A 72,089-nucleotide genomic window follows, 5' to 3' on the forward strand; every position below is an offset into this window, starting at 1 on the left:
GTGATAAAATAAAATAAAATTCTGTATCAAAATTTATGAGAAAAGACCAGTACTTTGTTTAGGCTTGGTTTGTAGGGAATTACAAACTAATTTAATAACAAATGATCGTTGCGACGGAAGCGAATCAATCAAAACTAACTTTAGCTGGAAAATAACTTTATTAAAGAACCGCTATGAAGCCAAAACAATCTCTGTTCCCTTAAATTATACGTTTATCTCTGTAAAGCTGCTTTGAAACAATCTACATTGTTAAAAGCGCTATATAAATGATGACTTGACTTGACTTGACTTTATAGCAAACATGGGTCTCTCCCTCTCTTTTGTGTTTCCATGGATTCTTCTGAGAAATTGTGCAAGCATTTCGTCATCCTCAACTTTCTCAACCATGCCAATGTAATGGACACTCCTGTGTTTGCTTGACTCTTGGTTTGGCTGCTCTTATAGACTTCTTTCCTTCCTTGACCTCAGCAGCTACACTCTCCATCTCCTCGAGGGGTGTTTTGCCCCAGGTCGTCTTCCTGGTGTATTGCCTTGGCATGATGGCTTTTCTACAATGTTTATGACATTAAAAATAAAACATATGTAATGTAATATTACATTAAAATATGTTTAAGACTAAACTTAACTTGTGCCTCATATCTCACTTTACCCCACAGCATTTGTCTCATTTTACCCCACTGCCACATTTTAGAATAAAATGATCTCTCTTAGCAATTCAGGCTAATCTTCAGCTAGCATCGTAACATGGTTTTATATGTTGGTAGTTCATCAACATGTATGATATAAGTTTACTTTTGCATGCAAAAAATAATAATATTTTTGTGAAAAAAAAAACATGCTTACCACAGCACCATGAGGTCATCTCCTTTATGGCCATGGGGAAATGGGAGGGGCTTGAAAACTTGGTCACAAGACCACAAATGTGTTCCGTTGCCTAGATACAGGGGGTGTCTCACATTACCTGATGTCTCACTATTACCCCGTTCTCCCTATCAGACAATAACTACTGAAGATTTTGCTTTAGTATAATTTTCGGGACAATTAGGGCCGGATTTGGGACAACAGCTTAGATTTCGGGACTGTCCCGTATTGTCTGGTCACCCTACTGTTTCAAACCTTAAAGGGGTTTGAACTTAAAAGACAAAAGACCAAAATGTTCCAAACCTGTATGAGTTTCTTTGTTCTGCTAATCACAAAGGAAGATATTTGAAACAATGTCAGTAAACAAACAGTTTGTGGGAAGTGACGGCTGATGGAAATTTTGGACTGCGGTCACGTGACCGTATTAAAATGTTCTAGGTAGGGCTGTGCCACATCCAACAATTTTAGCAAACATATCACGAGTCTTGTTAGTCTATTCTTAAATCAGTTGAAAGTGTTTATAAACAAGCTTGTAAGGTCTTTGTTAAAATTTGAGTTGGGAACATTTGATTCAATTAGCTGTTTTTTACATCTTAACTGGTGGTTTTAAAATGAAACAGGAGAATATTTATGTAAGCTCCGCCCAGCGTAACCGAAAAGATCAGACACTGAACACCGACCTTAATGTAGGTGTGTGTGTGTGTGTAACATAAACCAGTGAGCAGGATTTTATTTTTTTTGCATTTCCTTATAACTCACAGAGCGGCAGCCAACGAGCCAGAGAGCAGGTAACGCAATCAATCAGAAATATGAGATAAATTCTTATTTTTTGCTGATGATATACAATTATACATTTCAGTTGAGTTCAGAGACAGTGTTGAATTAGAGAGGTTGTCTGATTGTCTGTCCAGCATTGTAAAGTAGATGAACACAATTTTAAAAAAATGTAACAAAGACAAAACTGAAATTCTTATTGTGGGTTAGAAACATGAGCGGGAGAGGATTTGGTAGGTAGGATTGCTGGATCGGGTTCCTCAGCCCTACAGTTTAAAGGGATAGTTCACCCAAAAATGAAAATTCTGTCATCATTTACTCACCCTCAAGTTGTTTCAAACCTTTAAGAATTTCTTTTTTCTGCTGAACACAAAAGAAGATATTTTGAAAAATGTCTGTAACCAAACAGTGTAAATGATGACAGAATTTTCATTTTTGGGTGAACTATCCCTTTAAGAAAGAAGGGTGTCATTTTGGACTGACAAAAGTAACAAACACTTGCTTTTATCATCGGAGAAATACTGCCAAGATTCATCCTTTTTAACTTTGGATGATGCTAAGAAAATCTTTCATGCTTTTACCTTCTCTCATCTTGATGCATTGTAATGCTATGTATTCTGGCTGACCTAAAGGGTTCAATAGTTAAATAGTGAATCTGCTGAATTTTTTCTTTACAGTTAATGGGTTAAGCTGCAGAAAACATCCCTTTTTTTTTTTTTTTTTGAGCTCAAAAAGAGTTTATAAAATTCATTGAGTGTTAAAGTCTGTATTGTCATTTTATGCATTGACTTTTATTGATGAAAAGTATTATAAGGCATTTAAGATGTATATATTTGTGTCTGTATATACATACTGTAGAAAACCCTGCAGTTTAGATTTCTATGCATTATTTAACGGAAAAACAATATAATACATTTGTCACAGATGGTGGTTGTAAATAGGCACACGACGATGAAGATATCAATGTAAATACTTTAATAGATACCTAATCCAAAAGGCGGCCACAGAACAAGGCATAAACTGCTCAACCACACGTATACACAGACGAGACCGAACAAAGAAACACAAACAGAACAGAACTTAGGTACACATGATAATGAGGGAGATAGTTAGCGCACAGCTGAACATAAACCACTAACTCAGGCAGAGGGTGGTGAAACACAAAAAGTCCAAACTAACAGAACCATGACAACATTGTAATATAATTATAACTTTGTATTTTCTTGTGCTCACTCTGTCGAAAGTAACTGAAAAATATAATTGTTTTATCTTGTGATGCATGTTTTCTTAATCTACAACAAAAACAAGTGCTCCATTTTACATGCATTTTACGCATAAAAGTGTCAAAATGTTATTTATTTAGTTTTTAGTAAAAATGTATTTAGTAAAATACAAAAAAAAAACTATTGTAAATAAAATTACTTAAGAGTTAAAAACACTGCAGAACAAATTTTTTAGATGCGCCAAATAAAGGCATAATCATAAGCAGTTTGTCAAATGAATAGAGAAGAGCTCCTTCAACGTAATGTTGATAACTTGATAATGAAAACGCAGCATTTAAAGTTGCTGTTTTTAAATGATTTTATGCACATTTGGGAACTAAATCCAAATAGTGCACATCGTAAAAGGAACCTCATAAGCATGCATGCAGATATTGGTAAGATTATTATTTTACCATCTGCATTTAATACTATTCAACAGGGCTGCAACTAAAGATTATTTGGTAATCGATTAATTGGATGAAAAATCCAAAATTTATAATACATTGTTTAAAATAATGGAAAAGTCAGCCGGCTATTTATCATGATGTTAATTATTGTGCCTTTCGCCCCAACATCAGGGGCGCCTTTTACCCCAAATACCATACTTTCACAAATTCTTCCGTTATTGTTAAACTGTTACTTTAATTACCTTGAACAAAACTGAAAATCATTAACAAGACCTTTGTCTCAAAATATAGTAAAAAAATTAAGCGATTCTAATTTGCTACTTAAATCTACTACATTTAAAAAATATATACAATATTAGATCAAATTAGCACAGAATCAAATTTGCGCTGCTTCCTGCGAATCACGTCATGGATCAGCCAAATTTCCACGTGCATCTTGAAAAGGGGATGTTTTGGGAAAGTGCTCCGGCAAGTTTTTGTGCCATCTACTGATTCCGAGGAAAATAAAATCAAAGGCGCCTTTTACCCTGGTGCGCCTTTAGTCCCGTTGTACCCTATGAACAAATGGAGTAAATTCCCAGGAGCTTTATCCCTCACTGGGTTCTCCTGGTTGTATTCTTTCACCTTTATTATTTATTCTATACAATAATAGGTGCAGAAGTCAATATCAGGCAGGCATATTATTAAATATGTTGATGATACAGTGGTGCTAAGTCTTGTGAAACAATACTATACTGTACTATAACTATACTTTTGTTTTCTTACATGCATCTTCTTGGAAATATTATTAAAGGACTGTCTACTCTGTACTCCTTTGTGTGATCAATACAGCCATATATGTGACAAAGATATGATAACATTTCTGATATTGACATCTCACCTAAATTAGTTTTTGCTGGTAAAGAAGTTAAGAATGTTACCTCATATAAGTACCACAGTAATAGATGAGAAGTTAAACTGTTTCAAAAGTACAATTGCGATTATATTTCCTTAGGAATTAGGTCCTTTGGTGTGGATAAATTGGTACTCACAATGTTTTATCTGTTTTAACTTTTTCTGTGCATTTCAAAGCACATATAAAATGGGAAAGAGCTTTGAAATTGACTGTATAAATATATTTGACAAGAAATCTGAGGTATATGTTTGCAGACTGCCGACAGAAAAGAGAAGCAAATGTATTGCTGTGATTCAAAGAAACAACTGGATCCAGGTAGAGAAAGGTGGATTTGCAGTTATCATTTTGTGTTAATATGCTGAATTTTGGGGTAAAATCATCATACCCTTTATGTTGTATTGTTATGTATGAACACTCCACCGTTTTTTAAAATAGGGCTTATTCATATTCTTTCATACATTTAGATAGGTGGGTAAATGCATTTTTGTCTCAGTGCATGCATTGTTTTAGTTTGACAGGGTCGGCGCTAGCTTAGCTTAGCACAATGAATGGAATCCTTTGTTGCCAGCTAGCATGGCCTGAGTAAAAGTGATAAAAAAATATTTTTTAAACCCACGTAATTACTTCTTGTGGCCTGCGTATTCACAACGAGTACAAATAGCGATGCAGATTAACACTAGGTGATTTCTTAGGCAGATATTGACTTGGGACTATATTATGGGGAAGCACAGGCGAAGCACAGCTACTTAGGCGAAGCACTGCTACTTGGGCGCAGAGATATCACGCAACACATGAAATCCCACAACTTCTGTCAACATACCGGTGTGCAACGAGTCAAAACACAGAAGAACAACACGCGTGACCTGCACCGAGTGTCTTCGCTTTTGGATTGTTTTTTTTGAGAAGTTACAGCAAACATGGTAATTATCTGCGTATCAAAAGGTTGTGAGAACAAGCAAAGAACATACACGAATGTAATGTTTCACAGAATTCCATCGAATGTGGAACTGAGAAATAAATGGCTAGCTGCTCTGGAGATCTGTACTTCAACGCCTCTCTACAAAATCAAACAGTATCGTGTTTGCAAAGAGCATTTTGCACCGGAGTTTTTTCTTGCAAAGAGCATTTTGTACAGTTACTTTGAAAAAATGGAATATGGGCCCAGAAAGACGGTACTACGTCTGAAACATACGGCTGTCCCCATTCCATCTATTTTCAAAGCACAGGCAGAACAAAGTGCACATGTAAGTTGTCTTTTATTACTCTTCCTTATGTTAATCTGTGTCTTTATTCGGTTGTAAGATAGATGCTGAGAAGACTACGGTTCAAATAACGTTAGCCTCCTCTAGTATAACCTCTTGTTGAATTCAACCTGTTTAGCATGAACAACCAAACTAAAATAAAAAACGCTGTTATCGTTACCTGTAAAATGAAATGACTGAGGGCTAAGTTAGCTATATTTCTCTCACCGAGTTAGCCTGGTTATTTTGACTCAGGAGTTTTAGTATAACTACTAGAGAGGAGAAGGCTACAAGCAGTTTACTATACATGTGTCATGTTTAAAATAATCACTTAATCTGTGGACAGCTGTCCATTTGGTCTATTCGGCGTGGGGCATTTTTTCCAGTTCACTTTATCACACCGGAAAAAAAAATTGAGTACTGCCGGATGAATCAACGCCGTGAAATCCGCGGTAACTTAGCTGTGACACAACTGCGGGCACGCTCATCTTGATCTGACACGTTGAGCCTGGTTATCGATGGCAGAAACTTGTCCCACTCGCCACAGCACAGACACTCTATTTCAGTCGGCATAGATTGGCATATTCCCCCACATTCGTTCTATTTCCACTCATTTTCTGTAAACTCTTGTATAGAGGTATGGTTCTGGCTCACACAAAATCAGCCATGTTCATCGCCATTCATGTACTGTTGGGAAAATAGCCAGGCAGCTACTATTCACACCGGTATGTTGACAGAAGTCGTGGGATTTCATGTGTTGCGTGATATCTCTGCGCCCAAGTAGCAGTGCTTCGCCTAAGTAGCTGTGCTTCGCCTGTGCTTCCCCATAATATAGTCCCAAGTCAATATCTGCCTAAGAAATCGCCTAGTGTTAATCTGCATCGCTATTTGTACTCGTTGTGAATACGCAGGCCACAAGAAGTAATTACGTGGGTTTTTTTTTCTTTTATTTTTTTTCTTTTACTCAGGCCATGCTAGCTGGCAACAAAGGATTCCATTCATTGTGCTAAGCTAAGCTAGCGCCGACCCTGTCAAACTAAAACAATGCATGCACTGAGACAAAAATGCATTTACCCACCTATCTAAATGTATGAAAGAATGTGAATAAGCCCTATTTAAAAAAACAGTGGAGTGTTCCTTTAACAACTCATTAATTAAATATTTACCAAAATGGGTATTGTGTTCCCTCTAGCGTCAACACCACCAACACATAGCATCAAAGTTTGCATAGGAACATCTTGCAACCCGGTTCCCTGAGAAGGAGAACGAGATGCATTTCACTTGCCACTTGCCATGCATTTCTTGTTGACATACTTCAAGTCATGCCTGCACATTTCCTTCAGACGAAAGATTTGATTACATGTGAACTTGTGCCCTTTCATGTGCACAGGTATCATTTTAGTGTGACATCATGCCCTGCCATCTGCCAATAGATTGGCATGTTTACATGTGCTCAGACATGTTTTCTCTGCATGTAGTTCATTGTGAGCTGAAGAGGAAGAGAAAAAAGATGTGATAGTACTGAGATCATATAAACCCGTATAAAAAGACTGTGCTACTATAGTACATCAATGGATATCTGATGTATTTACACATTTGTTAACCCCTGAAGTGTTCATCAAACTTCATTTCTCTCTCTTTCAGATGGACGGGCCGATGCGTGTGCTGGTGACGGGTGGCAGTGGACTGGTGGGACGAGCCATAGAGCGAGTGGTGAAAGAGGGTGAAGGGAGAGAAGGAGAAGAGTGGATATTCCTCTCATCCAAAGATGCCAATCTTGTGTAAGAAAACCTTCATCAGACATCACAACATGATGCAGTGAGATCCAGGCAGAAGAGCAATGATTATGTCACAGATCAAATTTTGAATAAGGAATAACACATTTTATTAAATAAAATGTCAAATTATATAGACGACAAATTAATCAAGTCAATATTAAATTGTAAGAGCAAAATATTAAAATAAATCTTATAGATCAATAGATTATAACAAAATTCAAAGTAGTGTATCTAATATATGAAGTTTGTGAAGATCAGACTGTAGAGAAAGAAAGGCCCAAAAAAGTAAGATATCCGCAGGATGCAAGGACAGTAAAAAGAGAAGAAGCCTTTTTAGAGAGTCTTTTAAAACTAAACATGCTGTACATATGTAACAGTAAGGGACTAGGGAAAGTAAAGAAGGGAAAGTATTAAAATTCTTTGTACTTGTCATGATTCCTGTCTTGTGTGGACTTTTTTGTTCTTTCCTGTTCTGTGCCAAGTTTTGTAGTCCTTTGTAGTTTTTCATATTGTTTAGTTCCTGATTGTTCCCAGGTGTGTCTTGTTTGCCAAGTGTTTCTCATGTTCTTTGACCTCACAACACAATAGACGGATCTGAGGACACAAACTTTTGTACTGGTTGGAATTCGAAGTGTGATCTTGGTTGGTGAGTCGATTAGGGAGTGGAGTGGGATAGCATCGGCCGACGGCCTGTATAGGTCCGGTAGCGGTACTGTCTCACAGCTCCTGGTCGGTCATTAACTAATAACTTTGCTGGGATGGCAGGGAGGCAGGTGGATGGTATGGATTATAGTGAACTAGAGGAGAATGGCATTGATGAGAGGAGGGAAAGTGATTGGGAGGAGGTAGGGAGAGTGCGCAGGGATAAGGAGGCTAGTCGTAAAAGAAAGAAAAAAGGATGCGCTAGTTCAATTGGGACGCAAAGTGAAGAAAGAGAAGATGAAGGGAAGGATCCCAAAATAAGATTGTTTAACGTAGTGGTACGATTTGAAGGAGAAGTAGGAGTTAAAAGAATTGATCCGCTTAAGTTAACCAAAATACTGTACTTGTATTTGAGTACTTGTCATGATTCCGGTCTTGTGTGGACTTCTATGTTATTTTATGTTATTTCCTGTTCTGTGCCAAGTTTTGTAGTCCTTTGTAATTTTTCTTATTGATTAGTTCCTGATTGTTCCTAGGTAGGGATGCACCGATCCACATTTTTTCACTTCCGATCCCGATACCTGAATTTGGATATCGGCCGATACCGATACTATTCCGATACCAGAGCTGTGTTTGCTTTAATATTATTATTATCATCATTATTGTTTATTTTATATGATGATGAAATAAACTTCTCTCAAAAGGCAAGTATGATATGTACGTATGTATGCATGTATGTCCCAAAAGGCAACTTGAGGTAAGTATAAGGTCAGAAAAGGAAGTCAGAAAAACAAGAAATCCTGTAAAAAAACAAAAAACAAAAAAAAAACCCGTTCTGAAACCAAATATGCAACTGTAAGGGTTTCAAATTGATTGTCATGTCAATATTTATTACATTCCCAAAATTTAATTTTGAATTTTGAGTTATGAATTGGAGCCTCCACAGGCTACCGTTCAAAATGCTCATGCAGAAACGCATTTTCGAATGCATCCGTCCCCAAGATTGGTTTGCAGTGATCGAACTGAAGGACACGTACTTCCATGTCTCGATTCTTCCTCGACACAGGCCGCTTCTGCGTTTTGCGTTCGAGGGTCGAGCATATCAGTACAAGGTCCTGCCCTTCGGGCTGTCCTTGTCTCACCGTGGCTTCACAAAAGTCACGGAGGGGGCCCTTGTTCTCATGAGAGAACAGGGCGTTCCCCTGGACGGGACACGGAGGTACTTAACACCATCATTTATAATAATAATAATTTGTTACATTTATATAGCGCTTTTTCTGAGACCTCAAAGCGCTTTACATATGGAAGGGGGGAATCTCCTCAACCACCACCAATGTGCAGCATCCACTTGGATGATGCGACGGCAGCCATATTGCGCCAGAACGCCCACCACACACCAGCTTACTGGTGGAGAGGAGACAGTGATGAAGCCAATCAGTATATGGGGATGATTAGGAGGCCATGATGGACAGAGGCCAAGGGGCAGATTTGGCCAGGATGCCGGGGTTACACCCCTACTCTTTTTTCGAAGGACATCCTGGGATTTTTAATGACCACAGAGAGTCAGGACCTCGGTTTTACGTCTCATCCGAAGGACGGTGCTCTTTTGGCAGTATAGTGTCCCCGTCACTATACTGGGGCATTAGGACCCACACAGACCACAGGGTGAGCACCCCCTGCTGGCCTCGCTAACACCTCTTCCAGCAGCAACCTAGTTTTCCCAGGAGGTCTCCCATCCAGGTACTAACCAGGCTCAGCCCTGCTTAGCTTCAGTGGGCAACCAGTCTTGGGCTACAGGGTGATATGGCTGCTGCATTTCTGCACGAGCGGCGTCTACGAGACATGCGCACGCCCTGAAGCGGAACCTGTTCGTCGAATGGTGTTCCTCTCGCAGAGAGGACCCCCGAAGATGTTCGATAGAGTCAGTGCTTTCCTTCTTGCAGCAATTGTTGGAGCGAGGGCTGTATCCCTCCACCCTCAAAGTACATGCTGCCGCTATTTCAGCATATCATGACCACATAGATGACAAAACAGTAAGAAAGCACAACCTGGTCGTCAGGTTGCTTAGGGGGGCCAGACAATTAAATCCTCCTTGTCCCCCCTCCATACCCTCTCAGGACCTTTCCCTGGTGCTTCGAGCACTTCAGGATGCTCCCTTTGAGCCATTGCAATCAGCAGACTTAAAGCTTCTCTCCATGAAGACTTTGCTGCTGGTTGCACTGGCCTCTGTCAAGAGGGTAGGGGACCTGCAAGCAATTTCGGTCTATGAATCGTGCCTAGAGTTCGGGCTGGGTGACAACCACATTGTACTAAGACCACGGCCTGGCTATGTGCCCAAGGTTCCTACCACTCCCTTCAGGGATCAGGTAGTGAACCTGCAAGCGCTGCCCCTGGAGGAGGCAGACCCATCCCTGGCTTTGCTCTGTCCCGTTCGCGCTCTGCGTATGTACGTGGACAGAACTCAAAGCGTCAGGATCTCAGACCAGCTCTTTGTCTGTTATGGAGGTCAGCAGAAGGGAAAGGCTGTCTCCAAGCAGAGGATGGCCCACTGGATAGTGGATGCCATCGCCTTGGCTTACCAAGCACAAGGCGTGCCCTTCCCGCTCCTGGGCGCTGGCACATGGCTCCTCGCTAACAGATATCTGTAGAACTGTGGGCTGGGCGACACCTAACATGTTCGCTAGATACTATAGCCTACGTGTAGAGCCGGTGTCCTCCCGTGTTCTCACCCTAAACGGGTAGAAGCACTGTGAGTACCGGCTCTGTCGGCTTGCTGCACCCTACTGTGTACCCTTATTGCTCCAGAGTCAAAACCTGTTGAGTCCTCCAAACACCCTCGGCCCGGACATGGCAGAGCTTCCGGTGCCAGGCCTTTATCCGCTGGATCCACTGTAAGCCTCCTCCTATCGTCCTTCCAGGCAAGAAGGGGTAGAGGCTTGCACAGGGTGCTGGATGGGGTGCAGCAGCTGTGGCGCTTTGGTAGGGATTCCTATTCTTCGGTCACTACGTACGTCATAGTGACCGACTAATAGGGAACGTCTCGGTTACGTTTGGTAACCCTCGTTCCCTGAAGGAGAAAACGGAGACATACATCCCGTCGCCACATCTTCTGCTGCCCGCCGGGGTGGCCAGCTTTTCAGGCTTGGCTCCTCAGCAAAAAACTGAAGTGCAATCACACCAGCTGCTAGTTATATACCCGTGCTGCGAGGCTGCACAGCTGATGCAAATGATTGCACGCCACTGTACATTGGCTTGTTTTAGTTTCACTCGAAGTAGATTGGCCTCTCTAGCGAGATGCCTATTCGTCGGTCACGACGTACGTCTCCATTCCCTCCTTCAGGGAACGAGGGTTACCATATGTAACCGAGACGTTCCCTGGTTGCAAGGGTTTTGTTATGTTTATTTTGGTATTAAATCATTTCTGCATTTGGATCAAACTCTTCTTTGGTTTTTTTTTTAGTTCACCCAGCGTTACAGTACTTCTCGTGCAACCATTTAAAGGTAGGGTAGGCAATTTTTTTTTTTTTATACACGTTTTTTTTTATTCTGGTTGAAACTCTATTCACACTTCACATCCTGACAGTAATCAACAATAGAAGTGGTCAATGTATTATTTTTTTTTTTTTACATATATCTTCTGTAAAAGGCTTAGGACCAAAACATGCTTTCAAAGCTAGCTTGCTATATATTGCTAGCCTCTCCGAAATTGCCTACCCTACTATTAAAGGATGTACTCCAAGACAAAATGTACCCTAGCAGGTCTTATTAGGTCACCATGTTGTAAGGCACGAATGAGAAGGGTCTGGCTGCAGACTTGCACTTGTATTCTCAGACTGGCAATTGCCACTTGCATTCTCTGCTGCCTGCGACGTCACTTGCACTCGACACAAAATAAATCGAATAAGTACTGCCAACGGGCCAAGAAGATGGAATGGTTTAATTATTAAATGTACTTTAGCATTGTAAATATTTTTGTTGCTGCCTGTATCTTTATCGTGGGAATACTGTATAATAAATGCAGCATTCATAACAGCTAGAGAATGAGAGATAAAGGCTGTAATACTAATGTTGTCCACCAGAGGAAACCACAGGGTAACAAATCCTTTTAAAAAAAGTTTAAAATCTTTGTAAAATGGTTCTATTATGGAAGCCTGTGTCTGCACAATCAATAAATCAAGTGCTCAAAAGGTGGACTAACAGCAGGAATAGGAAACAGTGGAGCAGGTTTGATCTTCTGATTTGGCTTGCCTGTTAGTTGACAGGTATGATATGTCTTGATATACTTTGACACATCCTTCTTCAACTTTGGCCAAAAAACATTAGGAAGCATTTCCTGGCTTCTTACAGCCATGGAAGCAATCTCACTAACGTTGAGCGCATCCTGACTGCACTCTCCGAGCAAGCCACAAATATTCAGTGACATGATCAGGCTCTGTCTGAGATCCTCCATCTTCTGAACCTCCAGTCACAAACCTCTTCACCCCAGGAACCCCAACATTATCCTGGCCCTCTATCCACACTGACTCTCTCTACTGAGCCCAGATTACCAGCCCCAGAGTGGTTCGACGACACCCCTGAGAGATGCAGAGGATTCATAACCCAGTGTACTCTGGCCTTTCAACTTCAACCCAGCAGTTTTCCCACTGAGAACAGTAAGGTGGCCTTCATTATCACCCTCCTCACGGGCAAGGCGCTCGACTGAGCCTCAGCTTTGTGGGACCAGATGTCTCCTCTTACCATAAACAGTCAACACTTCATTGAGATGAAAATAGCGCTCTGGAGACAAGACCATTACAAATGTTGGTCTAACTACAGAATCAGAGGATAACCTTGGCTGTGCAGAGGTCATAGATCGAGTTACAGCACATGCAGTAAATACCTCTGGAAAGTTCTTGTTGCTCTCATCAGGACCTGGAAGGGGAAGAGATGAAACCACAGGAGGTGAAAAGGTATCAGGCCAAACCCTGCCCCCTGCCAAATTATATCCACCCCTAGCACTGGCAATGATGGACGCACTCCAACCACCACTTCTCCATTCACAAGTTCAGATGACAACATTATTTTATGTAAAGGGACAGACAGGACATTTAACCCAATTTCTCTAATTAGAACACTAGTCCCAGTATCACTCACAGAGGAAAATGGCAACACATCCTGCAAAATAAAGGACTCCGAAGCTCCCGTGTCCCTCAGTATTGTCACTGGAACTTTCATCTCTTTACCAACAATCGACACATGCCCATAGGTAATAAAAGGTGCATAATCTCCATCTTTTAAGGAGATTGGGGGAGATCCTTCAGAAGACAAGCTAACAGAATTTAACAATGGTGCCACAAGACCAGCTGATTTAACGCGAGGAACCTTTCCCCCTTTAATCTTAACTTTAAGCACAGGGCACTCATTTTTCCAGTGACCTTTACCACAACAATAATTACAGATCAGATATGAATCCCTGGCCATGCAATCCACTTTATCTTGAAAAATATCATCCTTTTCCAAAACTCAAAACTACTCTTGTGCATTAAAATATAAATTCATCAGCCAACTCAGCAGCTTTAGCAGCTGTTTCAGCCTTCTGCTCATTTATATATGTTGCTAATCGAGCAGGAACAGAGTTCTTAAACTGTTCAAGCACAATTAAGTTAGTCAATTCTTCAAACATAGTTACCTCAGTCCTCAGACGCCATACACCAGCGATTAAATGCAGTAGTGAGCTCTCTAGCAAACTCCACATGAGCCTCCTTTACACCCTTGGACAATGTTCTAAATTTTTGTCGGTACGCTTCTGGTACTAACTCGTATGCTTTTAAAACTGCAGCTTCAACGGCATAGTAATTATTGCAGTCCGAGAGTGGAAGGGCAGAATAAGCTTCTTGAGCCCTGCCAGTGAGCACACATTGTAAAAGCAGTGTACGTTCCTTACTAGGCCAATCTCTTGCCTCCGCTATTCACTCAAACAATATAAAAAAGGTATCTGGGTCTCGCTCATTAAACTTAGGCACTAACCTCACATTTCCAGCAGTGTCAAACATTTGAGAAGCACCCAGCAAAGCATCAGCTGAACCATTTAGCCCACATTCTCTTATCTCCAAGCGGTATTTCTGCAGCTCAACATAAGTTATTAATTTCTAGTTCTTTCACACTCTACTTACAATTTCAAACGTTCCTGTTCAAACTGTAACAACAATAATCGTTCCTGTTGCTCAAAAGTTAAACAGCCGACATGAGGTTGACCGGTAGTAGCTGTATCTGACATTTCAAACAATACGGCCTGTTCTATTAGTCCTGTTTTAAGTATCTCTCTAACTGTACTATCCTTTAACCTCTTATCTCCAAGGTCTATTCCATAATGATCCGCAATTTTGAAAAACTGATCTTTTGTACACGAATCAAGCAAAACTTCAGAAGGAGAACTAATCAAATCTTCGACTAGATTAGACATATTTCCACCTTAAATACACGTTACAAATAGAAGGCGTGTTTTACAAACCCCAGCAGGAGGAATAAAAAAATAAAAAAAATAATAATAATCGAACTAACTCACCCCTAATCTTCATGTGGTTACTGGTGAGGGGCATTTAAGCACCAACTCCTGCTAGTGCGAAGAAAAGCAACCAGCACGTCACACTGGCGACTCACTCATACCACGGATAAGCACCTGAGACAACTGCTCTACTCACGGTCACCACACAAAAATAAAAAAAGTTACATTATACCCACTTGTTCCAAAAGGGAACGAGCAGCTACACCTAACAAGGGAACAAATATACTATTCAATATTCCTCCCACAACAGGATTAACAAAATAAATAAAAAAAACTCCTAAAAAAACAGCATAGGACAGCCAAACTTACAGATACAGCAATCCATACATTCTGTCGTCAAAACAAACAAATCCAACGCGTATTTCCTTCAAAGTACGACGTATAAAACATCCCAAACAATAGTGCAAATCAAACAATCTCACTTCCAGTTTTACATGCGGTTAATCAACAAGTTGAATTTCCTTACAAAATAACGAAACACAAAAAAACAAAGCGCTTCCAAATCATGGCCTCTTTGATTGCACCTGTTGTTGTACTGTGTGTTAGCTGGTACAACAACATCCAGGGCCGGTTCTAGACATTAGGAGGCCCTAGGCAAAATTCATGTTGGAGGCCCCCCACCCCCAATAAAAAACACTTGAAACAAATATGATTCCTAACCTTTATATTTATACAACATTTAGTTTTAAATGTAGTATATTTTTACTTATACAGTACATATGTTTGGACAAATTACTATTTTTATTGTTTTTGAAAAAAGAAGTCTCTTATGCTCATCAAGCCTGGATTTATTTGATCAAAAATACAGAAAAATATAGTGAAATATTATTAAATAATGGTTTTCTATTTTACTATACTTTAAAATATATTTCTGTGATGCAAAGATGAATTTAGTGTCACGTGATCCTTCAGAAAACTTTAATATTCTGATTTATTATCAAATGTTAGAAATTGTGCTTAATATTTATTTTATAACCTGTGATACTTTTTTTCAGTTTTTCACTTTTTTTAAAAAAGTCTTCACTATCACTTTTTATATATTTAACACATCCTTGCTGAATATTCCTGTTTTTTTTTTCAGTTTTTTTTTTTTTTTATCAAATAAATGCAGGCTTGTAGAGCATAATATGAAACTTTAAACATTAAAAATAGTAATGGGTCCAGACTTTTTACCGGTACTGTATGTACATATTAATCAAACTTTATCTAAGGTAATCTCTTTTTTGTTTAATGAAGATGTTATTGTTGTTGTTGTTGTTGTTGTTGTTATTTTGCTGTTTTATTAAATGTATTCACAGTTCCAGAATACCACTTCAGTAGATGAACATAAGTGCTTTTATCATTTTTTTCATAGCTGCGGTATGGGCAGGATTTTTCCCTCCCATTTAATCAATATTGACTGCAGATATTGTGATATTATGTATTGCATTGTTACCTTAAATATGCTATACACAAATCAAGTGGAAGAGAAAGACACGATCGCTACTGAGCAGAAAAAAAGTTTTTTTTAAACTCATCAGCAGAATGTAGAAGATAGACCCATAGATATGAGATCCTTTATTTGAAACATTTAAAAATGTAGTAGTGTGTTGGCTTTTTAACTTTCAATACAAACGTCTTGTCTTTTACTTTTGTAGCTTTTTTACTAGTCAGCTCCCGACGCGATGTTATTCCTTGTACGCGCAAATTCAAAGCGTCGCGTCTGGAGTCTGGGCACGTTAATGACGCTCGCGCTCTTTTAAACTCGTAATAAAGCGGTGAATGATTTTTCCAGAAATGACGCTGATCTACAGTACAAGTTTATATTTAGAATACATTGCAATCACTCCAAAATGGATGACGGCAACTCACACACCTGCATTACGAGCTGTGCTTCTTTGAGTGCCTATTTAGGCTTTTGCTTCGCAGCACCTGATGGATGCGTTCGTTACACAAACTTTCAGAAGCCGCACCCGCTTTGAAACGGAAACATTAATTGGTTTAACTGCAGATGAGTGACAATTCAACAATATCCAATGAACAATGAGGCTAGTATTTCTGTCCGTCTTGACTGGTGGACTATATATATAGGGGATGTTACGGTTATGGAGGCCCCTCCTCAAAGCCCGAGGCCCTAGGCAATCGCCTGCTCTGCCTATAGCAAGCGCCGGCCCTGACAACATCATCACCTGTCCAGCAAAAACAGAGCCACCTGGATTTTGGATTGGAAGCCCTTCTGCCGGCAGAGTTCTTGCCACCTTTTGAACGCTTTTCCGATGTAAATTCGGGACTGCTTTTCCCTCTTCTTTGTTATTTGTTCATCGGAACGTTGTATCTTTGGTCGTGTGTCGGCCATATCAAAATTCTCAAGAATATACATTTTTAACGTTAGTCGTTGTCGTTGTCTAGGACATCTCAACTCTAGCTAACTTCCCTCTTAATGCTTCTCGCTCCTCCACTCCCCACACCCCCCTTCATATGCACGCGCACTGTTCAGGGGACAGGCAGCTAGCAGATAGTGAGGAGATGTTTGCTGTATGTGACAACAAATGTTTTGGCCTAAAAAACGCGACATCGCTTAGAGCACTTTTAAGTTGCCTTTTCTCAATTTACTGCAGAATTGCAGTAGGTGAAAAACCTTTAAACCACACACACAACAAACCAGAGTAAATATTTACAACTAAAAACCCTTAAGTAAATAGCAATGCACATAAGTTAAAGCACCAAAATCTCACACTGTACATAACAGTTTACACAGGTTTAATTTGGTAAGCATTAACATATTTAAACTAAGGTAGGTAGAATGGCAATCATTGCTGCTCTCCCTGCTCTTATCCATGCTAGGCTGTTCAGGCTAGGCCAATCCAAACTGTATGCTAATTGTCAATCGTATTTGATGATTGTGGTCCTGACAGAAATTGCATTGCAGCGATTTAAAGTCTAAACATAGCGTATAATTATATATTGACAAAAATATATATGTATACATATGGCAATGATTGTTGAATTCCGTTGGAAGTAATTCTGAATTGGTCAGCAGAGAACGCAGGTGGCGATTGCTAGTGACGTCAAGAGTGAAAGTGCAAGTGCAAGTCTGCCGCTAGACCCAATTGGAGAATTTATGGTTTTAACACTTTTAAGAGAATATAGTAGATCTTGCATTATGTCATGTCTGTAGAGATGAAAACAGATGCACTTTGATACCAAGGAAAAATCATGCAATCAATTCTGAAGGAAAATACACCCAGAAATATCAATAACATGTACAGGCAAAGATTAATAAGGAAAAATGAATATAAGAAATGAATAAAAGACATCAATAAAAATAATAAAATTGAATAGATTCAAATAAGTAAGATTTTGCATATACACCAATAATCAATACAATATCAAATCATCACATTTAACATGTACTTTATATTCTAAGCTCAAGTTATAGAAAACTGTGCAATGTTCCCTAATCACTTAACCGAATTAGCTTCTATTTAATTGTTCCAAAAAAAAAAACAATTATTTAGTTCTTTCTTAGTGTTTATTGGTTGATGAATGGAATCTATACAAAGAATGAGCTCAAATATAAGAGTTTTCATTTGTGTCAATTGCATGATAACTGTATTTACATGTGCTGTTTCAGGAGCGCTGAAGAGACGAGATCGGTTTTCCAGAAGCATCGTCCGACACACGTCATTCATTTGGCCGCCATGGTGGGCGGGCTTTACAGAAACATGAGACAGAACCTGGACTTCTGGGTAATTATAACATTAAGTAGTATAAGGTTGGAAATATCACTGTTGGATAATTGAACTGTACATTGACTGTATTGTTTTGTTGTTTTCAGAGAGATAATGTGCACATCAATGACAATGTGCTGTACATGTCTCAGGAGTTCGGGGTGGTGAAGGTCGTTTCTTGTCTGTCTACGTGTGTTTTTCCAGATAAAACCACCTACCCGATAGATGAGACCATGGTAAATTCACACACACACACACACACACACACACACACACACACACACACACACACACACACACACACACACACACACACACACACACACACACACACACTTTAACTCACTTTAACTCACTTGTAACTAGGGGTTGAACCAGTGTGTTGTTCCTTCCACACTCCGCACAAACACTTTATATGCGCCGATATAAAAATCACACATCTATCTAGGTTAACGTCAAAGCTAGCAAGCCATGTAAAGTGCCAACTATTTAAAGCGCTGTTTACATGTTACACCTGCGCTTTACTAGAATCACCCTCTGTGATTTGATTCTGGAACCAGGCCTGGTCTTATAGTGTTGATATTTAAAGATGATGGACAGGTTGTCAGTGCCATTTACGTAGATTAATAAATGCTGTAGAAGTATTGTTTATTGTTAGGTCCTGTCAATTTCAATAATTTACTACAAATACATTTACAAAACTTATGTTTGATTACAGTTTTTTCCAATTGCCAACACACTAAAATGACATGCACAGCACAATTATTTAAACTGACACACAGAGAGCAAATCCTCTTCTCAAGTCTCCAAAAGTCTAAACACATTTTCTGCTATACACACATTTTGCAGTTCAATTTTGCACTGAACACAGTTCTCTGCATAAGACACAACAATCTGACATAAAGCCACATGTTTGCCATTTCAAAACACTGCCATTTAAAATGACACTCCATGATCGGATTGGCCAGTACATGTGTCACCTGACCAAACACCTCAATGGTTAATTGTTAAAGGTGCCCTTGCATGGATTATTTTATTATTTTCGAATGTTTCCTGGGGTGCCCTTATAATGTTAGTATGTTTTTTAGATCAAAATTTGTTATAATTTAGAAATAAAAGGCATTTTTCCTAGCCTGATTTTAGCCTCTGATTTGAACACTCTGTTTGAAGGGGCGTGTCTGCTGTGAGACTGCAGTGTAAACGCCCACTGCTGTGATTGGCTGCTGTGAGACTTCAGTGTAAGCCTGTTGATCACGTGAATGAAAAGCTTATCATTGCAACGCAGTTTCTGCACTCTCACTAATGATTTCACCAATGCAAACATGATGTACGTACAGTAAGAGCTTCGTTGTGCAGTGTAACAGCGTCATTGATTTCATAACGAGTTTTGGCAAGTGTCCAGATAAACTCGCGCTGTGTGATTGACAGCTTGGGCGACTGGAAAGGGATTGTTCTTTGATCGCTATCTGTATATTAATCACAGTTTAAGTAAGATTATTTTCATCCTACTAAGAGAAACAACGTGAAGTTGATCGTTTAGTCACTGGCTTGATTTACTGATGCATAAACCGTATTGAACGACTTTGAGAGAAAGATTATCTGTCTGAACTTGAAAAATTACACATCAGACATTCACATAACCCACTGGTTCTTCAGAGGCTCAGATGAAGGAACTAAAAAAATACCTTTGTGTTCATTTGTTCATCCAAACACTGAGCAACTGCCATGCTGCGCTCGTTTGCAAGCCATGATGTCTCTCGAAGAAAAATTATTCGGACGATGATTCGGCTGCGCAGTTCCGCCTGGCCTTGAACATGGGCTGGCATATGCAAATTTTTGGAGGCGTACATATTAATGATCCCGACTGTTGCGTCACTGTCGGTGTTATGTGGAGATTTTTCAGGGGTGTTTTTGAAAAATGAGATTTAAATAAGAAGGAGAAAACAATGGTGTTTGAGACTCACTGTATGTCATGTCCATGTACTGAACTCTTGTTATTTAACTATGCCAAGATAAATTCAATTTCAAATTCTAGGGAACCTTTAACACTTAACAATCTTTTTCAGTTTACTGTTTTTTGTTCAGTCCAGTGTAAATATATCTTCTGTGCATGTGTTGCACTGACTTGTTTGGTGAAAAATAAAAACGTGTGTGTATCTGCAAATATTTCTGTGCATGTGAACAATCTGAAGAATTTTCTACAATTTGAACTATTTTAGTATTATGGCAAAGCATACTAAAGATGAGAGTGGTTTTCATTATGACCAACGGTGTGTAGTTGGTTAGACAAAAATCTGGTCATATAAATGAAGTGTGTGCCATTTTGTGCAAAAGGTTGATTTTGATAATGCTATATGTAGTTGGTTGCAGTGCTTCATTTTGCAGGATATATGAGGTATTTTGCAGTTTGGGTGTGTGGTTTTGTGAATTGCATTAAGTATTTTGATAAAACCAGCCTAGTCTGCAATAATTGTTAGTAATTGAAAAAAAACTGTAATACACTAAAGTAACTAAAGTCAATGAATAATTTAAGTCAAGTCAAGTCAAGTCTTCCCTCTCTGGGTAGTTTTTGTTTGTATTTTGTTTTATTTTTATTATTAATAAAAGCCTTCATCTCTCACCCACATCCCTGACAGTGCCAGTTAGCAGAAAACACAGCGTATTGCAGCCGTGAAAGCCAGCAAATGAACTGGGTCAGAGATTGCAGATTCTACCCAACCTAAAAAGCCTTGGCATCCACCTAAAATGGGAGCATATTAAAACATGGATAAATCAAATCTTCCATTGTGGATTGCGCACGCTCCTGTTGCATGTCCTCGAGTGAGTCGACTCTGAGGAGGACGGGGCGGGAAACATCTCTCCAATATTTTAAATGTGGCCTGCAGTACCCATTTCAACCGCTAGCTGTTAATATTACATACTGCACCTTTAAAAACTGCTTTTGTCGTTTACTCCTTCCTCCTGCGTTTTCATTACAGTCACCCAACCATGACAACACTTTAATAAGCAGATGTTGGGTGTGTTCTCCTTTGAAAAAACATCACAAGATGTGTTTCTTGATATTGTAATATTCATTAATTCAACTCAAATTTCCTCCACAGTAAATAAAGACTAAACTGTAAAAACGACCTTTGGGTTTTTGATGTCAGAAACTCGAAAGCATTAATTATATTTATTTATATAATTTATATAATCATTTATATAATGTTTGCACCAAAATTTATATGTCAAAAATACCTGTTGGGTGTTTGTCCCGTCCCATCATGGTGAGAAATACTGATTAAAAAAGCATGAATGTGAGTGATTTAAGCCAGTGTCTGATTGGTTTCATGAGTCTGTTTGCATTAATTGTGTTTCGGTTACTTCTACAGACGTATTTCTCTCTTTCTGTCTCTGTCAGATGCACAACGGTGCCCCACATGAGTCTAATTACGGTTATGCCTACGCCAAACGCATGATTGATGTCCACAACAGGTGAGATTTGATCTCTTAGTGTCAAAGTTAATTGGTTCTTGAATGGGTGCATCTCAGATCACATGTCTATTATGAAATTTTGATTTATGAAAAAAAAAGAAAGAAAAAAAAAGCCTACTTTTAAACCCATCAGGCTGTTTGTTTACAGTGGGAGTGGTTGATGAGGTCATGATGAGGTCATGATGAAGTCACATCATGACCACAAAAGTTTCCCCTGGAGGTTTGTCAATGACTTCGATATCAGTAAATAGTCAGTCATCTCATGTCCATGTCTCATTCTTCACCTACAAACAGGACATCATAAAATTTGGATTACATACATTAATTTCTTATTCAAACAAAATCCTGTCATCCAGCCATCTTCTCCCTTCCTCTTTCATCCTCATCCTTTTCACTAAAAATGTGTTTTAGGTAGACAGATCAATACAGTACAAAGAACATAAAAAAATTTAGGATGTTGGAAAATAATGTCTTTTCTGTTAACCAAATGCTTTTTAATCTTTGCTATTGCTTCAATGCAAAGGAACAAGTGTGCTGTTATTTGCTGCGTTCAGCAGATTCTGAAGAAGCCAATAAAGTGTACAACACATTTCAGTTCACAGAGTGAGAAGTGAATAAAATTAATTGACCTAAAAATACATTTAAAGAATATTGTAAGCACGCCAAAAAAATCGCCATGTGTTGTTTTACGAGAGCACAAAGCTCAAGAAACAATTGATACGTATATCAAAGATCTTTGCAAGGCGAAAGACTGAATTTGAATTTGGGGATCTGTCTGATTCACTTATCAGGGATAGAATCGTATGCTGGATAAAAGACGTCAATGTGCGTGCAAGATTGGTGCGTGAGGCAGACCTCCTGTTGGAAAAAGCAATCGACACCTGGAGGGCCAACGAGTTAACGTCATATCAGATGAAACACAAAGAAAAGGGGAGGCAAAACAGTGCAAAGTGAACAGAAAAGTAAATAGCATCCAGTGGAAAGTAATTTACTTTACATTTAGTCATTTAGCAGACGCTTTTGTCCAAAGCGACTTACAAATTAGGACCAAGTCATCGTGAAGAGGCAAAAACAATGCAAGAAATGTTCAATATGTTTACCAACAAGAATGCAAAAAGTGCCCAGCTCATGGACAAACTTGCAAAGCTTGCATGCTTTTGCAACTTTGCAAAGTGATTTCTTTGTTGGAACCACTGATGTGCAAACAAGACAGACAATGAAAAATGTGCACATGGTCATCACTGAAACACAGAGGGAAAAAGACAAATGGACTGAAAGCCTGAAAATGAACAACAAGAACGTTGCATTTAAATTAGACACAGGAGCAGCATGAAATGAAGCTAGCGCAAGTTCTGCCAGGAAGACTTCGCGTCATTAATTACCTCCTCATCTATCCAATCATATCATTTACTGTAGCTTAAAAGGGCAGCGCTTACACATGTCTGAGTTCGCAGATGCTGTCACTCCAGTACCTCCATCCTCCCCGCCTCCACCAAGATGGGATCTTTCCTCCAACTCCTCTACTCAACCAAGCTGGGTCCTCCCTCTATCAACCCCAACACCATCAGTCAGGCTATCCCTTCCATCCTGAAGACTTCAGATGTCTTTTCCTCCATCCACCCCACCACCACCAGATGGCCCCTTTCCTTACTCCGCCGGGGGGTGAGCGGCGCCCCCGCCTTCGTCTTCAGGCGGGACTCGCAGATTCAGTACCCTCTGAATGCGAGTTATGAACGGGGCCTACGCCAAAGAACCTGATTGCTTGCTGAGCTCCTAAATAAATGTTATTGTTACAGTATTAATTCTCCCGAGTCTTTCTGGTAGAAATGTAATACAGTCACTGGAAACTCAAAAAAATCTCAATTAATTACATATTCTGGCCACAAGATGTCACCTGTGGGACAAGTTTACCTGACCTTCACCTAAAGAAACCAAAAGCACAATATTCAATTTCAAGTCTTGCATCATCACTAAAGTTCAAATGTTAAAAAATATAGCGCATATTTCAAAGATGCTGCACTTAGATACTGAATAATCACACGTCTTAGGCCAAATCATCAACTGGAATTATTCGGGATTCAATCAAACAAAAGTGCTCATGTAAGTGAAATAAGCATCTCCAGCATACATTGTAGACAGCACCTGTAGAGCCCCCTCAGATTTAAGGCAACTGCATTTTTTAAGGTAACTTCCAAAAACAGCATTGACAGCGACAGAAACAAACTGTTCCATTAAAGGCCATGTTGCAGGTTAACCACCACTGTTGATCAATGGGTACATTAATCACTCAAGATATGTATACCATTTTTAAAATGTCTCAAAAATGGTCTTAAAGACCAGTTTTTTACGTTTTTTGGTATGAACGGGTTTTTTTACGCAATTCGGTGATGACGTCACGTTGGGGAGAAGCGGAGGAAAGGTAGCCTCAGCCAATACAGTTTGTATTAGAACTATGGCGACTGACTGGGAAAAATGAGTGAAAAATCAACGTTTTCTTTATATCTAGTGGCAGTGATCATGACATTAGTTCAGATAAGTACCGGTAAACTTTGTCTTCATCTAGAAATAGAAGGCATCATGCTAGCTATGGGCTAATTTGCCAGTCCCACCTGTTATCCACCCCCTCCAGATAATCCCTAATTAAGTCTTTCCCCCAACGTGGTAAACACATTAATGATTAGTTAGCCCACGTTTTGATGGTAGCCTACTAGCTCCAGTAACAGCATCATTGCCAAGTGTTTCTAAGCGTTTACCTCTTCCTCCGGTGAAAATGTTGCAAACACAGCCGCCGCGTGTCTGTCGCTGTTTGGCAGGTGCTTGTGTGGGCGCCGGCGGTGCCGTCCCATGGAAACTGCGTTGGAAAGCTTGTGCTGTAGGCCTAAGTGAGTGCGTTTTGGTCGCTGGTCGAGGAGCTCACCCCGCGACCAGATGTGACGTGCCTCACTCAGCATCCAGGATTTGCATGCTGCCTGAATCCGTTTGTGCTGAAGATAGCATAAATCCATTTCACGCAGGATCATGGTCCCCTTCAAGCCGGCACGCACGAGTATGTTAATTGTTTGTTTACTTTATCATTCTTTTTACACGAAGTCTTATGAACCAGCTTAAACAGTTATAGGTGACTAGAGATGTGTTGTATAATCTGCGCTATCTGAATACTCTCGTCTACTACTCGTCTCTCTAGTCACTCTCAACGCTCTCAAGGCGGGCTTTGGAATATTCTCTCCCCAACGTGACGTAATGGAATGTATTGTGGCGGAAAGGAGAATCGTTGCAAACCGCTGTAAGATAGCCTACTTTTTCGTATTATATTGCGTTTTGTGATACCCAACAACATAAAATACAATGGATAACAGTTTAAATGTTTATTACCAACAAGTAAACTGCACAAATTCGATGAAAAAAAAAAAAACCCTGCAACATGGCCTTTAAGGGGTGATATTTCCCCCCCTTAAATTGATTTCCAGGGGTATTTTCATAGAACCTTTTTAAATGTACACATCATCATGTGTCAAATTCTTAAAGTACCCCTGTGGTGAAAATCAAGCTTTTAAATGTTGTTTATATGTCTATGTGGTGTTTTTAATATGCTTTAAGACAAACCATGTGTAAATTCATAAGTCGACACCATTGCTGTCTGTCAACCAAAGACAGTCTTAAAAATGTGGTTTGAAATCGTTGGCATTTCTGACGTCACAAACGTACTCGGTTACTAATGTAACCTCGGTTCTCTGAGAGTAACCGGAACGAGTATTGCGTCTGCTAGACGCTATGGGAAAACTCCTTTTCTCGTGAATATTAAAGCCTTCCCTTTAAAATGCATTGCAGCTGCACAGCCAGCACAGTGCAGAGCTGAATAGCGCGCTGATTGGCCTGGGAACTGCACAAACCTATGGCAAAGCGGCGAGTACGCGCAAACCTATCAGGGCGCTTCCCGTCTCGCGTGCGCGTTAACCCGCCAAAATGGGCATGGCTGCTGACTATATAAGCGGCCCATTTCGCCATAGGAATCAGGTTAAGTCGACTGAAGCGACAGTTCCTGAACGTGAAGCTCAATAGCATGGCATTCTACGCAATACTCGTTCCCGTTACTCTCAGGGAACCAAGGTCACGTTAGTAACCGAGTACGTTCCCTTTCGAAAACGGTTCACTCGTATTGCGTCTGCTAGACGCTATGGGAACCCATTTCAAAAAGCCGTGCTATTAGCTGACGACTTCGCTCTGATCTACCGTCTGGGGCTGTGGAGCCAGAGGCTTATAGTAGAACTAAAAGTCAAAATCCAACGGGGAACGGACCAATGTCGGAGCCCGCGAAGGGATACCTAGAGGTTTGGGCCCTTCAGGGGCCAAGACTTCCAAAATGGAAAGGACTCATGCCTACAGAGCCGGCACTTCCATACCATACCATCTTCTTCCGCTTATCCGGGGCCGGGTCGCGGGGGCAGCAGTCTAAGCAGATATGCCCAGACTTCCCTCTCCCTAGACACTACCTCCAGCTCTTCCAGGGGGGCACTCTTCCTGAGGCGGACGCACCCGGAACACCTCCTCGGGAAGGCTTCCAGGAGGCATCCGGAACAGATGCCCGAGCCACCGCAGCTGGCTCCTCTCGATGTGGAGGAGCAGCGGCTCTACTCTGAGCTCCTCCTGAGTGACCGAGCTCCTCAACCTATCTCTAAGGGAGTGCCCAGCCACCCTGCGGAGAAACCTCATTTCGGCCGCCTGTATCCGGGATCTTGTCCTTTCAGTCATGACCCACAGCTCATGACCATAGGTGAGAGTAGGAACGTAGATTGATCGGTAAATCGAGAGCTTCGCCTTGCAGCTCAGCCCCTTCTTCACCACGACAGACTGGTACATTGACTGCATTACTGCAGAAGCTGTACCGATCCTTCTGTCAATCTCCCGTTCCATCCTTCCCTCACTCGTGAACAAGACCCCAAGATACTTGAACTCCTCCACTTGAGGCAGGAACTCTCCACCAACCTGAAGTGGGCAAGCCACCCTCTTCCGACTCAGAACCATGCTGATCTCATCCCAGCCACTTCACACTTGGCTGCAAACCGTCCCAGTAAATGAAGGTCCTGGTCTGATGGGGCCAACACGACATCATCATCCACAAAAAGCAGAGACGAAATCGTGTGGTCCCCAAACCGGACACCCTCCGGCCCCTGGCTGCACCTAGAAATTCTGTCCATAAAAATTATGAACAGAACTGGTGACAAAGGGCAGCCCTGCCAGAGTCCAACATGCACCGGAAACAAGTCTGACTTACTGTGCGGCAATGCGAACCAAGCTCCTGCTCCGGTCGTACAGGGACAGGACAGCCCTTAGCAAAGGGCCACGGACGACATACTCCCAGAGCACCCTATACAAGACGCTGCAAGGCACACAGTCGAATGCCTTCTCCAAATTCACAAAGCACATGTGGATTGGTTGGGCAAACTCCCATGAACCCTCCAGCACCCTGGAGAGGGTATAGAGCTCGTCCAGTGTTCCACGACCGGGACGAAAACCGTTCCTCTGTTCCTCCTGAATCCAAGGTTTTACTATCAGCCAAATTCTCCTCTCCAGTATCCTGGCATAGGTTTTTCCCTGGGAGGCTGAGAAGTGTGATACCCCTGTAGTTGGAACACACCCTCCGGTCCCCCTTCCTAAAAAGAGGGACCACCACCCCAGTCTGCCAGCCTAGAGGTACTGTCCCCGACCGTCACGCGATGTTGCAGAGACGTGTCAGCCACAACATCCAGAGACTTGAGGTACTCCACTGTAAACAGTGTTGGTAGGGCACTGCTTCCCCCTCCTGAGGCGCCGGATGATTTGCCAGAATCTCTTCGAGGCCAACTGATAGTCCTTCTTCATGGCCTCACCGAACTCCTCCCATATCAGATTTTTTGCCTCCAAAACCACTTGGGCTGCAGTCCGCTTGGCCTGCCGGTACCCGTCAGCTACCTCAGGAGTCCCACAAGCAAGGCCATTCCGGTCGAAGCTCCGCCGGAGGTGGTAGTTGAAGATCTCTCTGACAGGGGACTCGGCCAGACGTTCCCAACAGAGCTTAACAGTATGTTTAGGTCTGCCGAGTCGGATCCAACTCATCACCAGGTGGTGATCAGTTGACAGCTCTGCCCCATCTTCACCCGAGTGTCCAAGAGCCCGCCGTCTCTCACCATGGGCAACTCCAGAGTGGTAGAGAGTCCGGGTACCGATCTCTAGTCGGTACCTCTCAACTTCCTGCACAATCTCAGACTCCTTCCCCGCCAGCGAGGTGATGTTCCACGTACCTAAAGCCAGTGTCTGTGTCCAGAGATTGGTGTTCCAGGTCCCCGCCCGATCCACTATGCACCGGCCTAGCTCCAGGGTGGGGCCCCAACTGCGCCATGCCGGGCGACGTCTCGGTTAGTTTTTAAAATCTTACAAATGTGGACGGCGAGGACCAACCGGCAGCTGCACAAATGTCTTCAATTGGAACGCCACTGAACCATGCCCATGAAGAGGCCATGCCCCTTGTCTCATGATAGTGCTTAGGACTCTTTCCGGGTGGTCCCCGGATACCCGTTGAGGGGCCATACATGGAGGGCCCACAAGTCGGGATGGAGGTGACAGAATGTCCTGTTCGCCTGCATGAGGAGGTCCTTTCTCAACGATATATGCCAGGGAGCTGTCTTTAGCAGCTGCATCAACTCTGGGAACAATGCTTGGATCCGCCAGAGAGGGGCTATTAAGAGGACTGTGCACTTGTTCTCCCTGATCCGTTCAATGACCTGAGGGAGCATTGAGACTGGAGAGAATGCGTAAAGAGGACGACTGGGCCATTTATGGGCCAGCGCATCACTGTTCTTTGAAAAGAATGTTGGGCAGTGAGGGTTGTCTTCTGAGGCGAAGAGGTCTACCTCTGCCCTCCCAAAGACACTCCAAATTAAATGAACCGTCTGAGGGTGGAGAGATATCCTGGGAGGGATATTGTCTCGAGATAGCATATCTGCACCCTGGTTCAGTATGCCCGGTACATGCGCTGCTCTTAGTGAACGCAGGTTGGCATGTGCTCATAAAAGGAGCTGTGTGGCCATTGTGTATAGGTTGTTTGACCTGAGACTGGCGATTTACACTGAACAAAATTATAAACAACACTTTTGTTTTTGCCCCCATTTTTCATGAGCTGAACTCTCATTTACACAAAAGGCCTATTTCTCTCAAACATCTTTCACAAATCTGTCTAAATCTGTGTTAGTGAGCACTTCTCCTTTGCCGAGATAATCCATCCACCTCACAGGTGTGGCATATCAAGATGCTGATTAGACAACATGATTATTGCACAGGTGTGCCTTAGGCTGGCCACAATAAAAGGCCACTCTAAAATGTGCAGTTTTATCACACAGCACAATGCCACAGATGTCTCAGGGAAGCTCATCTGCATACTCGTCGTCCTCATCGGGGTCTCAACCTGACTGCAGTCTGACTCAAGCAGACCGACTTGAGTGGGCAAATGCTCACATTCGATTGCGTCTGGCACTTTGGAGAGGTGTTCTCTTCACGGATGAATCCTGGTTTTCACTGTACAGGGCAGATGGCAGACAGCGTGTATGGCGTCGTGTGGGTGAGCAGTTTGCTGATGTCAACGTTGTGGATCGAGTGGCCCATGGTGGCGGTGGGGTTATGGTATGGGCAGGCGAAGGTTATGGACAACGAGCACAGGTGCATTTTATTGATGGCATTTTGAATGATTCCGTGACGAGATCCTGAGGCCTATTGTTGTGCCATTCATCTACGACCATCACCTCATGTTGCAACATGATAATGCATGGCCCCATATTGCAAGGATCTGTACACAATTCCTGGAAGCTGAAAACATCCCAGTTCTTGCATGGCCAGCATACTCACCGGACATGTCACCCATTGAGCATGTTTGGGATGCTCTGGATCAACGTATACGACAGCGTGTTCCAGGTCCTGGCAATATCCAGCATAGAGTTCTCAACGGGTCGGGTCGGCCCGCCAAACCCGACGGGACCCGCGGGTTCGGTTCGAAAATATAAGCAAATGACTCGGGTCGGGTCGGACCTCGGGCTTAATCTTTTCCGCTTAGTGAAAAAAAAAATGTAATCATCGCTGCTGTTCACCGTAAAGAAAGTCTGGCTGCTGCGTGCAACGTGCATCGCGGGGGCAGACCTGACGCCGCTGCGTGCACGCCTTTAGCCTGGAGATTTAGAAGAAGATGGAGTTGGTGAAAAGTAAACTTGCCGCAGGTGAATTCACCGTCGCTACTACAGGAGTGGGAAAATCAGAGTCCTGGAAAGTGTTTGGAGTGGTGCTGGATTCTGATGGAAATTCTACAGGTTATGTGCAATGCTCAAAATGCAAGGTGCTGATGAAATATGACAGCAAAAAAATATTCCATTTATATAGCCTATTTATATATTTAAAGTTTATTGTTTCAGTTGTTTGTATTGTTAAAAGGCGTGAACATTAAAGGTTGATTTGAATTCCCGCCTGCTGGTCATGATAATACGTATAAAAAAATTAAATAAAACAAAACGGTCGGCGGCGTCGGGCCGCGGGCAGGGTTCGGGCAGATAGTTCATGTTGATGTGTCGGGTTACATCGGGTTCGGGCTTTAAAAGCCTCGGGCCGGGTCGGGTCGGGTCGGGTTGTAATTTTCAGGCCCGTTGAGAACTCTAATCCAGCAACTTCGCACAGCCATTGAAGAGGAGTGGACCAACATTCCACAGGCCACAATCAACAACCTGATCAACTCTATGCGAAGGAGATGTGTTGGACTGCATGAGGCAAATGGTGGTCACACCAGATACTGAGTTTTTGGACCCCCCCGGTAGGTGCTTCTCCGAGCTTGACCAGAGGGCAGAGGTTGGCCTGCCCTCGTACAGAGCCCCCCAACCTAGGTTGGAGGGGTCCGTCAAAATCACCTTCCTCCTCAAGACTAGACCCATGCTTACACCAGACTGGTACCAGCTGGTGTCTTTCCTGTTGTGTTGATGAGGTCTTCACATGGGAGAGTCTAGTTGACACAATCTCAGCTGACATTCAGGCCTGAGTTGTGGTCGTGTCGTTGTGTGTCTAGGCACAGGTCCTAAGACTAATATTAACATAAATGCCATTCTTCTTCTGATGTAACGAGTACATCAGGTGTTATAGGAAGTGTTCCGGTTCAGGCTGACCTAATTTATGCAGCCTACAATCATTTAACTGATTTGAGTAATAGAAATTGATAATGTGTTGTGTAAGCCAGGTTAAAGAGATGTGTTTAGTCTAGATTTAAATTGACAGAGTGTGTCTGCTTCCTGAACAATGCTAGGTGCTAAATAGGAAAAGGATCTACCACCTGCAGTTGATTTTGATATTCTAGGTATTATTATCAACTGGCCAGAATTTTGAGATCGCAATAGAACAAGTTCTACCAGAAAGACTCGGGAGAGTTATTTCAATAAACCATACATTTATTGACAGCTCAGCAAGCTGATAAACTACAAGGTCATTTGGCGTAGGCCCCGTCCGTAGTGCATAATCCGAGAGTATCGGATCTGCAATTCCTGCCTAGAGATGAAGGCAGGGGCGCAGCCGACCCCCCCTGGGAGATATGGACGGGACCATCCTGGTGGTGGTGGGGAGGATGGGGGTAATCGTCGCTTCAGTATCTGCGAACTCAAACATGTGTAAGTACCGTGCTTTTATACAGTGAGCATAAGAATATGATTGGATAGAAGTGAAGGCAATAAGTGACGTAGTAATTGAGTCTTCCCAGCAGAACTTATGCTAAAGCTTTCATTTCTACCAGAAAGACTCGGGAGAGTTATTTCAATAAACCATACATTTATTGACAGCTCAGCAAGCTGATAAACTACAAGGTCATTTGGCGTAGGCCCCGTCCGTAGTGCATAATCCGAGAGTATCGGATCTGCAATTCCTGCCTAGAGATGAAGGCAGGGGCGCAGCCGACCCCCAAAAATAGGTGGAGTATGACTACACTGGGACGGGGCACGCCAAACCCCAAAAGATGGTAACTGAGTATACCCACCAGTCTAGAGTCCTGGGGTTCCTGAAGAATAGAGAAGGAAGAAACAAATGGTGAAGATACAAATTAGATGTGAAAATACAGCGTGCCTAAAGTTTAATAGGGGAGAAGGACAGATAATTCTAAAATAACTATGTTTTTATTTGTTAATTTAAAAGTATTTTATTTTATTTATTTATATATTTATTTTTTAATTGCCAGTTCACTCCTAGGAAAACACAGAGACAAGGCCTCATTGGACCGGCAATGCCGCTTTTGGCTTGCATAGACAAGGCCACATTGGACCACACAGACAGCCGCCTTGGCAAAATAATAAACAGGCCTCCTTGGACCACATATAGCAGCCACCTGGGGCTGAGCATAACACAGACTCTGGCCTCATTGGACCACATGGCCTTTATAGACCACAGAGACGAGGCTTTAATGAGCCACACGGCCACAATAGACCACAGAGACGAGGCTACTAAGCCACAACGGCCGCTAATGCCACAAAGAGACGAGGTAAGACTGGACAACACATAAGGTTTTTTTTTTTTTTTTTTTTTTTTTTTTTTTAACGGGATACAACAGCTTTAAGATCACGAAACCTATGCCCCGGGGGGCAACTGGCCACCATTGCATCTTTTAAGGACAAGACCGAGCCACTAGAGCCACATAAAGACAAACCACACAAGACTACGGCATCTAAGCCACATTAAACCTCTGCCCCAAAGGGGCCACTGGCCATTCAGGCATCTTTTTAAAAGGACAAGGCAAACATATGCCACAAGGCGCCAAGCCCCACATGTACACAAGGCCCACGTGGCCACAAGGCCACTAATGCCACACGTAGACAGACATACTTGAGTACGAGGCCACTAGGCCACATTTAACCATGCCATGAAGGCCACAAGACCACGAGACAAGGCCACATTAGGCTACACGGTCACAGTAGACCACACAGAACATAAAGGGTTCCAAACCATAAGCCCACACATAGACGAGACGTACAGACAACGGCCACTAAGCCACACGGAACGAGGCCATAGGGCCACAGCCTGGAGGCCGAACATAGGACATGGCGACATGGTACCACGAAGCCATGAGACCGCCACAGAGACGAGGCCCACCGGGCCACAAGGCTGCTAAGCCACACTGGACGAGGCCAACAAGACAGAGCCACTAGGCCACACAGAACCTGCCATATTTAATGGCCACAAGACCACGGGACAGCCACATTAGGCTACACGGTCACAGTAGACCACATAGAACATGAATATCGCATAAAATAGCCTTTTTTTTTTTTTTTTTTTTTTTTTATTTATTTTATTTTCATTTTTATTAATCAATTGACGAACATGTAACAAAGGCACAACGGCTGCTACAGCCACATGGAGACGAGGCCACATTGAACAGAGCCGCTAGGCCACACAAAATAGTTGACTAGATCGTCATTGAGGAGTGCTAGCTAGAATAATAACAGGATGAAGGAAATAAGATTATGACACCACCACCAGTAGATGCATTAGTAATTACCTTATGGTTATTGTAGAGCTTGCCTGGCTTGAAGAATGGTTTGAGAATCTGGTCTTATGTATGATTCGAAGGCCGAAGAAGACCATCTGCCCAAGATCTTGATAGCCGACGTGGAGATTCCTCGATCGGCTGCTGTAGTAGCTGCCCCAATTCTGAATGAGTGGCCGGTATAGAGAGAGGGGGAAAGACTGCAGCTTTTGACTACGGAGTTTAACTGGGCTCGAAACCAGCCTTTTGAAAGAGGTGCACCGTTAGGTAAGATAAATAGAGGGGCATGGTTAGAAGTTTTAGGGCGGATTTTAAGAAATTTAACCATGGAAGAGAATGGACAAAAATTGTTGTTGATTTTTGGAAAAGATAAGGTGACGCCGGAGGCTTTAGCGTCATTTTTTGAATGTTTAAGAATCAGTGTGAAGCTATTAGATGAGAAACAAATATCAGAAAAGGAGATGCCGCACGTAGGATCGAATTTATTAGTATCTGAGGAGAATTCACCTGGACGCATGAAGCCGTAAAAAGCAGCTAGAAACACTGCTTCTAACAGAATATTGATGTAAAAGGAGAAGAGACCGTTTCGGATGGAACTGATGAATTTATGCAACAACGGCAGAGTAATGGGCAGACGTTTGTCGATTTGTTTACTAGAGGATTTCGCGAAACCTTTAAGAAGTAAACGAATGGAAGTTTCAGAAAAAAGACTAGGAAAATTAGGATTATGGATTTTTGCATAGAATTGAATACCAGCAAGGAGACGACGGATGGAAGAGATTTTTTGATTTCTATTTTCGAAATTAAAGACGAGAAAGGAACAAACGGTCGAAATCAAAATGGGAAATACTGGAATTTGGAAGGCGAAGCAGAACATAGAAAAAGCTGACCATGCGGACGTGTAAGCTTTGAAAGTTGAGGGTGCGACACCTTTAGAAATATAATTTCTAGCCGATGTAAGCAGATCGTTTAATTTAATATTATTGCTGCTAGGGGAGGACAGGGTGCTGGATCCTGGTTGGCTAACGGGCAGAGCCGTCTGAAGGTCTGAAATCGAAACCGAGAGAGAGCGTCAGCAATAACGTTGCAATGGCCAGGGATATGTTCAGCTTTGATAATAAAATTAGAAACAACGGATTGCCAGATTAACCGTCTCACGAAAGGCATGATTGTAAGGCATGAAGATCTGCCTTTATTAATGATGGCAACTGTGGCTTCGTTGTCGCAAAACATCAAGATGCGTTTACGAGACCATGCGTGACCCCAAATCATGCTAGCGACGGCTATGGGGTAAAGCTCGTAGAGCGCGGATGAAACTGAACCAGAAAGAGTTTTAGGAAAATCGTTTGGCCATTTTTCGGCAAACCATTCCCCTTGGAAGAAGCCCCCGAACCCGATAGATGGGGCAGCGTCAGTGAATAATTGTAATTCGATCGATGATTCGAAAATGTCGTGGTAAAAAAAAGAGATACCGTTCCATTCGCTTAACAAGTGCTTCCAAAAATTTAAATCAGACTGGCACCCTTCATCGAGAAGAATTTGGTCGCTCAGTTTTTCGACAGAATGGGCCAAGGTAAGCAATCGAGAAATGAAAGCTCTGCCTTGAGGAATGATGCTCATAGCGAAATTAAGGTGGCCGAGCAGCGAGAGCATGTCGCGCTTGGAGACAGTTTGTAGAGAAGAAAACGATTCAAGGAAAGATCTAATTCTTACGAGCTTTTCGGAGGGAAGAGAAGCTTGCATTAGAACTGAGTCGAGGGAAATCCCTAGGAATTCTAACGAAGTAGAGGGACCCATGGTTTTTTCAGCGGAGAGGGGAACGCCGACGTCACTGAAAATCTGTTTGAGTGTGTCGAGAATTGAAGATTGTTGAGACGGAAAATCGATCAGCAGAAAATCATCGAGTAGGTGTAAAACGAATGGAAGCTTGCAGACGTTCAGCAGGATCCAGCACAATGCTTCGGAGAGGCTATTAAAGATGTGCGGGCTACTTCTACAACCGAATGTGAGCCGTACTGCGAAATAGAATTTTGAATTCCATTTAACGCCGAAAAGTGGCCAGTCGGAAGGGTGTATTGGCATCGTTTTAAAAGCGTCGGTAATGTCAGCTTTTGCCAACCAAGCTCCTTGACCGGCAATCTTGATTAAATGGATGGCGTTATCTACTGAGGCATAATGTAAGGAAAATGGTGTTAGAGGTATACATTCGTTGACGCTTGCTGTGGAGGCAGAATGGGGAGATGACATGTCGAAAATTAAACGTTTTTTGCCGGAGTATTTCCGAGTTGCAACGCCGATGGAATTAATCCGGAAGGTCGAGAAAGGAGGGGAAGCGAAAGGGCCTATAACATATCCTTTATTGACCTCTTTTTCTAGCAGGTTAGATACCACATCTGGTTCAGTAATAGCTGACTGTAAGTTCTTGGCTATGAAAGTAGTGGTGAGATGGGAGAGGATACCCACTCGAAACCCCTGTGACAAACCTGTGATTAAGTAATCGACAAAAGTCGGGTCAGGGTGATAAGACAGGTAGTTAGAGAGAATAGAAATATTAATGGGAGTTGAAGGGTGCTTTCTCAGAATTTTCTCCCTCTCCCTCTGGTTGGAGGTTTGAACCGGCGAGGGCAGACCGATTTCGGGTGAGGATCCTTGCAAAAACTGCAGACGTGATCATATTTACATTGAGAAAAAACACAAACAGATTCATTGAAATTAACACAGGGAAAAACACTTCTAACGGGCGCGTAGCGTTTCCTGCTCTCTTGTGGAAACCTTACATTATCAGCACCCTGGACAGCATCCGGCGCTTTAGTAGCGAACGCTTTCGGGCAGAATGACGCTGAATGTCCATGAGCGCTACAAATGGGACACGCCAGCATTTTTTGACCCCCGAAGTGGCGAACAAGCAATTCCGTGTCGGTAACGGACCAGTCTAGTCTGGAGTTGTAGAGCGAGATGAAAGAAGCAGATTTGGCTGAAAAAGACTTGTGGTATTCGTAAAATAGGGTTCCCCCGTACCTTTGGTTAAAGTCAGCCATTAAAGCTAGATACAGATCTAACTCTTCCCTCCGATCAGGAAAAACCTGGCACAGAATATCTCTGTAAAGGCTGAATGCGATGACGAATTCGCCGAATGAAAGATTCCGGTTTAATCTGGGATCGGATGTTTTGAGGAGGACTGCCACGTCACCACAGTCTACCATTTTCCTGTCAATGGCAGGCGAGGGAAGCAGGAGTGAAGCCAAGTTAATGTCCTTACCTTGGACAATGTTCGCTCTAATAAGAGGAGACACTGTAGCTGCAGCTGGAGAGACGAAACGCCTACCAAAAGACTGAGCTGGCACGGCTGAAGAAAGGTTGAAGGAGGAAGTTTCGGGTGAAGCAGAGGCGTCCTGAAATGTTGACTCTATCGGCTGGAGAAAAGTTGGCATGGCTGAAGTAGATGGCACGTTAGATATATCGCTTAATCCGATGGCTGAGGGAGGAACCTGGGACATCGCGGAGACATTAATAGCTGAAACCGAGCTATTGGAATTATTGAGTGAGTGTTCGAACTTTGACATCTTTGACTCCAATGTCTTGACGGTTTTAGAGAGGCTTTGGACGGCTTGGAGAATTTGAGAGTTAACTGCAGCGGGCTCAGATGGATCCAGCGAAGTAGAAGCTTGAGAATGCTGCGTAGATCTTTTGGCTGGGTGTGGCGACGAGGATTTTGCGATTCTCTTCCTGGCGGCTTGTTTCGGCTGGCCGGGTGCAGGAGCGGTTGCTGGGCTGAGAGGAGCAGGTTCTGGTGGATTGCCCAGAGTGTTGAAGGCCAAGAGCAATAAATCCTCTCTGGATAAACCTCGGCTGATGGGGATACCGGCGGCCTCCACGGCAATAATTATATCCTCCGAAGGCCAGCTCGCCCATGGCGAGCCACGGCATTGAATGCGCGAGCTGCGACGTGTTGGAAGAGGAGAAGGCGGAATGAATTCGTCGTCGGATTCTGAGTAATCGCAGACGACGGGTGCGTCAGTAGACATGGTGGTTTTAGCAGGTGAGCAAGACGTAATCGTCGCTTCAGTATCTGCGAACTCAAACATGTGTAAGTACCGTGCTTTTATACAGTGAGCATAAGAATATGATTGGATAGAAGTGAAGGCAATAAGTGACGTAGTAATTGAGTCTTCCCAGCAGAACTTATGCTAAAGCTTTCATTACTAGAGAGTTAAACCATTTAGTGATTTGTAAGTAATCAGCAAGAATTAAAAATGTATACAATGTTCAATAGGGAGCCAATGCAGTGTTAACAGAAGCAGGCTATTATGGTCATGCTTCTTGGTTCTAATAGGAATTCTAGCTGCTGCGTTTTGGACCAGCTGGAGTTTGTTTATTAAGCGTGCAGGGCAACCACCCAGCAGAGCATTACAATAATCTAGCCTTGAGGTCATGAACGCATGAACTAACTGTTCGGCATTTTGGCATTGAGAGCAAAGTAGGAAATTACTAGTCATCCATTTTTTTATATCATCTACGCATTCCGTTAATTTTGTGAATTGGTAAGTTTCGTCAGGGCACGAAGAAATTTAGATCTGAGTATTATCAGCATAACAGTGAAATCTCACACCATGCATCCTAATGATATCTCCCAAGGGTAGCATGTACAGGGTGAAAATAAAAGGTCCTAGTACTGAGCCTTGTGGTACTCCATACTGAACTTGTAATCAGTATGACATCTCTTCATTTACTGCTACAAACTGATAACGGTCAGATAAGTATGACTTAAATCATGCCAATGCAATTCCACTAATGCCAACATAATTTTCGAATTTCGAACATGTCTATTCAAAAGAATGTTGTGGTCGATAGTATCAAATGCAGCACTAAGATTCAGTAACAAGTATGCTCGTTATGAGTATGCAATGTTATAATTAAGTCAATTAGTAAGTCCTAAAATTACCAAAAAGTACCAATAAATGCACCTCTTGATATCAATAACATCACAACACTTATTTCCATCAAGAGGTGCATACATTTTTAATCAAGAGCTTGTATTGACAATGCAAGAGTCCAGCACTCTGTAAAGTCTCCGCCAGCACATCCCAAAGACTTTCAATGACTTTAAGGTCTGGAATCAGAGGTGAATATTATTCTTTATGCTCCTCCCAACCATTCTCTCACAATTTGAGCCTGATGAATTTTGAAATATGGCCATGATGTCTTCCTACATGTATTGTTTAAGAAAAGAAAAGCTATACACTCCATCAATTAGGCTTAGAAGAACTGTTGCCAAACATATATCATGCTAAAAACATAATGATCCAATCATAGACTCTTAAGAATTTGCCTTTTTAAATCCAAACAGCGAACATCTTAATGCAAAGAGTTGCTCCTAGTGACAAAATTCTAAGATAATTCGTAGAAATGTGGGTGTTTACTCTTAAAATTACATAAAAATCCTAGTAAAGAAAAAAGTAATTCAGAAAGCATTTTAACCCTTAAAAAAGGTCTTAAGGTCAAAATTGTTAGTAGTACGGATGAGGACTTATAAGAGGCTTAAGAGTTTCTTTAGCAGAAGAGAAAATGGCAGAAAGACGAAGGAGAAGAAATGTTTTGCAGACAATGGATGACAGTGAGTTAATAAGATGCTATAGATTAGATCGTGCAGGGATCACGTTTGTGACAGATCTTATTAGAGACACGCTAACATCTCCGAAACAGCGCAGAAATGCCGTAGCGCCAGAAATTAATCACTACATTAGGATATTTGGCAACTGGGAAAATGCAACAATGCAGCAGTGATGATTTGTGTCCGTCACAACCTTCTGTGAGTGATCACACAAACAGTTACAGCACTTTCAGAACCTCTTATTGTGTCGCAGTTCATTTCGTTTCCACTGGACATTCCCACCTTGCAGGCTCAAAAAACTGCATTTATGAATATAGCAGGCTGTCCTGGTGCGCACAATCAGAGGAAATGAACCGATAATAATTTATTATTAACTGCTATAAGCTCCCACGTCAGCTTCTTGCCCCGTGCTGTGACACCCAGCCCGAATTTTCCTTTAAGGGTGGCCTTCTGTTCATCCACTAACTGAGCTAACAGTAAACATTGTTCCTCTGTCCAGTCGGGCTTTCTCGTTCTTCTTGTTTTTGATTCCATGTTTGCTACATTAAAACCAACATTCAAACCACCACTTAAATAGACATGCCAGCAATTGGAATTGGAAAGAGTGGAACACTTTTTTATCATTCTAAGCCAATCAAATACCTTATAGGAAATTAACAGCATGTAAAAAAAAGAAAAGAAAAGAAAAAGGATTTATATACATATATATAATGTGTGTGTGTGTGAGTAGACCCTATACTTAAAAATCGCTTTTTTTTTCCTTCTTGGACTACCAACCAATCACAGTCTTCAAAAGATTGTGTCATACGTTGCAACGGGGCCTCCTCACTAAGATGAAAGTTTTTGTCTTTTCCATGCTCCGAGTTGCTCTCAGATCAGTCCCAAATCGCTCTTAAGCTAAGACTCCTACGTAGAAGTTTTTAAGCTAAATTAGGAGTTTTCTGAGAGGATTCTTAGAAGCTTTAAGAATACGGGACCTGATTTGCAATGGAGGTTGAAAGATAACTGTATATCATTAGAAGGTTTGTATAAAAAAAATATTGCTTAAATGTTTGTATAAAACAAAGTTGTTATTTGAGTGTGGATTATTATATCTGAAAATATATAGCAGTTGATTTTAATAGTTTTGTCTCTACTGTTAATTTAAAAATTATATAATGTACATTAGGCCTACCCAAGAGAGAGGGTTTCGTGTATAGTTTACTCAGTTCCTGGAAGGCCACACAGCCCTGCAGAGTTTAGCTTCAACCGTAATTAAACACGGCTGATCCAGCTAATCAAGTTCTTCAGGATTACTAGAAACTTCCAGGCAGGTGTTATGGTGCTGGTGTTTTAAACTCTGCAGGACAGTGGCCCTCCAGGACTGGAGTTTGACATGTGCTAATGATAATTAATTAATATATTTTTTTCCCTAAGAAAAATGTATATGTACCTGAAATATTTCCAAATACAGTATTTTAAGTGTGTGTGTGTGTGTGTGTGTGTCCATTAGGGCGTGTTTTCAGCAGTACGGTCTGCGTTACACAGCTGTCATCCCTACCAACATATTTGGACCACATGACAACTTCAACATTGAGGACTGTCACGTGATGCCGGGGTTGGTACACAAGACGTACCTGGCAAAGAGTGAGACATGTTTAACTTTCTGGAACAATCTGAAGCCACAGTCACATTCAGAGCGTCCCACATGTTGGTAAATTTGCGTGTGTTTGTGTGTTTTGTAGAGGAAGGTAAACCTCTGCAGGTCTGGGGTTCAGGTTGCGCCCTGCGTCAGTTCATCTATTCTGTGGATCTGGCTCGTCTGTTTGTGTGGGTTTTGAAGGAGTATGACGAGGTGGAGCCCATCATTGCGTCAGGTACTCGACCCGTGTTTGACATCACACATATTGGATCTGTTTCATCAGAGCTCAATGGCTGATCAAATATCAAGATCATGTCTCTCTTGATTTTCTTTGCCTTTGTGTCTTTCTCACTAGTCGGAGAGGAGGATGAGTTGACCATAAAGGACGCTGTGGACGCTGTGGTTGAAGGGTTTGGATTTAAAGGTGAAGTGATTGTATCCTTTCACATATAAACATTGTCTGCAGTTATTTTTTACAGCTGACAGATCTGCTATCTTTGTTCTGTGGAACTCAAAATAAGACATTTTCTCCAGATTGTTCTTGAGCTGTTGAGCTTTAAACCCTTTAACCCTTAACTAACCGCTCTCAGTATGACACTAGTAAATCAGACGGCCAGATCAAGAAAACCGCCAGTAACGCCAAACTACGCAAATACCTGCCAGACTTCAAGTTCACACCGTTCAAAGCAGGTGATCAATCTTCACTTCTCGATTCAGCATTTACTAAATGTTTTTTCAATAGTAGTAAAAAGCAGAAACCAAAACAAGAACCTTTATAAGTGTTTTCCTTTTACAGCCGTCAAGGAGACGTGCGATTGGTTAGCGGCCAATTATGACATCGTCCGTAAATGAAGATCTTCACATCTCAATTGTGGTGGGGGAGCATCTTAATGCTGGAAACCAATGATTTATCAGACATTTTTTTACTACTTTGTCAATCAGGGTATGTTCTGGGTTTATTGTCTAATGATCTGTACTGTGAATTGCTATAATACACTCATATTTTAAATCATGTTTAATGACTTTTTTATATACAGAATTTTTTGAACATTTTAAGGTTGCCAAATTCATACATGTCTAGAAAATCAGCAGTTTTCATTTCAGTTTTCAAGTTTTTCTTGTGGAAAACTTCAAGAGACTTTCATCCAAATCCAAGTCATGAAGAGAAGTTAGATTTACAAATATAAATGAAGAAAAAGCAGGACACTCTTGCTGCTGTCACTTTAAGACTATACAATATGACTGGGCTATTCAATTGACGGCCCGGAAGCAACCTCCGAGTGGCCCAGCCCACGTTCCCGACAAAAACACACATTCCTACGTAAATTTATACAGTAGTAGAGACCACGTAGCCTAGCAACACGCAAACAATGCAGAGTGTGCCGGTAGTAGCCTAGATTACTGTCAGTATGTTTTTCTCAACACTGAAACGTAAAATTGCCAATGAAAAACGTCAGTTTAACCCTGCCTGGACTGACAAATACTTGTTTATTTTACCGCCACATCCAAACGCCAAACCGATGTGTTTAATTTGTAAAGAGTGCGTTGCAGTACTTAAAGATTACTATGTGCGGAGGCATCACGTTGAGAAACACCAGACTTTCTGCACCAATTTTCCTGAGGGATCTCTGATCTATATCACCCTGTAGCCCAAGACTGGTTGCCCACTGAAGCTAAGCAGGGCTGAGCCTGGTTAGTACCTGGATGGGAGACTCCTGGGAAAACCAGGTTGCTGCTGGAAGAGGTGTTAGCGAGGCCAGCAGGGGGTGCTCACCCTGTGGTCTGTGTGGGTCCTAATGCCCCAGTATAGTGACGGGGACACTATACTGCCAAAAGAGCACCGTCCTTCGGATGAGACGTAAAACCGAGGTCCTGACTCTCTGTGGTCATTAAAAATCCCAGGATGTCCTTCGAAAAAGAGTAGGGGTGTAACCCCGGCATCCAGGCCAAATCTGCCCCTTGGCCTCTGTCCATCATGGCCTCCTAATCATCCCCATATACTGATTGGCTTCATCACTCTCCTCTCCACCAGTAAGCTGGTGTGTGGTGGGCGTTCTGGCGCAATATGGCTGCCGTCGCATCATCCAAGTGGATGCTGCACATTGGTGGAGGTTGAGGAGATTCCCCCCTTCCATATGTAAAGCGCTTTGAGGTCTCAGAAAAAGCGCTATATAAATGTAACAAATTATTATTATTATTATCTCAAGAGAGGGCTGCAAAAGTGCAGTGTTTGATTACTTCTTACAACCGGAGCAGTAGTACCATGGTGCGGTCATTCACAGCCCAAGAGAGAGCTACCGCAGCGTCCCTTCGTGTTTCCTGGATATTGGCAAAAAAGAATAGGCCATTCACAGACTCTGAAACCGTGAAGGACTGTATGCTGGCCGTCGTGGATGAGGTGATAAATGACGATGAAATTAAACAGAGCGTGGAATCTGCTATAAAAAAACGTACCCCTGTCAGATACTTCCAACATTCGAAGGGTTGAAATTCTTGCTGCAGATGTGTATGAAACGCTGTTAGGAGACCTGATGAAAGCTGAAACTATGTCTATAGCAGTAGATGAGTCCACAGGCAAAACTGATACTGCTCAGTTGTGCATATATGTCTGTTTTTTTTACAGCAAATGCTTCAGAGAGAAGGTGCTCGGTCTACTGCCGTTAGAAGGACACACAACTGGCGATATAGTCTTTAGGAAAATATCCGCTTTTTTTTAAAGACAATGGTCTGGATATGAAGCGTGTGTGCATGCTTGTGACAGATGGGGCTCCATCCATGACAGGGAAAGTGAATGGTTGGTCAGCACGTTGGTCCGCTGTTGCACCTCAGTTGATCTCCTTACACTGCATTGTGCATCAGGCGGTGTTGTGCGCAAAACTAAGCGGGGCACTCAAAACGACAATGGACAGCATGATGGCTACAATTAATTTTATTCGCTCCACATCAAGCCTCTAACACTGTTTTTGTCAGAGACCCATTCACTGTTGCAATAGAAAGGGACTTATCAGCCAGAGCAAAGAAACTGGTCCCTTCCATTGACGAGGGCAAATTCGCAGCGCCCAGCGCAAATTCGCATCTATTCATGTCTTTGCATTGACTTTGTATGTAATCTACTCACGCAAATAATAAAAAAATATTGAAACTGTTCAAAGCATACTCGGTTACTCACGTAACCTCGGTTCCCTGAGAATAACGGGAACGAGTATTGCTTTGCTAGTAGGGGTGACCCCGAATAGTCGAAGATTTGATGCTTCGATTGGAGGAGCCTGATTCAACTACCGATCTCACGGTCGAATCTTCGCAGAGGTGTTATGAAACAAGGATCATGCCACTTTGGCTATATGAGGGCGCTCAATGTCTGACAGAAAACCGGTAGTTCTATGTGAAATGAATACGTTAATATTCAGCCTATTATGATAATGCTGTATATAAAAATGTGCAAAGAAAGAAGCTTTTAATAAATATTTTTTAACGTGCGTGACACACCCGTGACAGATTTAAGTTTCACTTTCAATCTGTGACCGACAGAGGAGCGTCTTGGCGGCAAGGATTTAAACCTTTAACAATGTCTGGGATAAGAAAATCTAAAGTGTGGATGTACACCATCAGAAAGGAGATTCTCCAAGGCTGGATTTAGCATCAGGAAAACCATGATCGCACTTCTGCCGGCCAACGTTAACAAGTTGGTTTTCCACAGGACATTCTAAAATGCTTACCATGAAAAAAGCTTTTAAAACGCTTAAAAGGCACTTTAACGTGGCTTAATGCATGTACACAGTACACACTTTATTAAGAAACCATACTATGTGCAGTGCGATGTGCAATGCGTTCCTACTATAGTAAAGCGTATAAAACTATTTTAGGAGATTAAGTCGTTCAACGTTTTTCACGTTAAGTGTTTTAGAATGTATTTTATCCGCGCGCACAAAAGACTCCAACGGACAGACAGAGTGAAAGACTGGATTTGTTCTCTCGATCAGGTAGGGTACAAGTGATTTCAAAACTTTTCAGCCGGTTCTAATTAGATTTTTGGATGCTGTGAACATTTTTAGCTAAAAAGACTGCCACTCCAGTTTAGCATTTATTGTTGTTTCTGCAGTTAAAAATACAAAGTTGAAAATTCTGACTAACTCTTGTTATTTTAATCATTTCTTTATTTTAATTTTATTTATTGATCTGTCAGGGTTATCTAATCTAACTATTTGTGGCTTGTGTTTTGAATATATGTTCCCCTGCACTTTAGGCATTTTGCACACATTTGCTCCTCATCTTGTGACTTGATTCTGATTTATTTCGTTTTGTATTTTTATTTATTAGAAAGGTATATTCTGTTCTAATTTAACTTAGTAAATTAATTGTTTATTTTTTCGGTGCATCGATGTTGTGCTGTACTGTACTAATTTAGCCGATTTAATTTGATTTGCATGTGAAATGTAAATCCTGTCTGCAGTGTGGCCTTTCTGGAGTAATTTATGTTATTTCTTAGTTTTATTGATGCATATTTATTTATACATTTTCTTCTATATCTTTGTGTGATTTTCTGTACATCGCGGCTTTGAAATGTTAAAGCCCCGCCCCCATACACATGATTCGACTATTAGTCGACTATAGGCAAGACTTGACGATTCTGATTCGACTATGAAAATCCATAGTCGGGGACACCCCTAGTTGCTAGACACTATGGGAAAACTCCTTTTCTAAAGAATATTGAAGCCTTTATTTTAAAACGCAGTGCAGCTGCACAGCCAGCAAAGTGCAAGGCACAATCGTGCTGATTGGCTGGGCCGCGGGAACTGCACAAACCTATGGCGAGGCGGCGTGGCTGCGTGGCTGCGTGAACCTATCAGGGCGTGTTCCGCCAAAATGGGCGGAGCTACTGACTATATAAGCGGCCCATTTTGCCATAGACATCAGGTTAATTCAATTGAAGCGACAATACTTGGGCGTGAAACTTAATAGCACGGCCGTCTACGCAATACTCATTCTCGTTATTCTCAGGGAACCGAGGTTACATGAGTTACCGAGTACGTTCCCTTTCGAAAATGATTCACTCGTATTGCATAGCTAGACGCTATGGGAACCCAATTCAATCACGCCGTGCTATTTTAGCTGCTGACCTCGCTCTAAACTCCCGCCTGAGACTGCAAGGCCTAGAGGCTTAGAGTAGAACCTTGAGTCAGAAGTCCAACGGGGCCCGGACAGATGTCGGAGCCCACAGAAAGGACACTTTGCGGTTTGGGCTCTTTAGAGGCCAACATCCACTTAGACAGAAAGGACTTGTGCCTGCAGAGCCGGCACCTCCAAGTTGTAAAACTTCACAAATGTGGACGGCGTGGACCAGCCGGCCGCCGCACAAATGTCTTCAATTGGTACACCACTGGACCATGCCCATGAAGAGGCCATGCCCCTTGTGGAATGAGCCCTGACGCCTATGGGGCATTGAAGGCCCATTGAAGCGTAGGCCAAAGAGATAGCATTCACTATCCAATGTGACAACTGCCCACTCGCTTGACCTAAGCTAAGGCGAGAAGGAGTGCGGTCTTGAGCGAAAGTGGCTTTAAGTCAGTCGACTGAAGCGGCTCGAAAGGGAGCATGGAAGACTGCTATGGCCACCACGTATACTTTGAGCATGGAGGGGGTACGACCCGGGTCCATTAGCTCTTGTAGAAAAGAAAGTACCAGTAGTACTTCACATGAGTAGGTTCTAGGTTCTGAGCTGAGCACCAGCTGGTGAACACTGACCATTTAAGGGCATAGAGGCATCTCGTAGACGCAGCTCTCGCCTCAGTAACTGCTTAGGACTCTTTCCGAGGTTCCTGGGTACCCGTTGAGGGGCCACACATGGAGGGCCCACAAGTCGGGACAGGGGTGCCAGAGTGAGGAGGTCCTCCCACAGTGGTTCGGCCACAGGGCAGTTTCTAGCAGCTACATCAAAAAAGTTTGGGTCCGCCAGAGAGGGGATATTAGGAGGACTACACGCTTGTTCTCCCTGATCCGTTCGATGGCCTGGGGGAGCATCAAGACCGTAGGGAATGCATAAAGGCGACATTCATGGGCCAGTGCATCCCTGTTCTTTGAAAAGAATGTTGGGCATTGAGAGTTGTCTTCTGAGGCGAAGAGGTCTACCTCTGCCCCCCCCCCCCCCCCCCCCCCCCGAAGATTCTCCAGATTAGTTGAACCATTTGGGAGTGGAGAGACCATTCCATGAGGGGGAACGTTGTCTCGAGATAGCATGTCTGCTCCCTGGTTCAGTATACCCCGTACATGCACTGCTCTTAGCGAGCGCAGGTTGGTATGTGCCAATATCAGGAGCTGTCTGGCCATGGTGTACAGGTTGTTCGACCTGAGCCCACCCTGGTGATTTATATATGACACCACTGCCATGTTGTCCATCCGGACCAAGATGCTTTGGTACAGACGTGGTTTACCCTGACGCGTAGGCGGCCGGACCGCCAAGCATGAGCCGGAAATCGGGGCTTCAGCCAGCGCTGCAGGGGGCGCACATGCAGTAGGCCTAATTGGAGTACTGAAGATGCGGAGGCCATAAGGCCCAGTGTCCTTTGAGCCGCATCCATGCATTTCGTAAATGTACGAGGTGCCAGTGATAGCCCGGATGGCAGGACTGTGTACTGATAAGCCACCCCCTCGAACGCGAATCTCAAGAACGGTCTGTGATGGGGGGTTATCTGGATGTGAAAGTAAGCATCTTTCAGATCCACTGACAAAAACCAATCCCCTGGGCAAATTTGCGAGAGGATTTGTTTGGTTGTTAGCATCCTGAATGGCCGTCTCATGAGGGCTTTGTTCAGGTGTCTGAGATCAAAAATAGGCCTGAGGCCACCATCCTTTTTCGGGACGAGGAAGTAACGGCTGTACAAGCCTGACTCGCTATGTGAAGGGGAACTGTCTCGACAGCCCCTTTTGCTAGCAGATTTAACACTTCGGTGCGGAGGACGTGAGCCACGTTGCTCCCTATCGATGTGCTGACCACGGTATGAAAGCGTGGAGGTCTGCAAGCGACTTGGAATGAGTAACCCTCGGTTTATTGTGTTCAACACCCATTTTGACACATCGGGGATGGCTTCCCAGGCCTTGGCCAGAGTGACTAGGGGTTGAATAAAGTATAGGGGCAGGCCGCCGTGTGTCGGGGACCCGGCCGGCCAGGTGTTTAGGAGAGGAAAAGTGCTCTTTTTCGTTATGTTTGTCGAACTGGAGCATTTGGGCAAGAAGTGTCGCATGGCCTGCGAAGATTTCTGTGCTTCAGCGAAATGCTCAGTGAAGCCCTTCACCGCGGGGTCGAAGAGACCATTGGTAGATACGGGGGAGTCCAGGAAGGCAGTCCTGTCTGCGTCCTTTATCTCCGTGAGGTTAAGCCACAGGTGGCGCTCTAATACTACCAGGCTGGCCATGCTTCCAATGGCCTGGGCGGTGGTCTTTGTGGCGCGTAGGGCCAGATCAGTGGTGGAAGGTCAGATCACGGAAGGTCGTGGGGTCCGGTCCAGACTCGTCCATGGAGCGGAGGAGTTTCGCCTGGAACACTTGGAGGACCGCCATAGTGTGCAGGGCTGAAGCAGCTTGACCAGCGGAAGCATAGGCTTGGCCGGCAAGAGCTGAAGTAGATCTGCAAGGTTCGGACTGATGAGCCACTTTAGACCTCCATCCTCCGGGGGGGGCAGCTTTATATACCTTTTCCTCTGCGCCGTCAAGAGTTGAGAGCGTTGCAGAGGCGGAAGTGCGAAGGCGGGCCGAGTAGTGGGCACGCCATTAGTTCGTCATGATGGGGGGTGTGGTTAATGACTGAGCCCGACCAATCCTCGCCTTCAGAGGCCACCAACGACAGGCTGTCATCGTGGAAGTCTTCCTCCAATCCACCAAAAGAGACGAGGCCGGCCGCTTCAAAGGAGGGGCGCTGGTCTGCTTTGGTGAAGAGACACGCGGGGTCTGAGCCGGCGTGAGGTCACTCGTCTCCGTGCACTTGTGTGTTCTCTGACCCCGACATTTCTTCCTCTGAGGCTCTTGGGAGGTGGGAAACGGGAGGGTGCAAGGGGCTAAAAAAAAAGAAAAAAAAAAAAGAAGAAAACTAGCCGCAAGCGCAGAGAGGAGAGCGGCTTGTTCTCGCAATGAGAACAGCCGCCCTGTATGAGTGCAGTTTCTGCATGGTTTCTGCCCAGGCAGGAAATGCACTCATGGTGCTCGTCTGTGAGATGCAGAGGGGCTCTGCATGTGACAGTCGGGACATGGCATTTGAAACAACGTTGTGCTGCTCTTTTAGAAGGAAATTAGCTTTTTAGACGAATCGCTTGTCAAAAAGAAAACGTCACCGGATGGCTGCAGGGAAACGGCGATTCAGCAGATGACGGCGTCAAGTCAGAAGCGCTGAACAGGAGGCCGCCGACCGCTGAACTGCTGCTGCAGATTCGCTGAGTTCCGCTGCTGCGCTCATTCGACGGCGAAAAGACGTTCAATGCTGGAGAAAATCAGCGACAAGTTGAGTCTTCGCTGAAGGAGAATAAATCGCGAAATGGGCCGCTTATATAGTTAGTAGCTCCGCCCATTTTGCCGGGCTCAGCCTGCTGGTGGCGGGACGCGCCCGATAGGTTTGCGCAGCCACACCGCCTCGCCTTAGGTTCGTGCAGTTCCCGCGACCCAGCCAATCAGCATGCTTGTGCTTTGTACTATGCTGGCTGTGCAGCTGCACTGCATTTTAAAATAAAGGCTTCAATATTCTCGAGAAAAGGAGTTTTCCCATCGTGTCTAGCGCCACAATACGAGTCAACCATTTTCGAAAGGGAACTATGTGCTGTAAACAGTTTTTCACAGGCATGTAACACTTTCACATACAACTTTAAATTAATGCAGATCCTAAAAACAAAAAATTAGTATTCAGACATTGTAAAATGTTATCAGAAAAGGTAGCTAAAATGTGTTTTCTGAAAGCATGTAAAACTATAGGCTTTCAAATTTTATAACGTGAAACAAGGTTTTGAGGTCAAACACTGCAATCAGGGGTTGTTTTTATTAAAATATTTTCACAGAGTGTTTTTTTTTCACCCACATCCAAGCTACATTAAAATGTTAAAAACAAAACAAATGTAAGCCTGTTTATCGGTCCAATGGCCGGTCTCCAATAATACGGGTGAAGGTTTTTGCGCATTACTGTCTTTCCTTTTACGCAACACAACAAGATTAAATGAAATACATTTTCCCATATGTATTACCTCGTTATTTCATCTGACTCCATAAATGAAAAAGGTTTTAATCATATCTGAGCATCATTAAAAGTGAGTGAATGTTTGATTATTCTTTTTAACTCTAAGTATATTTTACCCGTTCCAGATTAAGAAACTATGTCGCTCAGAGGTCTTCTGTTTAACGCGGGTCTCACGTTCACAAGCTTATCAGTTTTGGTCACCAGACAGAGGTAATTGCTATATACCTGAGATCGGTCACATTCACGCTTACACAATCAAAGATACTTTGGTTTAGCCCCCATGGAACTGCATACACTTGAATTTAACTTAAACGTTTACTTCAGTAGAGGTATGGCCACTATTACAGATAAGCTGACCAACATTACTTCTCTTAAAATAGCTTTGGATTGGCCATGCCGTGGTTTCCCACGTACACATATCTAAAGTAACATTAAATTAAAACAGAGGTAAGACAGAACCAAATTTAGATTGGTCAAACGGAAATTCACTTCTTGTCTTTGCAAACCAAGTACACTTGAATTGATGCCAAATATTAGTTGTCACTAATCTGACGCAAAACTTGCGGGAACATACGAATTCTACTTGGGAAAATAAAATCAAATGTAACAATTTATTATGTCAGGTATCCTTTGAGAGCAGGATGCCATTTGCCTGGAAGACACACCCTCCTCTGTGTGAGTTAGCCCATCTCTAAAATCTTAAATACCTTATTATATTTTGGTTTACTACTTTGGGTATGAGACCTTTGTACCAGTCGCACTGAGACATTTCAAATGATACCAAACATGTGTAATACTATATATAATATTGCATGATAATTATTCACATTAAACCATATAGATTCTTAGGTGAATTTTGGTGATCTCAGCATTGCGTCTCGAATGGTGCACAAGAGTGAGTTCAAATGTTAATTTCCTTTGTTCTCTCAGAGAGTTGCCCTCTCTTCCAGTTTTTCCAGTCAACACAAACAAACAAAAAAAGCCGAGAAGGTTATAAAGTTTTCACATGATGTTAAACCATTTCAGACCAGGTCAAATGTTTTTCTAAAACAATGTTTCAAATTAAAAAGTTAAAAAGTTCCATAGCCTAGACTCAGAGGGAAAAACTATGGAAGCTTGTTTCCGCCACAAAATAAAACATTTTAAAAGATAATTGCGACTTTTTATCTCACAATTGCGAGTTTACATCTCGCAATTCTGACTTTATTTCTCAGAATTGCGAGATATAACGTCAGAATTGCGTGAAATAAAGTCAGAATTGCGTGTTATACAATCAGAATTTTGACTTTTTTTCTCTCGCAATTGCGACATCTTTGACATCTTTTCTCAGAATTGTGAGATATAAAGTCCAATTCTAAGGGGAAAAAAAGACAGATTTTTTTTTTTTACCTCAGAATTGTTTATATCTCACAATTCTTTATAACATATACTTTATATATATACTTTATAACACGCAATTGCGACTTTATATCGTGCAATTCTGACTTTATATCTCCCAATTGCGACTTTATTTCTCAGAATTGCGACTTTATATCTCGCAATTGCGACTTTATTTCCCAGAATTGCGACTTTATAACACGCAATTCTGACTTTATATCTCGCAATTGCGACTTTATTTCTCAGAATTGCAACTTTATAACACGCAATTCTGACTTTATATCTCGCAATTGCGACTTTATTTCTCAGAATTGCGACTTTATTTCTCACAATTCTGACTTCATATCTCGCAATTGTGAGAAAAAAAGTCAGAATTGTGAGATAAAAAGTCAAATTATTATTATTTATTTATTATTCATTGGCGGAAATTAAGCTTCCATACGCGTGGTATCGAGAGACGAGAGCTGGCGTATTTTCCCCAGGGTTTAATAGCTAAAATGAAGTAAGCGCCGCCACACTCGTCATGGGGATTGAGTGAGAAAAAGTATACAAATAAACATTCAAAACTCGATTCACAAATAGAAATAGGCAAATAAAAGGAAGAGAACAAAAGTCGGTAGAGAGGTTATCTCTTCTCCTGCTCAACTTTCGCATGTCATACGGATACACCCTATACCGCGCATGTGCGTACTGCACATCCTTACTGCTGCACTGAGATCTGCACATTCATCAAAGCTTGAGTTTGTTAAACAAGGTTCCACACTCTTGTAAAACCCCCAGATAAAATTCAAAGACTATGTTTGCACAAAAGTGCATTTCTAGAGGTCAACTTACTAGAAAGTAAATACCGCATGAGCCATTTAAAATGAATACAGAAAAGCCACTTGTGATCAGTTTTGAATGTTTGTAATTGACATTTTATATACTAGTCAATGACGCTGTTTACATCTCGTTTCTTTTTGTTTTTTTGTACAGTTTGTAAGGACTATAATAGGAATTTATGAAAAACATGAACATATCATAAAGAGAATTAAATGACAGTCCTTCTACATGAGTGTTTAAGACTAAACAAATATTTCTTTTAGAACATCTTTCTGCTATGTCTATGAAGCATCGACATGAAAGATGAGTATTGCTGTTTTTCTGTTACCTATAAAACTATTTCACTTCAAACTCGTCTATTACATTTAAAGATGTGCATTTCACAGCACAGTCATAGATACAGTTATTTTGTGTATGTCACTTGTTTTTTGTTTTGTTATTGTTATTTTGTTTGTTATGTTACAACAGTTAAGCTAATGAATTACAGTTGATAAGTGGTATTTTTAAGTGAAAGGTGGGATGATTCATTTTTTATTCTGTCCACACCAATACTTTGACACCAGAGTTTTAGACATCAGTCTTTTAGGTCTGATCCAGAAAACAGACATTGCGTTTTATGTCTTAATCATTTGTTCTTCTTTTTGGCCTCATCAGCAGAATACCAAAATGTTTTAACATATCGTAAATTTCAATTTTTAGATAAATTATCTAACTATTATATCTAACTATCAACAGTTATATGTGAAACAAGCTCAGTCGCATTAGAGTTGGTTTCTTGTTTATATTGAACCAACTTTGAACAGTATTAAAACAACTTTGTTTTCCTAGAATGTCGTCAGCTGGTAGTAATTTCTTGCATATGTCTATCTCACCCCTATCGCAGGTGTTTTTTATTTTATTTTTATTTTAACATCTTAATATTTGGTAAACGTTAACTTAAAGCCTGCGCAAAATGAAAAACATCCTATCTACAACAACAAATGCTTGTTACAGATCTTATTGCGAACAGATTGGCTTCTTTGGCGTTAAGACACACGATCGTAACATCATGCCATGAATTTGTTAGGCCTCTTACGACCATTTCATTTTTGAGATTTGTTACACGTTTGGTATCCCCCACACAGTCATTATTCAAATCACACACAGCATCGATGATCTTATGCATCAAGTCAACCATCTGGTTAAACCGATTAGGTCAGCTCGGTCAGGAGGTCAACCGAGCTCAGCCCTCCCCGCTGGAGCACTCTAAAAAAATAATTCTTAGTAAATATTACAGTAATATTTAACTTTATTAACTTAATAAAATCTCTGAATATCATTTACTTGATTGTTTGAGTTAAACATACCAAAATAATTGACTAAAAATCCAACAAGTTAATTTTATCTAAAATTTACAGTCATATTTAAGTTCTTTTCACTAAAAGAATTTAGTATTTGACTAACCAATTATTTATTTATAATACACTTAATATATGTGTGAAATTTCTATCAAAATATTTGAGAATGGATAATTAAACTGATCTGTTTCAAGAGGCAAAAATATTACTTAATTCAAATCAATATTATTAATATATTTAACACACTCAACATTTAAGCCCACCGGCAACTATAGTTACCGCAGTGCATATATATATATATATATATATATATATATATATATATATATATATATTTTTTTTTTTTTTTTTTTTACAAATGTAATTTTACTCAGTTTATTAATGTTTTTACTCCACATTTGGACATTTTTACTCCACAAAATGTTCAATAAAAGAAAAGAAAAATTCTCCCAAAAAAAAAAAAAAAAAGTTAAATTCGCCTTATAAAATACCCACATTTCTAACTTTCATTCATGGGGATAACATGGATAATTTGACATGGTTTAGTGTAAGATTGTTGCCCACATTTTGGAAAATGCCGTTTTAAAAGTAAAAAAGATTAAAAATAAATCCCTTTAACCAGTAGATGGCTGCAGAGCTCTAAAAGTACTAAAAGTTTCAAACTAAAAGACTTCTTTTCACAAGTTTTTCCAGGTAGATTCATATCTACAATTATAACAATAAAACTTTTTCTCAAAGTTTAGCAGTTTTTGTACTGAAAAAAAAAAAATCTGTTTTTCAGTAATGTTACATTATGATTAGAATCAAACCTGATTAGGATTTACAAAGAGAAAAGTTGGAGTTTTTAGAGTTTATCATTTATTTCAAACATCTGTTTTTCATATAATTCTACAAATTTAAAGTGTGCCACTTCATTTCTGTCTGTGTGTTCTGTGTTGTTTCTGATTTTGAGGATGAATTTTGTCCATTGATAAAATTCATTTGATTCTAATCATAATATAACATTACTGAAAATAGTTTTTTTTTTCAGTACAAAAAGTGCCTAAACTTTTGACAAAAAGTAACTTTTATTATTTTAATTGTGATTTCATAATATGTAGATATGAATACAACTGGAAAAACTTGTGAAAAGATGTCTTTCAGTTAGTCAAATAGCAAATAGTTCTGCAGCCATCTACTGGTTAAAGTGATAATTTGTTACTTGTAAAACAGCATTTTCCAAAAGATGGGCAAAAATCATACACTAAACCATGTCAAATTATCCATGTTATCCCCATGAATGAAAGTTAGAAATGTGGGTCAAAAAGACCCTGAAGAGCGCACAATGGTTTAGGCAAATGGATTTGTTTTTTGTTGTGTTTTCATATTCAAGAGATTATAAGCTAGATGCAGTTTTTTGGGTTTACATCAAATGTTCTTCGACTTTTATACATAATAAATTTGTTTATGAATAAAGATTGATCTGTTGAAAGCAGTTATTTTGAGATAAATGCCAAATGTTCTCCTCCTATTCATATTTTACATTGAGGGGGTGCATACAACATATTTGCCCACCGGCAACTATAGTTTCCGCACATTCAAATATGATTTTCAAGAAAGAAAAGAAAAAACCTGGGGAAAATAAATGCAGAACATGTTCACATACAGGTACAAGCACATTGACTACTCTAAAATATATCCAAGTTTCATTTAGTATTGTCTCTTGAGAAGATCTACTAAAATGTTTGCTGAAATGTGAGGGGTGTACTCACTTTTGTGAGATGCTGTAAGTAATGGGATATTTTATAAGACAGAAAATAAAAAGAGCCCTGGATGAAGTCCAAATTTGCTTACAATCCATTGTCGGAAACAGGCGTCTTTAGTGTTTGTCAATGATGAAGCAGCTGTGTGCAGCTTGCTTTAACCCCTTCCCTGATGATGATTTCATTTAATGCCATTCCACTAACCATATCCTCAAACCTTGCTGTGCAATATACTTATATACATTAATTTGATTGTCCACAATGCACATGATTTGCTTTATCAATGCTTTTATTAAACTGAGGAGTGTTACAGAGAAAATATTGAGAGGAGATTAAAGTACATGTGGAACAGGATGACTGCATATGATCTCATATTTCCACAACACAAATATAGTTCCTTGAGCTTGAACAGGACTGATCATTCCAGCAACGGTTGGCTGTAGGGTGGAATAATGAAATAAGTTATTCTGATCATTATAGTGCTGTTAGAATCAAAATAAAATAGAATATTCAACTTAAGGCACTTTGTGAAATCCAAATGAGTCACTTCATGATACCATATAATATGAAATTATAGCATTGCAAATTATATTAAAATGTAAAAAACAGTGCATTCTCACAGCTGAAGTTGATCTCCAAACAGTTCTCTGAACCACTGCCATTAGGTTCTCCAGAGCACCAGCCGGTAAAGTCAGCACTCACAGATCCATCACTCCACAACCACTGTCCGTCCTAATGAGTGAAGAGAATGAATACAAAAAGTGCACTACTGTAGTCAGTAAGTAAGTTCTTAAGTAAGAAGCTAATTAAGTTTGGCTTTGAAGTCAAACCATCTTCATTAGAAACATTGCATTTACTGTTTCAAGCAGAAATTCAGTTTAGACAAACAAATGGGTCTCTTTAGGGCACACAATTTAACTTACTTGTTCACCATCATGACCACCAACCCACACTGATGAGGAAGAGGAAGGCAACAGACTCAGCAGGAAATCATTTTCCGGTTTACTATGCACAGATGCAAGATTCGCACCAAGAGCTTGACAGTTTTTCTGAAGAGAAAGATTTTTTTTTTGTCAATATAAAATCTAATCTTTTTAGCAGAAAACATAAGTGACTTTTTAAACTACATTTTAGTAATTTAGTAAACAAGACTGCTCTGATTGATTATTTGATCAGTATCAGTTTTCTGTATTGCAGAAAAGGAAGTAAAAAAAAAAAAAAAAAACACCATTTCCACTTTATATGAAGTGTCTTTAACTAATATGTACTAACATTTAAATTAATCATTTGATTCAGTGCACTTATTGTGTACATACATGTTTTTGCATTGTACTTAAAAAAAAAATTGCATCCAATTAATACAGCTGTAGTCAATTTCTGTAATTAGATCTATGATTACACTATTGATCCGTCCCTTACACCTTAACCCACCCTTAAACCTAACCATACCATCAAACCTGTCCCTAATAACCTGTCCTTAACCCATATCTGTCATGATCCTGGTATCCTTCTCTTACACTCTTCCTCCCTCTTCTGGTCACACTCATTATTACATCCTTCCACGCACACACACATCCTCATTCATTATCCCATTCATCCTCAGCTGTTCCTCATCACCTCATCTCTACACTCTCTCTACCCACCTGATTCCCACCTTCTCTGATTAGACTCTCTATTTCTAGGCTTTCCTTTCCTTTGTTCTTTGTCAGATTATTGCCGAATGTAATGTACCTGTTTGCCAGCTTTTCAAGCCCTGTCTTGTCTTGTGCGTGTTCCTAACTAACTGCATTGTTACCTCGCCTCTGCTCTATCCAACCTCCAGCTACGTGAGTGGTCCACGGTTTGGCGTTCCCGTGCTCTCAATGGACCCAGCCTCTCTCTCTACCTCCGGGGTTTTCCCGTTCCCGTATTTCTGTTGCATTACTGCTGAGAGACTTTCTGTTCCCTTTGGCTGAGATTATCTTCTGTTGGATTTAATACTGAGAGACTTTCTGTTGGATTTTCATGTCTTGCGGCCTGTGTTCTTCATGTCTTGCGACCTGTGTTCTTCATGTCTTGCGACCTGTGTTCTTCATGTCTTGCGACCTGTGTTCTTCATGTCTTGCGACCTGTGTTCTTCATGTCTTGCGACCTGTGTTCTTCATGTCTTGCGACCTGTGTTCTTTACCTGAACTGTGTCTCAACCATTAAACATTGTCAAATTGCCTTCTGCTTTTGGGTCCTCTCTCCTTACTCGTGACAATATCCCACCTCAATAGCAGCAAAAGTGTTTTACATCAACACATTAAGTACATTGTACCAAACTATTTATTTAGATGTAGTTAAATACACCTAATAAAAAGTGTTGTCCAAATCACCTTGTTGTAACTAATACATTACCTCTGCTGTGATCCAGGTAACCGACTGAGAGAAGCACTTGAAGCACCGGAGTCCAAAGTTTGTCCATCCATAGGGGCATTTTTCAACTAAATTAACTGTGCATCCAGTACATAAATGTTATAGGGCTTTTGTAATACTCACAGCAAAGAATGTTTTTATTTTTGACTATTTTATGTAGCTTATTTTATGTTTGTGTGATTATGTGCCGAAATTACGGTATAAATCCCTCATTAATCATGCAAATATTAGTAAATGGAAGATTGTACATTTCCAAAATGCTCTATTAACTATAGGGGTTTTACAATTAAATGTTTAAGGTTGTAAAGGTTACCTTCTGCATTTCCCATGGAGAATATAATGAAAAGAAGAATTAGACTTCTCAGCATTGCCATCATGAACCTGAAATGAACCTAAAATGAATAAGCAGGAAAGGTTAAATGTCTGTTCTCATAAGCTGAACACTGTGGATTCTCAATGCATTTTAAAGACAACGCACAAAGATACTTTAAAAACGTAAAAAATAAATTAAAAAAAAGTAAAAGTTATTCAGTATAGGTTTCTGTTCCAAAAACTCACCTTAATTTTAAGATAGTTGAATCTCAGAGGAAGTTTTTGTGAAGTTCCAAAAAGAGCCTTGCTTTTATACTTTACTTAATGTCACTTAATGTAAAGTCACGAGAATGAAATAGGATGTGATTGTTGATGGTATGTACACTTCTGTTCACATGACAAATGTCAAATATTGGACAATGAGATACGATAAGCCTGTAGAAATGTAAATGTTATTCACGAGTTCACATCTACATATTTAGTATAAGTTTATGCGTATTTGCCGTGCTGTCCGGGGAGAGGGCTCCGAGCTCGGAGTTAGGCCCGAACCCAGAGTACTCCACCCAGTTGGTAAGTGTAGATTGAACTGGAAGTGAGGAGATGGGGTGGAGAAGGGATGCTGACAAACTTTCAATGAACAGAGATAGGTCTGCTGTGAATTTATACTCTGTCATTGAGTTAATTACTGATTAATCTCCAGCTGTGCATAATTTGGTTAATTAGCTGAACCTGCTCCTCCCGAACTTTGTTAATAAAACATCATATAAAATAAATATTTATTTTTAAGTATTTTAAATATTTATAGTAGATGAATAAGGGTTCATAAGGGATATTTCCCACGTTAAATTTTTAATATGGTATAAATTACAAATTACAGTCACTTTCTTTTGTGTAAGCTTCAAAAAACATCCAAAACGTTTTTGTGAATGGAGCCTGTTTAAGAATTCCTAATGTGTGTTTCTAATTCATTCTGTGAATTCATTCTATTCTGTCTTAATTATCTCGTTAGCTCCTTGGTTTGCCAGTGTATTTAAGTGTATTGTGGCTGTGTTTGTGGTTATTCTCCTGGGGCCTCATTTATAAAGCTTGCGTACGCACAAAACGGGGCTGAAAACATGCGTACGCCAGTTCCTGCGCAAAAGGTGGGATTTATAAAGAAAAACTTGACGGGAAAATTTGCGCACCTGCACGCAAACTCTGACCCATGCGTACGAACGTTTTGGAGATGGAGCACTTTGGCGACACCGATGGTGAGTTGGAGTTAAATGTATTTTTGGTCACTTTTATACAGAAAATCTAAAGAAAATTGAACATATACAGAAAGATTATACAAATACAATTTCAATCACCAAGCCTGTCACTTGAAGCAAATATCCATTCCTTCTTAAATGTCCGCGGCAGCGAGCGCGTTGGGCCGTTTAGTGAAACTGACGCAAATAACAGTTTAAATAAATAAAATACTTATGCTATAAACATTTATATTAAATATGCCATTCAAATTAATGGAGTTAAACACTTAAACATGAAATCATTACTGAAGTTACAATTTTTTTTTTTAAATTCAATCATTAGAAATATTTGTTGTGGATGCGATTGTTTTTGAACACTTTTCCTGTGGCGTGCTTTAATGTTTTAACCACAGAGATAATTGCTTATCATGATAATACCAGATTGTCTGAGAAAATAGTTTCGTGCAAATAATGCCCCAAGGCCTATCTGTTTCCATTAAAAATATAAATCAGTTAAAAATACAATTCGGCAAGTGGAAAAGATTGAGAAAAATTTCTCTGAAATGTATTTTACACTATTTGATTTATAGGCTATTCAAAAACAAGGATAACTACTTGATTTGTATTAATGTAATGTTTCTTGTACCGTTTATATCATTTGCATATGATTATTCATCCACGTGATAACGTTTAAGTTATCACGTGGATGAATAATCATATGCAAATGATATGTAGATGAGGATCTGCATAGTAAAACTAGGCGTTGTAAGCTCCATATATGGTTATTTCGGGTGGAGACGCATGTACGCACAATCTTCCGCTGACTGGGATTTATAAAGTGAATTCTGCGCAGGTTCTGGCGTACGCACGGTTTTATAAGTCTGAATATTTTTTTGCGTACGCCATTTTTGGCTTTCGGGCGCACGTACACTTTTAGTAAGGTTCCTACGCACAGTTTTATAAATGAGACCCCTGGTCATTGTGTTGATTCTTGGATTAAAGATTTATTTTGAGTATTTCCTTCATCGTGCACTTCATTACAGCCACGACCGTGACACCTACATTATGAAAATATTGAACATCAAACTCTATATCAAACCCAATGGAATACAGCAACAGAAGTTGATCAGGACGAGATGTACTGAGCACAACAGCAGCTTGTTTGCGGCCATGGTTAGGGCTACAGTAGGCTACTTTGTCACTGGAACTATATTTAACCTGGCCATTATACCGTTTGACGGCCTAACGAGTCCGCCAGTGTATGTTGGGTGCGTCTCAATCAGTTCCCTAGTTCAATAGTCAGGGCACTGATCAGGGAGTCTGTCTCAATGGCAAAAATCCTTCCAGTGCACTGAAACTTTCGCTCCCTGAAAAGTCCTACAATGCACTGTGAAAACCAAGAGCATCAATGCTCACTATGGCTGCATCCACAATCACATACTCTCTTGAGTAAGTACTTATTTTAAATAAGTAATTACTCTGTGACCGCTAAAAAAGAGTGTATGTGTGTAGTATGGATGACATACTGAATCTGCCATGTTGTCATTATGTTGTGTTGCTTCACTGCCATTCACAAATCCTCTCCAGTATGCACTCTTCAGAATCTTGGCAGAAACAGTAGATCATGCAGTACTTTTTGCCTACTCTTTTATGAGTACTGTACGGTGGCCGAGAGAGCTCAGCGCACTGCAACTGAAGAAAACACATGCAAATAGAAAAACACCCGCAAATTAAGAATTAAGAAATTAAGATTCATTAGTTTCACAACACATGTGTGCTCCAAATACTCACAACACAACCAAATACAGAAACGCGCTGCAAATAGAGATAGACCATAACAGAAATGTTTCCAGGGGACCCCAATAAGTGACTACCCAGCTGGGACGTGCTTACAGCTCAATGTCTACGTTATTTATTTATTTATTTATGCAAAAAGAGATGACATATTTATGACATACAACTTTGTATCTAAAGTGTATTAACAATATCTTCAATGTCATCAGAATACAAATGAGAAAAGAACAATGAGCTGAAAACTAACTAACTAAATAAATAAAAATAGAGGAAGAAAACATGAGGGAAAGGTATTAATCTATACATCAGCAGTTACACTGTACAAATTTTAAATAAGTTTCATAAGAAATGTTAGGTAACGCAGGGTCCAAAGATGAGATGGCAAGATTTAAAGTTGAGACACTCACACAGATAAATACATAAATATGCAACAGTTATGTTAACAGCCCAGGTAACCCAGGTGAAAATAATGAGGAAATTATGTTGTCTTTCGTTGCTCCCTTCATCAAGTGCATTCCAAACGGCTACATAATGGCACACAAGTGCCCTGTTCACTCCAAAGTCCTCACTTCAAGGGCTCTGCCCTTCTTAGGGAGTAGAAGGGCATAGGGATGCTCACGAGCAATAATCATGGCCCAGCTGGGTTTGTCACTTATTGGGATCCTCTGGAAACATTTCCGTTGTGTTGTGAACTTTTGCAGCGCTGTTTCTGTATTTGGTTGTGTTGTGAGTATTTGGAGCACACGTGTGTTGTGAAACTGATGAAGATGTTTTCCTAATTTGCGGGTGTTTTTCTGTTTGCATGTGTTTTCTTCAGCTGCAGCACGTTGAGCTCTCTCGGTCTCTGTCGTACTGTGAATTCAGACATACTTCTTTTGTCACATACTGTTTTCCTTCCATATAGTAGGGAAATATGCAATTTCAGATGCAGCCTATGTTCCCTTGATAGAAATTCTGAAGTGCGAAACAATCACTTAAGCCAATACATACTTAATTATGTATTTTATTAGGTTAGCATAAACATACCTAGCTAGACAGGTAATGTGTCCTATATGTTGTCATTATTTTATTGTCTTGATTGTGCACAGGTTTATCTTGTTTAGTGATTAGTCCATGTGTCTATATAGCCCTCATGTTTCCATTGTCTCTTGTCTCGTGTTGTTCCCTGTTACCGCTGTTCGTGAGTTTCATCTTCAGTTTAGTTATCGTTTTGTTCACATTCTGAATTTATTTCAATAAAGCTGCACTTGGGTTCTTCTCACTTCAACTTGGCTCAGTGGATCTCTTATAATATATAACAAAGTATTTATCATAATGTACTTTTAAATAACATAAACAAACTAGATGTACCGCATGGCGGTACAAAATATGACCGCCGCTCAGGCCTGCACTGGCTTTCCACAAAAATAAATGACGTGGAGCAATTTGGCTGTATTGCGTGTTTATGTATATACCTAAAAAAAGTAGTAGTGTCTGTGTGTGTGTCTGTGCGTGTATGTATGCGTGCGTACATGTGTGTGTGCGTGTGTGTTTGTGTGTTTGTGTGTGTGTGTCTGTGCATGTGGATTTGTATGTGTGTGTATGGGTGTGTGTCTGTGCGTGTGCATGCTTGCGTTTGTTTGTATTCCTGCATGTGTGTGTGTGACAGTTAGGGTTGCCAACTTCAGAAAAGGAAAATGCGGGACAATCGTGGTTATTTATAGGAAAATGAGGGACACTCAAAATATTTGTACTGTATCACACAGTGTACGTCATTTCAGTGTCTGCAGTTAAGTTTGTGTTTAAAAGGTTATCAGACATAAACACATTTGTATTGCTTAACCTATTTATGTATTTAATTCGAAAAATAATTTTAATGTCATACATGAAAAAAGTCACATTACAAACAAACCATAGTTCAAAATAACAGCATTTATCTAAAATAGAAAGCTTTTTTAACATTATACACTAGGCTTACAGTTCAAAAGTTTGGGGTTAGTAAGATTATTTTTTGGGAAAAAAAAATAAAGAAAGTAATTGCCTACTTTTATTCAGCAAGGATGCATTACATTAATCAAAAGTGACAGTTAAGATAATGTTACAAAAGCTTTCTATGTACTTTCTAAAAGCTTTAAAACATTAATAATAATCAGAAATGTTTTTTGAGCATATTATTCCCTCAGGTAGATTACATGTTTTCTTGCGTGGCTGGATGTTAGACTCATGAACAATAATCACGTTGTTTGCATTCGCCAAAATTGATTAGCCGAAATCAAAACGTGGACAGTGAAAGGAAATTACCGTTAGCGCGAGACGAGTCCGGCTTGAAGCGGAAGCGACCAGACGGCAGAGGATGTTCGCAAATCAAACAATGATTTGTCTCAAAACAGTGATTAAAAAAAGCTGTGATTGGATGATGACAGGTGTCGGTGATCATTCTCAAGTGTCGTGGTCAGCACTGCTGCTGTTGTATCAGTCAGTGGTTTGTCATTGTCAGCTTGTCAAAAAACGGGACACGGGAGGTCACGCACGGGACAAATAAATTAGGCCCAAAATACGGGACGTCCCGCCTAATTCGGGACAGTTGGCAACCTTAGTGACAGTATGATCCTAAACCAGCAACCCTTCGCTCAACACCACCATCTACAGGCCGATGAGTGTACAGTCACTAAATGTGCACATAAATGAATTTATTTTATACCCCCCCATGGATGAAATTCTACGAAACTTAGCATACCCCCAGAGGATGTCAAGTTAATCATACACATGAAATATGGTGCAGTTCTGAACATCTCAACTGAAGATAGGGGCGATTAAAGCAGAATAATATTGCATTTTCATTTTTTATGGGAGGGGCGCAAATCACAAATGAGTGATTATGGGCTAGGTTGATGTGGGCCCTTAAGACCAACATACCATAAAAATGTCTTCATCCTCGGTGCCACGGTTCAAGTAGTTATTTAGGAAAAACTGCATTTTTTGGGTTTGGGGGGGGCCCCAGCGCGGGGGGGGGGGGGGAGTGGCCCCCGGGGACCAAACGAAATTTTTCCGTAAAAGTCTAGTGGGGCTACATGCCCACCAAATTTTATGTTCCCCGGTGTTTCGGTGTCCCTGGTATCGTTGACGAAAAATTCAGTAGATGACAAAAAAAAAAAAACTTTGACAATCCCTATATGACCGCTTTATAGCTACGCTAGCGGCGGTCATAATAATATCAGAAAGATGTCTGTGCTGCTGTTGTTCATAATTGCCAGTAGTGAATTTGTACAATGAGGACGTTGCCATTTCACTGGAAATAGAGCCATCAGTGTCTCAGTGTGTAGTGAGTCAGTGTCAATACTAGTGCCTGAATATATGACCTATAGGGAGCTGAATGAGTCCCATGTTGCTCAGTGATCATTCTTCATATGAAAATATTTTCTTTGCACACAGATTGTGATTTCTGCGACTTAGAACACAATTCAAAGCAGGAATTAAAAACAAATTGTTTATCATTCCAGTTTATTTTGAGGAAAAACATTTTTCGTTCTTTTTCCCAAATTCTGTGGTCTCCTGTCCAAAAATATTAGTGGTAAGAATAAAAGAAAAGAATGGTTAACATAAAAAAAAAGGTATATTGTTTCAAGATTAGAATTATAGAATATGCACTGTGAAAAAGATGTCCAATTTACTCTTAATGTAATTTCAGCATTTACTAATACAATATTAAAATCAAAAGTTGTATCTCTTAACATGAGTTAATGCACTTATACTAACATGAACTAACAATGAACAATTGTATTTTCATTAACTTACATGAACAAAGATTAATAAATACTGTAATGTTGGCCTATACAGTTACGTTCTTTCAGCAGCAGAAAGGTATAGGCCCAATTATAGGCTATTCAAGAAGGGGGGCTCGAACATGGCCAAATAATTTTTTTTTTTTTTTTTTTTACTCATTTATTTATTTAAAGTCATACTGGCTTTGTTGGTATAATGTCTGCTGGAATGTAAAAAAAAAAAAAAATTCAGTGTTAAATAATTATTTAAAATTGTAGATTTTTAAAAGATTTTTTTCCTTTAAAAAGCAAGACAAAATAGTAAAAAGCACATTTGACTATTTAATTCATGCAATGGTGAAAAAATTGGCAAAATAAATAGAAAACAAAAATTAGAAAAAAGTGTTTAATCATATTTGGTTTGACTTCGGCCAGTAATTTTCATTTTGGTGTATTCCTACCTGGTAGAGAGAGTTTGAGTTTAAATGTTATACAGGCTTAGCCTCTCAGCGACTTTTGGCTGCCGCTATATGATATAATCTAAAAACAAATATGTTCAGAGATGTGTTTCCTGAGAAAAGGTGTGCACAAGACAAACAAAACTTTTTCTATGCGTGATCCATGACAATCACATTATTTGTTATAGTTTAAAAACAGACGTTTAAATATTTGCAAAATGTGTCGGCATGCAAATATTCTGGCCTTCTATCGCAGCCAAACCAATTTTTGCCATCATCATCTGAAGATTTGGTGAGGATTTTATGAATTTCAAAAAGAACGTTTTTAACAAAATTCAGAATGTGGCAAAATATGCTTTATGTTTTTTTTTTATGATTTAAAATTTTAAAACGTAGTGGCTCCGAGGTTGTGGAATGCTCTTCCTCAAGATATCCGTCAAACATCCACCATTCTCTCCTTCAAAAACACATTTTTTATCCGAACATTACTCTTCAGCTCACTGTCTGTAAATTCTATATTGTTATTGATATGCTATTTGTTTGTATCTTTAACCTAACTTTGTAAGGGACCTCTGTATATTAGGCCTTCTTTCTGCCCTTGGTATGTGTATTGTGCTTTTATGTTGATGTTTATTTTGTTCTACACTCACAATACTCTCTGCACCCGGTGGAGAAACAACCAGCTGAAGTTGGGACTCATTCAGCTCCCTATAGGTCATAAATTCAGGCACTAGTATTGACACTGACTCACTACACACTGAGACACTGATGGCTCTATTTCCAGTGAAATGGCAACGTCCTCATTGTACAAATTCACTACTGGCATTTATGAACAACAGCAGCACAGACATCTTTCTGATATTATTATGACCGCCGCTAGCGTAGCTATAAAGCGGTCATATAGGGATTGTCAAAGTTTTTTTGTTTTTTTTGTCATCTACTGAATTTTTCGTCAACGATACCAGGGACACCGAAACACCGGGGAACATGAAATTTGGTGGGCATGTAGCCCCACTAGACTTTTATGGAAAAATTTCGTTTGGTCCCCGGGGGCCACTCCCCCCCCCCCCCCCCCCCCCCCCCCCCCCCCCCGCGCTGGGCCCCCCCAAACCCAAAAAATGCAGTTTTTCCTAAATATCCCTTATGAACCCTTATTCATCTACTATAAATATTTAAAAATAAATATTTATTTTATATGATGTTTTATTAACAAAGTTCAGGAGGAGCAGGTTCAGATAATTAACCAAATTATGCACAGCTGGAGATTAATCAGTAATTAACTCAATGACAGAGTATAAATTCACAGCAGACCTATCTCTGTTCATTGAAAGTTTGTCAGCATCCCTCCTCCACCCCATCTCCTCACTTCCAGTTCCAGCTACACTTATCAACTGGGTGGAGTACTCTGGGTTCGGGCCTAACTCCGAGCTCGGAGCCCTCTCCCCGGACAGCACGGCAAATACGCATAAACTTATTGTACTAATTATATGTAGATGTGAACTCGTGAATAACATTTACATTTCTACAGGCTTATCGTATCCCATTATCCAATATTTGAATTTTATTTCATGTGAACAGAAGTGTACATACCATCAACAATCACATCCTATTTCATTCTCGTGACTTTAAAGTACACATTAAGTAAAGTATAAAAGCAAGGCTCTTTTTGGAACTTCACAAAAACTTCCTCTGAGATTCAACTATCTTAAAATCAAGGTGAGTTTTTGGAACAGAAACCTACTGAATAACTTTGACTTTTTTTTAATTTATTTTTTACGTTTTTAAAGTATCTTTGTGCGTTGTCTTTAAAATGCATTGAGAATCCACAGTGTTCAGCTTATGAGAACAGACATTTAACCTTTCCTGCTTATTCATTTTAGGTTCATTTCAGGTTCATGATGGCAATGCTGAGAAGTCTAATTCTTCTTTTCATTATATTCTCCATGGGAAATGCAGAAGGTAACCTTTACAACCTTAAACATTTAATTGTAAAACCCCTATAGTTAATAGGGCATTTTGGAAATGTACAATCTTCCATTTACTAATATTTGCATGATTAATGAGGGATTTATACCGTAATTTCGGCACATAATCACACAAACATAAAATAAGCTACATAAAATAGTCAAAAATAAAAACATTCTTTGCTGTGAGTATTACAAAAGCCCTATAACATTTATGTACTGGATGCACAGTTAATTTAGTTGAAAAATGCCCCTACGGATGGACAAACTTTGGACTCCGGTGCTTCAAGTACTTCTCTCAGTCGGTTACCTGGATCACAGCAGAGGTAATGTATTAGTTACAACAAGGTGATTTGGACAACACTTTTTATTAGGTGTATTTAACTACATCTAAATAAATAGTTTGGTACAATGTACTTAATGTGTTGATGTAAAACACTTTTGCTGCTATTGAGGTGGGATATTGTCACGAGTAAGGAGAGAGGACCCAAAAGCAGAAGGCAATTTGACAACGTTTAATGGTTGAGACACAGTTCAGGTAAAGAACACAGGTGGCCGCAAGACATGAAAATCCAACAGAAAGTCTCTCAGTATTAAATCCAACAGAAGATAATCTCAGCCAAAGGGAACAGAAAGTCTCTCAGCAGTAATGCAACAGAAATATGGGAACGGGAAAACCCCGGAGGTAGAGAGAGAGGCTGGGTCCATTGAGAGCACGGGAACGCCAAACCGTGGACCACTCACGTAGCTGGAGGTTGGATAGAGCAGAGGCGAGGTAACAATGCAGTTAGTCAGGAACACGCACAAGACAAGACAAGACAAGACAGGGGCTGGAAAAGCTGGCAAACAGGTACGTTACATTCGGCAATAATCTGACAAAGAACAAAGGAAAGGAAAGCCTAGAAATAGAGAGTCTAATCAGAGAAGGTGGGAATCAGGTGGGTAGAGAGAGTGTAGAGATGAGGTGGGTTTTTTTTTTTTTTTTTTTTTTTTTTTTTTTTTAAGTAAAACTTCCTTTTCTGCAATACAGAAAACTGATACTGATCAAATAATCAATCAGAGCAGTCTTGTTTACTAAATTACTAAAATGTAGTTTAAAAAGTCACTTATGTTTTCTGCTAAAAAGATTAGATTTTATATTGACAAAAAAAAAAATCTTTCTCTTCAGAAAAACTGTCAAGCTCTTGGTGCGAATCTTGCATCTGTGCATAGTAAACCGGAAAATGATTTCCTGCTGAGTCTGTTGCCTTCCTCTTCCTCATCAGTGTGGGTTGGTGGTCATGATGGTGAACAAGTAAGTTAAATTGTGTGCCCTAAAGAGACCCATTTGTTTGTCTAAACTGAATTTCTGCTTGAAACAGTAAATGCAATGTTTCTAATGAAGATGGTTTGACTTCAAAGCCAAACTTAATTAGCTTCTTACTTAAGAACTTACTTACTGACTACAGTAGTGCACTTTTTGTATTCATTCTCTTCACTCATTAGGACGGACAGTGGTTGTGGAGTGATGGATCTGTGAGTGCTGACTTTACCGGCTGGTGCTCTGGAGAACCTAATGGCAGTGGTTCAGAGAACTGTTTGGAGATCAACTTCAGCTGTGAGAATGCACTGTTTTTTACATTTTAATATAATTTGCAATGCTATAATTTCATATTATATGGTAACATGAAGTGACTCATTTGGATTTCACAAAGTGCCTTTAGTTGAACATTCTATTTTATTTTGATTCTAACAGCACTATAATGATCAGAATAACTTATTTCATTATTCCACCCTACAGCCAACCGTTGCTGGAATGATCAGTCCTGTTCAAGCTCAAGGAACTATATTTGTGTTGTGGAAATATGAGATCATATGCAGTCATCCTGTTCCACATGCACTTTGATCTCCTCTCAATATTTTCTCTGTAACACTCCTCAGTTTAATAAAAGCATTGATAAAGCAAATCATGTGCATTGTGGACAATCAAATTAATGTATATAAGTATATTGCACAGCAAGGTTTGAGGATATGGTTAGTGGAATGGCATTAAATGAAATCACCATCAGGGAAGGGGTTAAAGCAAGCTGCACACAGCTGCTTCATCATTGACAAACACTAAAGACGCCTGTTTCCGACAATGGATTGTAAGCAAATTTGGACTTCATCCAGGGCTCTTTTTATTTTCTGTCTTATAAAATATCCCATTACTTACAGCATCTCACAAAAGTGAGTACACCCCTCACATTTCAGCAAACATTTTAGTATATCTTCTCAAGAGACAATACTAAATGAAACTTGGATATATTTTAGAGTAGTCAATGTGCTTGTATAGCAGTATACATTTACTGTCCTCTGAAAATAACTCAACATGCAGCCATTATTCTCAAAATAGCTGGCAACAAAAGTGAGTTTTGCGTGTGTGTGTCTGAACAGGTTCAGTTCAGGTAATCTTTATTCATTTCTCGAAGGCAATTTGGTTGCAGCATACAAGCATGTCACACAAGACAACACATACACACAATACAGGGGAAGGAAAAAAAATAAGATACAAGAACTTTATTCTTCTTAGCAAGCATTCAAAACTTCATGGAGATCGGACCATAGGTGGCGCTATAACTGTTAAAATGCTTTAAAACCATATATTTCCTATGGTAAATTGCCTGTATTGGCTGTAAATGGTCTTTTCCATCATAGATGTCAGTAATTACATGCTTGCTAAATAAAACTTAATAACTTTTGATGCTTTTGTGCTTAAAGGCCTTAACTGCTTGAACCCCGGTAAATGCTGCTTGTTTGTTTTGTTATTGATATTTTGTTTTTTATGTCACAACAGTTAAGCTAATGAATTTCAGTTAATAGGTGGTATTTTTAAGTGAAAGGTGGGATGATTCATTTTTAATTCTGTCCGCACCAATACTTTGACACCAGAGTTTTAGACATTAGTCTTTTAGGTCTGATCCAGAAAACAGACATTGTGTTTTATGTCTTAATAATTTGTTATTCTTTTTATGAAAACATGTGGTAAGCAGTTTTTGGCCTCATCAGCAGAATACCAAAATGTTTTAACATATCATAAATTTCAATTGTTAGATAAATTATCTAACTATTATCTAACTATCAACAGTTATATGTGAAACAAGCTCAGTCCAGTAGAGCAGGATTCTTGTTTATATTGAACATTGTTATTGAACCGCATGTTTAACAGTGCTAGTGTTCTCTGCATCATCAAAGTTCACACAACACAAGTCACAAAGGTTTTTATGCATCTTTGATTTTGTTTGCATTTCTTCTGAAACACACTGTTTTGAAATTGTTTACCAATTTTTAACATCACCATTCTCAATCTATTGCAGCGTGTCTTTCAAACTTTGAAAAACAACTATGGTTTCCTAGAATGTCGTCAGCTGGTAGACATTTCTTGCTTATGTCTATCTCACACCTATCGCAGGTGTTGCCTGCATCACCTAATCTACAGCAAACAGGGCCGAACTGGGACACAATTTCAGGCCGGGAAATCCTACACCCATCCAGGCCATCCTATGCACCCAAATAAAATTTAGAAACACGGACAACCCTATTTTTTCCTAAATCACATTTATTGGTCTAAATCCTTAGGCTGGGGCCATGTAAAATAATCAAAGGCTTTCTCTTGAACAGTATCCTCACTTCCCTTTTCCTTCTCTTCATTTACCCTAATATATCTATGTCTCTCCCTTCCACCAGTATCATCAGCCTTATACACTAAGTGGAGTATTAATGTTATATGTATGTATGTATGTATATATAAAGTGTGCATATTTTTCTTGTACCTGTCACTTCTTCACCCGTCACTTCTTCACCCGTCACTTCTTCAGGCCTCATGTTACAAACAGAACTGTCTCCACCTTGTTGTAAAACAACCACCTTATTGTAATTTGTTTGCCCAGAATCTACATATATTTTAGTAAAAAATCAAAGTATTATATTTATGACAAAATGTTATTGTTTTTATCTTAAAATTACTTAAAGGGGTCATATAATGTCATTTTTGTACAAGCTAATATGATTCTTTACGGTCTAAATTAAAAGTTTTTAATATACTTTAATTAAAAATTCTCATTAGTATTGTAAGAAAACACTCATTTTACCTGGTCAAAAACAGCTCTGTTTTCAGCACGCCGTTTCAGTGCATGTGTCTTTAAATGATAATGAGCTTTGCTCACCCCGCCCCTCTGTTCTGCGCGTACACTGTTTGTAACACAATTTAACACAATAACCATAACGCGTTGTTTATTATAAACATGGGATTATGAATTATATTGAGAACGTCATACATAGAAAACATGCCGTAATGTACCCTGAGTGTAAACAGCCGCATTCATCATGAAGCGTGCAGCAAGCGATTTGCAAAGATTAATATAAAGATTAATATAAAGGTTAATAAAACGTTACAGTCACTTCTTCTGGAGGTGCAGCTTTTTTCAGGAGCAGCTTCTTAGCAAAACCAGCTTTATAACGTTATAACGTGACCCTCGTTTGTAAAGCAGTCTGGTGTGTGAAATGATTCGCGCAAACATGAAAGCATTGACGTTGATCGCGGGGAATATTCCCTTCGAAAACAAACTCAGCCACTGCGTCTTCAGCGGTTCGGATTTAGGAACATCAAAATGACTGCTGTGTTCGTTATTACACCCAAGAACAGAACACCACAATCGCTTAGACGCCATTCTACTCAGTGCTCCAGCTATCAGCAATGAATTGGCGCGGGCTATGATTGACAGCTCGCTCACGAGCTAAAAGTGCTAAAGTAGCATATATATATATGCTAAAATATTTGTTATTTGGACATTAGATGTGCCTTATTTAGAATTTTAAACCTATGTATTTTTATGATAGCAATAACTGTAAGGGACTATTGTAATGGGGTAAATCAAATGTAGGCTAATATACTGTGAATTACTAAGCTCAGATTCATCTTACCAGTTAAAATGTAGTCTGTGATTTTGTAATTATTTATTTTTAATTTTGTGAATTTAACTTCTGCTTTAAAAAGCTTCTTTTTTTTAGATTGTGTTCTAATGTTCTTCTAATCATAAACATGTACTACAGCTGCCAAACAAAACCAGAGAGAAATGTATTCATAAATCTTTAAAACAATCTAATTAAATCTTGGGCACAAATCATTCAGCCAGTAAAAAAAGAAAACCTGTAGTATATCTATCTATCTATCTATCTATCTATCTATCTATCTATCTATCTATCTATCTATCTATCTCTATCTATCTATCTATCTATCTATCTATCTATCTATCTATCTATCTATCTATCTATCTATCTCTATCTATCTCTATCTATCTATCTATCTATCTGTAAACAGTCAGTGAAAAAGGCTCACTCT

At 40.5% G+C, this 72,089-nt stretch overlaps 2 protein-coding genes and 1 long non-coding RNA gene across 5 annotated transcripts; 2 read left to right on the forward strand and 1 right to left on the reverse strand.

The window, feature by feature from the left end:
• Nucleotides 1-1,524: 1,524 nt before the first annotated feature.
• Nucleotides 1,525-41,358, forward strand: LOC311304619 (GDP-L-fucose synthase-like). Of its 3 annotated transcripts, none has more exons than XM_084431750.1 (10): nt 1,525-1,649; nt 7,085-7,221; nt 18,018-18,132; nt 18,222-18,350; nt 21,515-21,588; nt 40,219-40,352; nt 40,451-40,582; nt 40,703-40,782; nt 40,938-41,037; nt 41,144-41,358. In XM_084431750.1, exons 2-10 carry the CDS (start codon nt 7,085-7,087, stop codon nt 41,197-41,199), a joined length of 957 nt encoding a protein of 318 aa, XP_084287876.1. In that variant the 5' UTR covers nt 1,525-1,649; the 3' UTR covers nt 41,200-41,358. The 3 variants fall into 3 exon arrangements, with proteins under 3 accessions (XP_084287876.1, XP_084287877.1, XP_084287875.1); XM_084431751.1 differs by lacking the exon at nt 1,525-1,649 and adding an exon at nt 4,421-4,524; XM_084431749.1 differs by lacking the exon at nt 1,525-1,649 and adding an exon at nt 5,333-5,443.
• Nucleotides 41,359-55,105: 13,747 nt separating this feature from the next.
• On the reverse strand, nt 55,106-56,458 carry LOC311305585. The gene is made up of 3 exons (XR_014630031.1): nt 55,760-56,458; nt 55,457-55,568; nt 55,106-55,273 (listed from the first exon to the last, which is right to left on the reverse strand). It is a non-coding gene; the product is annotated as an uncharacterized lncRNA (long non-coding RNA).
• Nucleotides 56,459-66,461: 10,003 nt separating this feature from the next.
• LOC311304430 (ladderlectin-like) lies at nt 66,462-68,673 on the forward strand. The gene is made up of 6 exons (XM_084431426.1): nt 66,462-66,482; nt 66,647-66,725; nt 66,962-67,056; nt 67,899-68,024; nt 68,216-68,327; nt 68,511-68,673. Exons 2-6 carry the CDS (start codon nt 66,662-66,664, stop codon nt 68,576-68,578), a joined length of 465 nt encoding a protein of 154 aa, XP_084287552.1. The 5' UTR covers nt 66,462-66,482; nt 66,647-66,661; the 3' UTR covers nt 68,579-68,673.
• The last annotated feature ends 3,416 nt before the right edge of the window (nt 68,674-72,089 follow it).

This window comes from Rutilus rutilus (genome assembly GCF_951802725.1).
Source record: "Rutilus rutilus genome assembly, chromosome: 15".
In the NCBI taxonomy this organism is placed as follows: domain Eukaryota; kingdom Metazoa; phylum Chordata; class Actinopteri; order Cypriniformes; family Leuciscidae; genus Rutilus; species Rutilus rutilus.

Excerpts from the sequence above, each read along its gene's own strand:
- LOC311304619 (XM_084431749.1), top strand. The coding sequence starts at position 5,348 with ATGGAATATGGGCCCAGAAAGACGGTACTACGTCTGAAACATACGGCT. Across the intron at positions 18,351-21,514 it reads ACCCGATAGATGAGACCATG|ATGCACAACGGTGCCCCACA; the intron begins GTAAATTCACAC and ends TGTCTCTGTCAG. Across the intron at positions 40,353-40,450 it reads CAAGACGTACCTGGCAAAGA|AGGAAGGTAAACCTCTGCAG; the intron begins GTGAGACATGTT and ends TGTGTTTTGTAG.
- LOC311304430 (XM_084431426.1), top strand. The coding sequence starts at position 66,662 with ATGATGGCAATGCTGAGAAGTCTAATTCTTCTTTTCATTATATTCTCC. Across the intron at positions 66,726-66,961 it reads CTCCATGGGAAATGCAGAAG|TTAATTTAGTTGAAAAATGC; the intron begins GTAACCTTTACA and ends CTGGATGCACAG. Across the intron at positions 68,328-68,510 it reads TTTGGAGATCAACTTCAGCT|CCAACCGTTGCTGGAATGAT; the intron begins GTGAGAATGCAC and ends TCCACCCTACAG.